A 72,089-nucleotide genomic window follows, 5' to 3' on the forward strand; every position below is an offset into this window, starting at 1 on the left:
CCTGTGAGGCATGTGATTCCTTTTATATAGGGAAAACCGAGAGAAGGCTGAGAAAAAGGGTGTATGAGCACCTATATGATGTAAGGAAGGAAAACACTAAGAATGCTTTGTTTAAACATACTTTAAAATGTAAATCTACAAAATTCCTATTCTTCATCATAGAGGTACTACCCCCCGATCCCAGGGATGGTCCTTGGGAGGCCTCTTTAGAATACAGAGAGTTATTTCGGCAATTAATGCTTGAGGCTAGCAGTCACCCAGGTTTAAATGAAATAATCTCTCTAAAACCTGTATTAAAGTTGAGATCAGCCAAGTTATAACCACTCACCCATATATCAGTTGTACTTATATATATATATTTTTATATATATTTTTTATACACATTTTAATATTTTTCATACATACATTTTACATGTTTTTCTAACATTTTGCACACAGGTACATTTTTTATGTATTAATTAAAATGTTTTTTTTTATGTATTAATTAAAATGGTTTTTAGAGCATACAATATTTATATACAGTTTTACTATGTATTCCTGCCTGTAAAATTTTTGTTTCACCACTAGATGGTGATATTATTTCTTTGATTTTGTTAAGAAATCTGCCATTTCAATAACAAGGATGTTAACTGAATGTTTTAACATTTTAATTAGTTAGGAGACACCATTGGTAGATTCAAATAACATCTGACTTATAAATTTAGCACACTGAGCACTGTTTAGCTTTTCTGAAGTGCATGTAGACGAAAATGCGCTGAGAACTGTAGCAGCATTATTGTTTTTGTTTCTGTACTGTGAGGTTTGTTCGTAGAGTGAAAATAAACATCTCTTGCTGATCTGCTGTGCCTGTCTTTTGAGTTTACCAGTGTGAGTTTGGGCACTTTGACCACTTATTTTTATATACTTATTCCTAATCCTGTCCATCCTCATCACACCCAGTGCAAATCTTAACATCCTCAACTCTGCCACGTTAAGCTCTGACTCCTGCCTTTTTGTCAATGCTACTGCCTCCAACCCATATAACATAGCTGGTCTCACTATCCTCTTGTATACCTTCCCTTTCACTCTTACTGGTATTCGTCTGTCACAAATCACTCCTGACACTCTTCTCCACCCACTCCATTCTGCCTGTACTCTCTTCTTCACCTCTCTTCCACACTCACCATTACTCTGAACTGTTGATCACAAGTATTTAAACTCATCCACCTTCGCCACCTCTACTCCCTGCATCCTCACCATTCCTCTATCCTCCCTCTCATTCACACACATATATTCTGTCTTAGTCCTGCTGACCTTCATTCCTCTTCTCTCTAGAGCATATCTCCACCTCTCCAGGGTCTCCTCCACCTGTTCCCTACTCTCACTACAGATCACAATGTCATCTGCAAACATAGTCCACGGGGACTCCTGTCTGATCTTGTCTGTCAACCTGTCTATCACCATTGCAAATAAGAAAGGGCTCAGAGCTGATCCTTGATGTAATCCCACCTCCATCTTAAATGCATCCATCACTCCCACCGCAGACCTCACCACTGTTACACTACCCTCGTACATCTCCTGAAACACTCTTACATACCTCTCAGACACTCCCGACTTCCTCATACAATACCACAACTCCTCTCTAGGCACCCTGTCATATGCTTTCTCTAAATCCACAAAGACACATTGCAACTCCTTCTGACCTTCTCTGTACTTCTCCATCAACGCTCTCAGAGCAAACATTGCATCTGTAGTGCTCTTTCCTGGCATGAAACCATACTGCTGATCATTAATCATCACCTCCCTTCTTAACCTAGCTTCCACTACTCTTTCCCATAAGTTCATGCTGTGACTAATCAGTTTAATCCCTCTGTAGTTACTACAGCTCTGCACATCACCCTTATTCTTAAAAATTGGTACCAAAACACCTTTTCTCCATTCCTCAGGCATCCTCTCACTTTCCAAGATTTCATTAAACAATCTAGTTAAAAACCACTGCCATTTCAACTAAACACCTCCATGCTTCCACAGGTATGTCATCTGGACCAACAGCCTTTCTGTTCTTCATCCTCTTCATAGCTATCCTTACTTCCTCCTTGCTAATCCACTGCACTTCATGATTCACTATCCACACATCATCCAACCTTCTCTCCCTCTCATTCTCTTCATTCATCAATCCCTCAAAGTACTCTTTCCATCTGCTCAACACACTCTCCTCGCTTGTGAGTACGTTTCCCTCATTATCGTTTATCACCTTTACCTGCTCCACATCTTTACTAGCTCGGTCCCTCTGTCTAGCCAATCGGTACAGGCCCTTTTCTCCCTCCTTTGTGTCCAACCTTTTATACAACTCTTCATAAGCCTTATCCTTTGCCTTCGCCACCTCTCTTTTTGCCATGCACCTCATCTCTTTATACTCTTGTCTACTTTCTTCATCTCTTTGACAATCCCACTTCTTCTTTGCCAACCTCTTTCTCTGTATACTCTCCTATACTTCTTCATTCCACCACCAGGTCTCTTTGTCCTCCTTCCTCTTTCCAGATGTCACACCAAGCACCTTTCTAGCCATTTCTCTTACTAGCTCTGCTGTAGTTACCCAGCTATTTGGTAACTCTTGACTGCCACCCACTGCCTGTCTTAACTCTTCCCTGAACATCACCTCACAATTACCCTTTTCAATTTCCACTGTTTGATCCTTGGTGCTGCCCTCACATTCATCCTCCTCTTCTTGATCACCAACATCATCCTACAAACCACCATCCTATGCTGCCTAACTACACTTTCCCCTGCCACCACTTTACCGTCTCCAATCTCCTTCAGACTGGCCCTTCTACATAAGATATAATCCACCTGTGTGCATCTTCCTCCACTCTTGTATGTCACCCAATGCTCCTCCCCTCTCATTAAAATACGTATTCATCACAGCCATGTCCATCCTTTTCACAAAATCCACTACCATCTCACCTTCTGCATTCCTTTGCTTAACACCATACCTACCCATCACTTCCTCATCTTCTCTGTTCCCTTCACCAACATGCCCATTGAAATCTGCTCCAATCACCAGTCCCTCACCCTTGGGTACAGTCATACCCACTTCATCCAATTCACTCCAAAATATTTCTTTCTCATCCATCGCACACCCAACTTGTGGAGCATATGCACTAACAACATTCATCATTACACCATCAATTTCCAGCTTCATAAACATCACTCTATCAGACACTCTTTTCACCTCCAAAACACTCTTAGCATACTGTTCCTTCAGGATAATGCCTACGCCATTTCTCCTCCCATCCACACCATGATAAAACTATTTGAAACAGCCTCCAATACACCTAGCCTTGCTCCCCTTCCATCTTTTCTCTTGCACACACAATATACCAACCTTCCTTCGGTCCATCATATCAACTAGCTCTCTCCCTATACCAGTCATACTGCCAACATTCAAAGTTTCGACCTTCACTATCACAGTCCTAGCCTTTACCTGCCTTTGGGCATGCCTTCCCCCTCTTCTCCTCCTTCGGCCAACAGTATCCCAATTTCCACCAGCACCCTGTTGGCCAACAGTACCGGTGGCGGTTGTTGTTAACCCAGGCCACGACCGATCTGGTATGTATTTCTGTACTGTTGTCTGCATGTATGATTTGGCAAAATTTTATGCCGGATGCCCTTCCTGATGCAACCCTCCCCATTTATCTGGGCTTGGGACCGGCACAAGGAAATACACTGGCTTGTGCATCCCCAGTGGCTGGGTTATTCTGTGAGAGTTTAATATGGGTCATGTATGCAAGTATTAGTGTGTTTTCAAACTTTATAGACAAATTACATAATAAACAATGTATGTATTTAATAGTTCTTGTTATCAGTTCAGTGTGTACATTAAAGGGTGATCTTTTTTCTAATTTTTTATCAATTTAACATATGTACATTATATACGCAGAAAGGAAGAAATTCAATATCAGTTATTGCTATACAATGATAGGAATACATTGACTCATCAAGATAATATTATAAAATTAACACACTAAGAGTCTTGGTATTTCAAAAGCAACATTGCAAGATTATTCCAACCACTAAAAGCCTTAGATCTTATTCTGATCACTTCTTTTTCAGTTTACATAGTATTGCTGTTAAATTTAAAATTTTATGACTGTAGAAACTGAGTTTGATTTCCAGTTTTTTGTATTAACTTTTCTAGAAACTGCCAAGAGAGCACAAAACATTGATACAGGAAGTGGAGCATTCAGTAGTGTTATTGACCTAGTTAAATAACAATTATCAGATCATAACCCCTTAAAACATATTTATATCTTCCCAATATGCATTTGATTTTTCCCATTCCATAAGCATAAGTGTCCAATCTGCATTTATATCTTTATTACATCTCCAACAACCTGAAAAAATTATTTCATTAATTTCATTAAACGTTGAGATTTTTATAGGGAGTAGCAAATGGGTCTATATTGAAACATCGAACGCTTAAAACAGCGAACGATGATTCATCAACACTTTTTCAGTGAAAGCTGAAAATGTCGACACCACAGAACAGCGAGTTCTTTCCTAGGGAAAGAAATCGCTGTTCGAACCAAAAAGAAAAAAAAAAAACATTAAACACTTCCATGCACACGTACCCTAACCCTAATTGTACCCCCCCAAAAAAACAGTAAACAACTGAACACACATATGCACGTAACCCAACCATACATCTAATGGGAAAAAAAGTAAACATTTTAAAATATATGCACTTACCTTAACCCGCAACCTAACCCTAAGGTCAGTAACTCTTGTACATTTACGTAAACAGTTCTAAACACATACGCACTTACCTTAACCCTAATTCTACCCTCCAAAACAAAAGTAAACAGCTGAAAACACATACACACGTAACTCAACCATACATCTAATGCAAAAAAATAAATAAATAAACACTTTCATACATATGCACTTATCTTAACCCGCACCTTAACCCTAAGGTCAGTAACTGTTGCACATTCACACTCGGGAGCTATACCAGACAAGGGACCACACTACTGTGCAGAACACGGCAGAGCAATGAAGTGCTCAAGCGACTTCAGGGAAATAATTTGCTGAACAGCCACTTCGCTGTTTTGCCTGTTCGCTCTTTATGTGTCGACGAAAATGCATTTGACAAAATGCGTTTTTGTCATTCTAATAGAAACTCGTAGCAAACATCTTATGTATATATTTTCACATAAAACATTTTTATTATAATCTTTAAGAAGTTTAACTAACTGATTTAAGTAACAAAGCTTTATTCATACCATTAATGAGTCACTCAGTCCACTAGTATTTAAAAAGTTCCAGTATTTTGCATCAAAATTATTATTTACAATTAACATATAATTTGGACAAAGAGGTTGTGGTTGGGGTTTTTGTTTTACAGATTACAGATGCAGGGTGCAGGATCCATTCCTCAGGGGGGTAATTGGCTAGGCTTAAAAGTCCACACAAGGCAGTAGTACCTGAGTACTAATCCTTTGTAGATCAATCTACATTCATTGCTAGTATTCATTTATTCATATAATGGGAGAATAGAGTTCTGTTCCTCTTCACTCACATTGTCTATAAATTCATTTATTTTCTTACTGATGGATAATATTGCCTGGTTAGCAGATTCATTCATCTTATAATCTTTATTAAATATTCTAAATATTCTGGTGTCTTTTAAAAATTTCTTTTTCAAAGAAATCAGACCATAATACTTGTCATTCCTTTTTAGTATCTTCATTTTAACATTGTTCTGAGTTTCCTTAAATCTAGAGGTGTGTGCAATGGGAAAGCACAACCATTTTCATTTTGATGTTAATGGTGATTTAAAAACATTTCTTAACTGATTTAAGAACTGATTTCATATATGCAGAGTCTAAAGATAGGAAATGGATTTTCTTCCAAGGTAAGTTTATTAACTAGACGAAGGGATTGTTGCATATTTCTAATTTATCATATCTCATAAACTTAAAAGAATTTAATAAAAATCTGCTCCTGAATGGTTTTCCAGTGACTAGTGTAAGTTAAGTATAACAGAGTTATAATTTGCAGCAATAGAATAAGATTCTACATCTGGGAAGTTAATACCGCCATACTCCCATTATCTTATATGATTTTTATAAGCTATTCTTTGCTTTTTAGGATACCATAAGAATGAACTTAAATTTTTTTCCATTTTCTTTAAAAGTTTTTTGTCAGGTATTAAAACTATTGAATACAATATCTATCTATCTATATATCTATATCTATATCTATATATATATATATATATATATATATATATATATATATATATATATATATATATACATATATGGGTTCCCTATGTTACACCGACAGCTCGGAAGATCGACACTCACAACGCCGACGTCAGAAGAACGAAACCTCAAAAAACACGAAAGTTCAGATTCCCGACATACCTCAATCCCGACACTGAACAAAACAAAAAGGTCACTGTTACACACAACACACACACAACACAAGCTCACCAACAACCTAAAAACCTACACTACACCTTAAACAAGACTATCTATGCACTAACCTTAACCCAAACCCTAACCTTAAGGTACGTAAGTATCATGCACTCACCTTACCCGCTCCCTAACCCTAAGGTCCGTAACTATCATACACTCACCTTACCCGCTTCCTAACCCTAAGGTCCCTAACTATCGCACACTCACCTTACCCGCACCCTAACCCTAAGTTCCTCACTATCGCACACTTACCTTACCCGCTCCCTAACCCTAAGTCCCTCACTATCGCACACTAACCTTAGCTGCACCCTAACCCTAAGTCCCTCATTATTGCACACTTACCGGTTCACGCTAACAAATTACCCCTGTCGGTGTTTTCACTGTCGGGATTACGACTTGTCAGTCATCTGCTTCGTCATTCTTCTGGCGTCGGTGTTTTAAGTGTCGATCTTCCGAGCTGTAGGTATAACGTAGGGAACCTATATATATATATATATATATATATATATATATATATATATATATATATATATATTGCTTTTTCTGTAAGCAAAAAGGTGGTGGTATGCATATGTTGCATCATTTGGTTCAACCCCTGCCCCGCCCCATCCCGACCCTCCCAAATACTTCTTTTTTTCGTCAAATCTTCTTTCATGAAAAAATAAATAAATAAAACCGTCTCTCTTAATAATGCAACAACTGAAGTCACTTCTCACAGCAAATTTTCAAGCATGATAGTGAATGTCAATAACTGGGGTGTTGCCCTCATTTTGCTTAAGTAGACATAACTGCAAAAGTATTTTACAGAAAGTTAAAGGAAAACGTTTTAGTTTATTTTCCTGCAATCATCTAGTTGGACTTCTGTCCTTTTGGGATTTTGTGCAACTTCATGTGTCTGAAATGGATGCATGTCATAACTAGAGAACTTCAGGATAGAAATAACAAGGTCACTGCATAAACAGCAAAGCCCCATGAAGTGTCTGAGGAAGACAGAGGTGGTTTAGCAACTCCATATCCTTTTCCATAGCTTTTAGGAATGAACACATCAGCTTTTACACAATTTAATCTATGGACAATGGTACATTTATTGAAATGGATTTCTTTAGCTCAGAAGTGAAAAAAAAATGATATGCCATATTCATCTCAGGATGGTACTATATGAGCTTCTGATGTGATGAGAAATCCAGGAATAATTCTGGACTCCAAGCCAATAAAATAATATCACTATTTAGTTGCTAATGGAAAATGCTTTCTCAGCTCAACAGTAATACTCTAATCAAACCATACTTTGCACCCAGGAATATGATTACATTAGTACTTTCATCACTGAAATGGAATGCTGTAATGTTGTTTGAATAGTATCATTTAGAAGTTATCAGGTCATTTATATAAATATTCCACAGTGTTTTATATACTCCATTCACTAGTTTGTATCTGTTGGAAGGTAACATTTCAACATGAGTCAGTCATAACATTTTTTGATACATCATCAGATAATCTAAAGCTCACACAGAATTAATTGTAGCTAGATAGATCTTGGCTTAGATTTTGCATTGAGTGATTGAGTATAGTGTTATGGTTTATATCACTGTACGGCTTTTAAGAAAAAATATGTATGTATTACATCTTGACTTATTTTAGGTAATAAATATCCACATTATGGTTTAAATTCATTGTCATCTTAGACTTTAAAAACATCAGTAGACAGTGACAGACTTAAAAATTATGTTGTAGATGTTGATGAATCTAGCCTAGTAACTGATTTGCATGTTCATTATACTACAACCTACAATTTTTCCCTAATGAATCTATTTTATAATCTTCTAACAATATCCTTTACTTAATATGGCATTTCAAAATGCATTCAATTTACATTACCTATTTACCATTTTATTAATATCTTGCCACCTCAGTTGCCTTTACCAAATACAAAATTTGTTAGGTTACTCTACATATGTTGTGAACTGTAAAGGATTCAGAGCTTGTTCTTGTCACTTGTATCACAATGACTCACAGAAATGAAACTGTTTGTTGGCTAAACTAGAAATCCAAATTAAGTGCAAACTTAACCTAATTACCAGTATCCTGCTATTTCAAGAAAGCTGTCAGCATGTACAAGAAATGGATCAGATGAAAATCTACAATTCATTACTTTGATGTCTAGTACCCTGTAAAATCTGTCAGCTTGCAAAAGCCACACACCATTTTAAACTCAGTTATCATCTGCAGACTGGACTGTATGTATGAGCTGAGATCTTGTAACATGTAACAGAGAGGCTTATGTAGGCTATTGGCACAGCACAGGAATCTGTCTCTCTCATTGCTCATCCTGATGACACGTCTGACCAGATATCTACTAGTACAAATCACTGATGTTCTTTTTAGGTCTATTACATGCACACACACACACACACACACACACACACACACACACACACACACACACACACACACACACACACACACACCTACTTATTACTTACTCTTATACACACATCCTAAGCCATGGAAACAACACTCTGATTGCAGATGAACAAGAGAGAAGGGAATAAAAACAAAGAGAGAAGGGAATAAAAACAAATACATTCCATTTTAATAGCTCCTTTCATCCTGGCATTACCCATTGCTTCATACATGTGTAACATACTAAATCTATTGTCTACTTAGAATGGAAACCAACAGTTAGCTTTCTAAATCCTTGGTTGCATACAAATCACAAATATGTCAGATAAAAGTTTAATTGATTGAAGCTAAATAAACAAACCTCATGTGTTGTGTCTTTGAGGACCTTCATCTGCTTTCTTTGGAGGACACCAAAGCAATACAGAGATGTTAGTACTGGTCCATATCTGAAATTAACAGTTTATATAATGGTACCAAAGAATTTGCATTCTCAGTAATTTGATCTGAAAGGAATCTCAACAGTAATTGTGAAAATGGGAGAAGAAATACATCATATCACTGGCACAGGTTAACCCAGAAATGTGTCAACTTATAGAGTTCTGGATCAAGATCTTGTAAACCAGCATTACAATGGTCTGCAGGTAAAATATTCCATGGAATTTTCAGAGGACCTTCACACCATATTTTTCCATATCTTTGAACTTTTGCATACCAATAATATTTAGATGCAAAATGTGCATGTTTTTTTAAAAAGTCCAGCGAGATATCATTTTCAGTTTTAACAGATTTATATGGACCAGTAATGATAAGTTGCAATGATATGAAGGCAATCTTTTCTTCATATTGTGATGCCACTTGCAAGTCAGTTAACTGAAAAAATCTTTAAACACAATGATCCTAAAATGTGATTTTGGTAAAAGAACACAGATGTCCATACTATTTTTAAATATATATATATATATATATATATATATATATATAAGTTTTACTTATTTCCTGTGATTGTATACTCTGACATTGTTCAAATCTATTGAGCCAGTCATAAAAAAGGCTAAATCAAATCCTGGACAATAGAAATGGTGAGTAGTAAGTCACAGACAAAAATAAAATATTTGTAATGAATCTCAGGCCTAGCTATTGGTATTATAGGCATTATTTCATTAAGCTGTATGGAAAGCAAATAAGCCAAGAGCAGATAATATGGGGCATCCTTGCATAACTCCAGTATTTTACACACACTTGTCTTAACATGGACATGCACCTACCTTCCACTCACCTGTTCATTCGTAGTTCCCACTCTGCAGTCCAAAAACGCCTTCAGGAGTTCAAATTCTGTGCACACGAAAGTGGAAGACATAAAGAATCAGTTGCACAGACACAGAATGTACTGCATCTATGTGATTGGACGCAAAGGGTGTTCTAGCCCTTAAAAAAATAAGCTTTTTTTTTGTTAAAAATAAGAAAATTAATTAAAATTAACAGCAGTACAAGTGCTGATATGCCATACCAGTGTGTACCGTATATATGGTTCCCCTTCAGTTGATCGAACATTTACAAGTTCGAGCCACATATGGCTGAGACCATAAGTTTGAACTTGTAAAAGTTCGATCAGACTAAATGGAAATCTCCATACAGAGCAGAAAGGGAAGATTTCCCATTTCTACAATGTTGTGTGATTTCAGACTTAGTATATTTAAGTAAGGGGGTATGGGGGGTGCAGGAGCACATAGTGCCCCTGCTATAGACCTTTAGTTTTGTGTTTTTTTTGTTTTATGTGTTTTTATTTCAGTGTTTAAACTTTTACGAGTTCAAACAATTGGTCTCAGTCATATGTGGTTCAAACTTGTAAAAGTTCGATCTACTGAAGTAGATCCATATGTATATATATATATATATATATATATATATATATATTCTCTTTTCCGTTAGATTGCCATGCGGATCGGATCATCTCTTTCCATTTCTTCCTATCCATCTTGCTCTCTCACACCACCACCTGCATGTCCTCTCTCCCCACATCCATACTCTATATCTCTTACCTACTCTATCCCTCTTACCTTCCTTCCATCCTTACCATCTTTTTCATCCCTTTTTTCCCCATCCCCATCATCCCTCCTCAGCCTTAGCCAAATATCATCTCATCTCGTCTCTCTCTTGCTGTCTCTCCAAACTGACCGACTCCTAACCTCTAATATCCTAGTCACATCCTCCTTGCACCCGATTGCAAATCTGCAAATCTAACATCATTTAACTCTGCCCAGCCGACTCCTGCTTTTTGCCTTTTTCCACTGTCCACTGTCCATATAACATAGCTGGTCTCTCACTACCTACACTCTTACCTTCCTTCCCTTTCTTACTTACGATACCTGTCTGTCACAACTCCACCCTCTTCTCTCACCATTCCACACCACCCTGTACTCTCTCTTTCTCCTCTCTTCCATCACACCCATTACTCTGAACTGTTGATCCCAAGTACTTAAACTCATCCACCTTTACCAACTCTACTCCCTGCATCCTCACCATTCAATTTTGTGTAATAGAATAAATTTAATAAGTACTATCTTCAAAAGTAAAAAAGAAACATTCCATTTTTAATAAGTAACACTTCTTCAATTATTTTATTCCAAAATTATTATTACTAATCTTACTCACATCTTAATAGATTTTTATTCTTAAATATTTTAGTTCTTTTCATCCCAATTATATTTATATTTATCATTAAACTTACTATCTAGTCACTGATTTAACACTAAAGTTTCAGTTTTATTATTATTAAATTTCAGCAGCAATACTTTTTGAAGTTTTTCAATTTCCTCATCTAATTCTTCAATTAAATAATTTATATCTCCTAAAGTTAGTAAAATATCATCTACAAAAAGGTGTATTTTAGATTGACAATCCCTGTTAATTGAGAATCCATCAATTTTTTTCATTGTTTCTTATACTGTTAGCTGTTGGTTCAATAACTAATATAAATAGAAGTGGAGACAAGGGACACTATTGCTTAGTGCCTTTGTTTAAAGTAACTACTTTATATATGTAAGATCCAGTTTTAAAACATGCATTGGCATCTATATACAGTTTTTTGCTATTCCAATAAATTGTTTTGGAAATGCAAATGCTTCTAAAGTTTTAAACAAGTAGTTCCAATCTGCAGAATCAAAAGCTTTTTCAATATCTAAACTAATTATGACCAATTTCTTCTTCATTCCATTTGATAAAATAGTTAATACCTTTTTATATTATAACATGTTAATCTACTGACAATAAATCTTGTTTGATCTTTATTAATTAATTTATCTACTATATCTCTTAATTTTGTATTGAAAATGGAAGTATTTTATAGTCTGCATTTAATAATGAAATTGATATACATGAGGAAACTAACTTATTATCCTTTCCTTGTTTAAGTATAGGTCAGATTACAGAAAATTTCCACAAGAGAGGAATTATTTTGTCACGCTGAATTATCTTGAAAATGTTACTCAGTAATTATAAAATATTTAACAGAAGCAGACTACATAATTTTATACTTAAACCATCTAACCCTGGAAGTTTATAGTTTTTCTCTTTTCATAATGCTTCTTTAACTTCTATCAGGGTAATATGATTATTCAGCAGGGATATTTGTAGGTCATTAATTTTATTAGTAAAATTTTTCATTAAATACTTGTCAGTTTTGTAATTATCAGGATTTTTTTATTTTTATCTTTATTAAGATCTTCATGAATTTAAAAAAATATATGAAGCATTTCCTCTATGTCTGAAATATGCTTATTATTGTGAGGTTTTTGGATATTATTGATTTGTGTCTTTTTACTTAACGTCTTACTTCTATTAACTAATCTATGTAGACTTTTTGAAGTCATTATATAACTGTGCATTTTTATTTTTTCTAAAGCTATCTCCACTTTATGCATTACAAGCCGTTTGATAGTTTTCATTAATGTTTAATGACTTCTGTATTATCTAATTCCTTTGTTGTTCAAACATTGCTTTGTATATTTCATCTTGTATTTCTAACAACTCTTTATCCTACTCTTTGGTTTTAATTACTAGTCCATCTTCTCATTCTATCTTTAATATGCATATTTAATATGCATTTTAAGGAGTCCCATAGTATGACTTTATGAACCTGACCATTTGTCATTCAAAGATAAAAAATCCACAATTTGTTCCTAAAGATAACTCTTAAATTATTTCATTGTATATACTGGGATTCCATAAATAATCTGAATGTCCTTATATCCATTAATATATTAATACTTAGTGAATTATGATCAGATAAAGGACAAGGAACAGTTTTAAAATAATTCACTTTATTAAATAAATGTGTAGAGGCATAGATCATATATATTCTAGTTTGTGTCCCATGCACACAAGAATAATGACTGAAGATAAATGATTTACCTTCTGCTTTTACTATTATATCAACTAAATTATTATTACTAAGCCATCTGTTTAGTGCTTTAGCTAATGAAATAATTTTAGCTTTTTTTCTGTTCACTTCTATCTTTTATACAAGATATGCAGTTAAAATTCCCTCCTAATATTATACTACTCTTCCAATGACTCTTGTACCTACTTTAGGGATCCAGTAAGAATTAGCTAGTGTATAGAGTTTGTCATTATATTTAATTATTACAAATATATACATTCCTTTAGGATCATTAATGGATTCCATGACCTTAGACATTACTGTAGATTTTCTCCAAAGTACTGCAGAGTTCCTCTCCTCTCCTATCCTCTCCTCTTCTCCTTTTGTTAAATGAAGCAGTTGATAACATTTTCTAATCTAAGTTATTTAAATATTATATATCTTTATCTACCAAGTGAGACTGTTGCAAGAATATATATTTTAGATATTTCATTAATGACTTCCTCTTGTTGCCCTTATTTAATCTATTTGCATTAATAGATAACATATTAAAACTATTCATACTATGTATTTAAAAAGATTTCTTTTAAAAAATAATATACCACATTCATCCACCATATTAATTCAATTGTATATAAGAATGTAATGCATTCCGCCAGCACTATCTTAACATTCCACATTTTTGATTTGTTCAGTTCTACAAATAAACTATTAAAATTCATAAATAACAAAAACAAAAACAAGTCTACAACTGTAACTGTATATATTACTAATAAAATGCAACCTACCATGGATACCAAAGTTCCTAGTTTGCCTATCAAATAGACAAACTCCTATACTATCTCTCTAAATCCCATTACATAAAAATTCATCAAAAAACTAGCCAAAAGCTACTGTGACTTACCAATAATTAATATAATATTTATATATAACTAAAAAAATAATAAGAGACTATTAATTTGGTTATATATTTTGCCATTTAAAATTATTCACCATTACTATATGAAAGTTTAATAATCCTCTTCTATTAATCACAAATATTAAATAATCCAGTAGTGTACTACATATCTACTTATGTAATGATACTATAAATTAACCATTAAATAGTACTATATTACGTGCTCATTCAATATTAATATAACTAAATTTCTAAACACATAAGTAGAACAAAGTGGGACTTGAAGAAATAAAGTTATCAGTAAATATATAGGTGACAGGTAATGTTATCATGCTAAGCTATTATACAAAAGGAAAATCAATGCACTCTCTAGCTCTGTCTATATATATATATATATATATATATATATATATATATATATATATATATATATATATATATATATATATATGGGGTCTACTTTACATAATCAAAATATCCGTAGACTGACTTTCATAAGACCAAGACCACAAACCTGAAAACCCACAAACCCAAAACCTGAAATACCTGGCATATACAAAACTGAAACAATGAAATCCTGACTAACCCCCCCCCCCCCACTTAGTGAAATTATGACAGTAAGAACTAACACCATTGCAAAATCACACTGCAACAATCCAACCCAAACTATGTACTTGACCTCACTTACAGTCCACCCACCAACCAATACATGCAAATCCAAAGAAAATCCCACTGATTATTCATGATGATGTCTATAGCACTGACATGAATATTCATTACAAATGTTTAAATTAAATAAAAACTATTTCATTTCAACTGAACATTCTTGCAAGGGGGCACTGCCCCCTTCACCCCCCAAACCCCCTGCAAATTAAATATACCAATTCTGAGATCACACTACAGTGGGTAAATGAGTGGATTTCCTGTTCTGCTCAGTTTAGATTGTTGTCATTTCAAACATTCAGTCTTCTGAACATCAGCATTGTAAAGTTTCCCTCATGTGAAACTTTGATTTTCTGGTCTCAGTCTTATGAAAGTCAGTCTATTGACATTTTGATCATGATATATATATATATATATATATATATATATATATATATATATATATATATAGGCATACATATATATATATATACATATATATATATATATATATATATATATATGTGTGTGTGTGTCTGTGTGTATGCCTATATATATATATATATATATATATATATGTGTGTGTGTGTGTGTGTGTGTGTGTATGCCTATATATATATATATATATATATATATATATATATATATATATACATGCATACATATCATGCTGAAAGATATACACATATTGCACATATTTTATAGCTGTAACAAAAGCTCTGAATTAATTTTAAAAGTGCAAGTGACTATATCTCAAAATTGTGTAACACTCTTAATATGATAAATATCAAAATATTTAAAAACCCTTTTGCTTATTAAACTAATTCATAAAAATATGTACATTACTGAGATGAAACAGAATGTCTTGTTATTTCTATGGAGACAAAACATGCAGTTTATATTGTATTCAAAAGTTACAATGTGTTTAATTCAAATTCCATTCTCCCTTCCCATGTTCAAAAATATTGAAAACTCTACTTTACTTTCTATCAAAATAGATGTACTGACTCAGTAATATAACACTCAAATTTCAGCTCTGACTTATGAAATTAATTTATGTAGATATATATGTAGAAATCTATAACTATATATGCATACATATCTATCCTGATATACCTATTACTGTCAATATATATGTAGATATCCATAAGTATATGTGCATATGTATCTCTATCTGTATATGTGTAGACATATATTGCTGTGTATATGTATATATTTGAGTGGTTATATGTATATATATATATATATGTACATATACATATCCATCTATGCATGTTGATATGTATATGTGTATATATCTATAAAGATATATGGATTATTATATATACATATATGTTCACCATATGTCCAGAACATGGAGTGGAGTCCTACCCCAGCCCCAATAGTCCCAACCTCCTAGTGCAAGGGGGTGTCAGGTATGTATTGCAGGTATATATGTAGACTGTTACTACTGTAATAGGGGTTGACGTAACAGACATGTTGTGTGTGTGGGAGGTCACATCTGCTTTTAACATGTGCATCATTGGTTACTGACAGACATCCAAAGGACATCATAATACAGTACCACTGCTAGCACAATAATGATCCTGTGGACTACAGCAGAGATATGGCCAATAAATGTGGACAGTCTGACCCACTCTGGTCAGTCCAGAGGTATACACAGAACCCCTTAGTTCAAGACATGTGGACCAAGCCTGACAATGTGGATGTTAACAGCCATGTGGATGGGTATATCATGTAAATACTGGAATACATTTGGCCCCATAGGTAATGCATTCACACACTTCTGTCTGTCCTGACACATAATAACTGCTGGTGCAGAGGTTACATGGTCACATACTACCCACTAGTTAGTGACATACATCTGTACAGCATCTGGCTTTGTCAGAAAAACATGACAGTTATGGTGGCCCAGCAGCAGTACATCTGGCAAATATCTGGACATAACATCACACTGGGTAAGTGCACTAAGCTGCTAGGCATGTAACAAAGCACTGTGCAGGTTACAGGCAGACTGCCACAGCACTGGCCTACATTTCTTATGGGGAATACACATGTACCTGCAAATATAGCAGGCTCAACAGGCATGTCACAGCACAGAGTAACAGACACCTGTGTGAAAGTGCATAACTACAACCAATGTGAACACAGCCATAGCCACATATGGTAAGCTAGCTTAATATTACAGTATATAGACTGTCTGATCAACACCATCCTCATATGTGCCACTCACACACTAACCCTACATATACTGGGCCACTACACAGTGTGGCCCAATGCCTGTCTGTGGTATGGGACGTGTGCGTGTGTTTGGACCTACAAACATGTAAGCTGATAGGGTACCATACACTGGAGCAGCATGTAACATCAGATAGAACAGGACCAAGAACAATGACATCTACCACAGTCTGTACACTGGCCAATGTACATATTCGCAATACACTCACTGCTGACAATCACCATAAGTACACAGACCTCAGTACTGTACACACAACCACAGAATGCCCAGGTTATGTCCTCAAATATAACCCCCTACTATACATGATGTGTAGCAGTCTGATATCTCACTGGCTTGCTTTTAGATATGATGTCAATAAATAATGGTGTACAGAACATATGCACCTCTTACTGCATGACATATATACAAGGATTGACAGAGTTTTGGCTGGAGGTACAACCACAGGGCCAATATTGACATGTTGCTGTGATAACCTCATACATTTACTGTTGTAACAGGGTTTGTTGTGATATATGTCCTATGAGGGCTATGAAGTCAGTAACACTCATGGCTGTCACCATGTACTGACTGCAATCCTCACACTGTGCTTCTGCAGTTCTCAGATAGGTGCTCTGTGAGTAACACAAGAAACAAAAGGAACCACACACTGCCCAGTCTGCAGATGACCCTACAGATGGGGGTTTCCGTAAAAACATAGCACTGTCGTGATAGGTATTAAAACATGTAGACCAGTCATATCCACACACACTCTGTTAAACCGACATTACTCCAAATGCAGAATAGCAACACTTACATTCTGTAATCGTGTCAGGCACATTCCCCTCCTGTGTGTTGAGCTGTTTCCACAGTGTATGTTGTTAGAGGTAAATCCCAAATCCATCTGTGATGCTGTTTGCTAAACACCAGATCTAGATCCTATTCACAGTGAATGAAAAGGCCCCAAACCAACATGATATTCCTAGATACTGGAGTGTGTTTCCTTGCAATTGGCTATGGGAATGCTACCACAGCTGTTCATGTGCAGTCAGCTAGAAGGGGACTGCAATTTGTGCAGAGGCTATCAGCTGATCATGAGCATCCCTTACAAAATGCAAGCTGCTGCCTAAGCAAAGCAGGTTTACTTTTCCACATCCACCAGAGAGGGAGACAGACAGAGACAAAGTAAGTCAGGGAGGGGGTGAGAGAGTAAAACCTAAGCATGTTTGTGTCACACACCTACCAGTACAGGGTTTCAAACCCCTGACTGACAATGTATTGTTATTACATGTCAATGCAGTTATTGCATGGGCCACATAGCTCACATGTTGAAGAGCTGTCCAAACGTATATGTGATGGTGAGTGACATCTTCAACAGTGATATGGTAGAGATACAGTAGGTGTAGTACACGTGCCTGTCCACATGAACAGGTGTCAGTGTCAACACAGCCACACTCTCTCAGTGACTCACACACATTGACACACTTGGCAGGGTCAGGAATACACTTCCTAACTAGTTAGTTTGCCAAACTACAGTACTGTGCAGGTATCACATGCACCACAGGGGTTATCCGGAGGATATATGGGCAAAGGGTATATGAAGGTATCTGACATCAGACAGCATGCTTCAGTATGCCAATGAGGGTTGTCATGAGTGTGAATGTGGTCGAAAGCATCATACACCACACACACAGACACAGGCTGCCAGTACTGACATGCATGCGTGCATTGCTTCACGGGTGTGTAGCGGTTGACTGGGCCAGAAGGCTAATCAAGGCTAGGTGAAGGGTATACCTTGGCATCAGGCCACAGGGCAATGGTCTGCAGTGTGGCTCAGGGGCGTAGTGTCTGGATTGGCCCACTCAGGTGGGTATTGTATTCAACATCCAGTCACATAAGTAACTAATGTGTGTGGCCATTGCTATGCAATGCTTGCCATGTATGTGTTCTTTAGTCTATGACATGGACACTGGCTGGGATGTGCACACATCCCACATGCATATACAGTGATATGTGGAACTGTACCTGGGGTGTCTGGCCCATGTTGTGTACAAAGATTGTTATCATCAGATGTGCCTGTCCTGGCCTCATGTGCCGGGAACTGGTAATGGACAGCAGGTTGACCCTGCACCTACATTGATAGCATGATACAGGTATTCCCTGGTGTCAGTGGCATCTGTCCATACAGGGCATGTGTTTAAGGCATGGTATGTCCTTTGTGGGTCACATTTGATGGCACCACAGGTGTTGCAGGCATCCAGTGGGGAACATAGTGAAGGCACACTGTCTGCATGTAAGTGCCTATTGTAGTGATGGACAGGGTGCCATTCCCTCTGTAGTCCACTGGAATCACACCATGGTTACTATCTGTGGGCAATATGCAGGGTACTACCAACATAGCAGTTGTTGCCTAGGCAAGTGTGTTTGTGTATGAGACATGGGTTGAGACTGTTATCTATGTAATACAAGGGTTGCTAACTTTGTTCACCAGGCCTTTATGTCACATGTAGGGGTATGGATTGCCATCCCAGCCTCTCAGCTATTTCACATCTGTTATCCTTGTAAGGTGGATATTGTGACATACAATAGGGCCACCATATAAGAAAGTTGCAAAACCCACTCCCCAATGAGTCCAGTTGTTACACACAGGATACGACTGACAAACACAGACACACAAACACTTGCCACATCTGGGATTAGAACTCCTACCTAACTAGTTTATTACACTACAGCATTACACAGTTATAGGATGTGCCATGGAGATTACTGGAGTATTCTTTCCCAAAAGGTGTATTTCACTGGTTATGACATCAGCAGGCTTGCCAAAGAAGGTCATTGGAGGTTGCAGTGACTGTGAATGGCCTCAAGAGCATTGCACCCTACACAGGCAAAGAAACACACACAAACAGCCACACTTACCATGTGTGGGAACAGAACCCCTACCAAAGTATTATATCACACTACAGCATTACGCTGTTATAGGATGCACCATGGAGATTACTTGGCCACTCCTTTCCCAAAGTGGTATTTCACAGTGAAAGACATCAGCAGGCTTTCCAAAGTAGGGCATTTGAATTGCAATGAGTGTGACTAGCCTAAAAAGCATTGCTCCATACACAGACAAAGAAAGACATGCACAAACCTCCACACTTGCCATGTGTGGGAATAGAACCCTTACCAAAGTACTATATCACGCTATAGGATTATTCTGTTATAGGATGCACCACAGAGATCACTGGGCTACTTCTTTCCCAAAGGTGTATTTCACAGTGAATGACATCAGCAGTCTTGCCAAAGTAGGGCATTTGAATTGTAGTGAGTGTGACTAGGCTAAAAAATATTTCTCCCTACACAGACAAAGAAACATACACACTTGCCATGTATGGGAATAGAACCCCTACCAAAGTACTATATCACACAACAGCATTACGCTGTTATAGGACACACAACAGAGACTACTGGATTGCATTTTTTCCCAAAGGTGTATTTCACAGTGAATAACATCAGCAGGCTTGCCAAAGTAGGGCATTTAGTTCATAGGTTCATAGGTTCGTAGGTTGGTACTAGGCTATCAGCCCTAAGGCCTATACAAGCCTGGCCATAACAATTCCCTGGCTATTTCTTCTCTCAGTATTTACTTCTTAATACTGTCTAGCAGGGCAACTGACATGATCCCTGGGGTGAATTTCCTATCTCCCATCCAAACATCAAGGTTTCTTTTGAAGAGGACCAAAGAGGCACTCTTCTTGACATGTATGGGCAGTCTATTCCAGAGTCTGGGGAGTCTCTGGATCAGGAACCTATCCCTCCAGCATGTTTTGTTCATTATGACAAAGTTTAAGATCCTTGGAGTGTGTGTCTCTGAGGGATTGGGATTTCTTTAAGTGTAGCATGTCCAACAGCTCTGGGTTTGACATGGCCTTGTATGTTAAGCAGAGATCGCCTCTGAGTAGATGATATGCGACAGAGTATAGGTGGAGTTTTTTTAGATGGTCAGCATAGGGCATTTGCTTTAGGCCTGTGATTCCTTTAGTGAGGTATTTATGTGGCCTTTCCAGTTGTTGCAGATATGTTGAGAGGTACTCACCAAATGGGCATTGTATTCTATAATGGGTATAATGAGGGATGAGTACTGTGGGACAATGACCTCCTTTTTTCTGGATGAAAAACCCTTAGTGATGAGGTGTGCCACATAGAAGGATTTACTGACTGTTGTGGTGATGTGGTTATTGAAGGTGAGACCACTGTCCACCTGTGTCCCTAAGTCTCTTATAACACTTTCAGTGTTTAGTGTACTGCCATCTATGTGGTAATTCACGGATACATGTTTTTTTCCAAAGGGGATAACTATACATTTCTTGGCATTGAGATTGAGCCCATGGCTATGGCACAAAGCATCTGTTTTTGTAAGGCCATTTTGTAGAATATCCACATCATTTGGGGATTCAGTAATGGCTCCCAGTTTGCAGTCATCTGCGAATTTTGTTAGCCAGAGTCCCTTAGTGTTGGCCTGTACTTCAGAGAAGTAGATGCCAAACAAGAGTGGTCCCAGGACTGAACCCTGAGGTACTCCACTTGTCACTTGTTTGGAGCTGGATTTGGTGTTGGCTAATTTTACAGTCTGGGTTCGGTCAGTAAGCCAGTTGGCAACCCATCGAGTGATGTAGGGATCAATGCCCAGCTTAGTAAGTTTATCTATGATTCCAGAGTGGGGGATGGTGTCGAAGGCCTTGGCGAGGTCCAGATAGGCTGTGTGGACCACCTTACCCTTGTCCTCAGCTCTGGAGACTGATTTGAAGACGTCAATCAGGTTCACGTGACAAATTGACCCTTCATGAACCCAAACTGCATGTGGTCTAGTGTTTGAAGGTTGCCAATGTTTTTGTTTATAAGTTCCATGATAATACGTTCCATGGCCTTGCAAATCAGGCTTGTCAGACTGATAGGGAGGTAGTTCCCGGAATCCAAGGTGGATCCTCCCTTGTGGAGTGGGATAACTGTAGCTGTGCGCCACTCAGTGGGCATGAAGCCTGAAGTGAGACTATGATTAAACATGACACTTAGGTGAGGTGCCAGTTCATTTTGTAGTTTGTGTAGTACACAGCCTGGGATGTCATCTGGTTCCGTGGATGCTGCATTCTAGGCTTTGGAGAGTGCATTTTTTACCTGTGTGGCCATTATTACCAGAATTTTGCAATCTTTCCCTATTGAGATGGGCCCTTTAGGGGGGTGAGAGGGGGTGAAGTTTGCACTGAATTGATCTGCCAGGATAATGGCAATATCCTTGGGATCAGTATAATTATTGTCATTGTGTTGTAGCTCAGAGCAGATCTGAGCATTGCCATTTAGATTATTGACATAGCTATAAAATGCCTTGTGGTTGGCTTTGGAATCTTGGCAATTTTATTTTCGTGACTAGCTTTGGAGGATTTTATGAGGGATCTCAGCTTCTTACTGAGGCTGGTAAGGATGTTTTTTGCATCCTGGGATTTTCCTCTTTTCTGCAAGAGTTTCTTAATTTTGTTGTAAAGTTTGTTTATGGCAAGGGACCACCAGATTGACTTCCTTTTTTGGAGGAGAGCATCTTGGTTCTATTGGGGATGGCATGATTCATGCATGAGTGGATGTGCTCGTACAGTGCCTTAGTGTAGGATTCAGCAGTCGAACTTTCAGTTCCCATCTGCATGGGTGTCATGAAGTTTGTCACTTCTGACTTGAGTAGCATGAAGTTGGCTTTGGAGAAGTTATTTACGGAAGTTTCCTTACTGGGGGGGGGGGTAGTATGTGAATGTCAAGGGTGATTAGCTTATAGTCAGACATGACCAACGGGGGGGGGTGACCATAGGTGTGGAACATCGATTTCCCATGTTGGTAATGACCAGGTCTAGGATACTGGAGTGAGTGCAGTCTCTTTAAATATATAATTGTTTAATAGATTTTTTATCAATTAGATTATTAACACTTTGTATAAAAGGGAATGTATTTCTACCATGAATTGTGTGCTCATCGAAGGCTGTGGTGGCCGAGGCGCTAAGACATGTTTTAATAATAAAATTCTCAACCTGGAATCTTCATTGTTTTTCATCTTGTAAGTCTTTTTCAAGACTTTGGTTTGTTTTTCATTGATTTATCTAGGATATTGGAGCCCCTGGTGGGACTAAGGAGTAGTTGATCCAGGACATTGGAATTTATGAATTCCAAGAACCGTTGGGCAAAGGTTTTGGTACACGAGTAGTTTTCCCAGTTAATGGCAGGGTAGTTGAAATCACCCAGTATTAGGGTGTTTGGTTGTATCTTAATATTTTCCAGTATGTTTAGAGAAGTGTAGTGAGAATCTTGCGGCATGGTGGGGGATCTGTAGCAAGTTACAATTTGAATTGCAGTCTTACCTAGTGTTAGTTACACCTGGAGAATTTCAGATGCATTGTATTGGGCAACTATCCTGGGGTTGTGTATATCCTTGACAAATATGGACACCCCTCCACCTTTAGTGTTTCGGTCCTAGTTTGGTGGCCAAAAAGTGTGGTAAGAGTTGTAGCCTGGTATTGCACGGGTGTTCCCTGGGGCCTTGAACCAGGTCTCAGTTACTGCACAGATATCGATGTTCTCCATTTTTAGGAGTGCCTCAAGAGAGTGCATTTTGAGGTTTAGACTTCTAGCATTGAGTAGCATTACCATCAGATTTTGCATGCTTGTACCTGTCACGGTGGTGGTTTTGTACTTTGAACTTTGGCTAAAAAAGGCACTATAGGGGTGGCAAGAGCCTTAGCCAGTAACCTGAATCCCAGGGGCAACAGGTGCAGACCATCCTTGGCAAAGCATCGTGGTCTGCTGATCATGTTGTCCCAGGCAGACAGATACTGGATCCCCATTGAAGGACACCAGAAGCTTAGCCAATTGTTGAAGTCAATCATTTTGTCCTTATACTGTAGTATCATTCTGGGTGATGTGGCCCAGGTAGGATGCTACTCAGGTCTAGGGTCATACCTGCCTGGGCCACATGATCCAAGAGCTCTTCCATGTCTCTTTTCATGTAGTCCAGGGAGGTACGTCTCAAGTCATTCACTCCAACATGGACAATGACAGAGTCATATTTGTACTTGTTGTGGAGTGACTTGAGTGCATGCGTTATGTGGCAGATCCTGGCACCCGACAGGCAACTGACTGTAATTTTCTCCTTGTTCAGCCTGGTGAGTGGGACATCAGTGTGCCTGACTATAGAGTCACTTATGACTAAAGTGTTGGATATTTTGTCTTGTCTTAGGGGCTGTTGTTGGGTGGCATACTGGTGTTGTGAGCTATGTGACACTTTGGTTGTGATTGGTGTTTGTTTGCATTTCAGCTTCAGAGGTCCTTGTTGCTTGAGCAGGTTACTGTTAAGGGCCTCCACATATGTGGGCTTAGTGTTGCTATGTGTGGGTGTTGGTGGTGTGGGTTTAGAAGGGCTATGTGTTGCTTGGGGTGTAGTGCAGGTGTTAACCTTATCCTCTTGACTGTCTAGCACAATCTTGGGTGGAGAGAGCTTTGCTTCCAGTTTTGCTATGTAAGTGCATCTCTCGCAGGTTGTAGTGTTGGGTGGTAGGAGAAGAGGGTTGCCTGTGTACATGAGGCAATTGCTGCATTGCCCCATTATGCCCACATTCACCAGGTGGACAGGAGAAATCACCAGAAGCTGTCCCTTGGACATGCCAGGTTTGGTGCTTTTTTTGTAAAGTACAACAGCTGTTTTCCCTTACCTTAGCAAGGTACTTTGCAGTTATAGGCTATTTAGTGCCTATGATTAATTTCTCCTTATTGACAAGGAGAATTGAGTGCTTGTGTCAGTTTAAGACTTCCTAGTGCTTTCCAGCAGGTTTTAAAACAAGTGCTAGTCACAGGGATACTTAAAGGTAAGATGAAAAAAAAGGTTTATCCTAAACACTGCAGTGCGAACTAGAGGAGTTAGATGTGAAAGTAGGTAACTTAAGTTTTACCTGTCTAAAAAGTTAGTTTTAGTGGAGAGTCACTATTTTTAAACAGCAAGATAGATTGAAAAGGGGTGGTCACTTTTGTATTCTGGTACTCTGGAATACAGTAGGATGGCCAATAAATTTAAATAGTTGAAGGGGAGTGATTTCACAAAATGATAATTTTGTGCTTACTCACATAAGCCAGTAAAAACAGAGAGGAAATAAGATATATGGTCAAATTAACATAAGGGGAAGGCAACTAGAAAGACAGTGGTATTTAAGAACACTACAGAAACTGGGTGGGAGGGTAGGGAAAAAAATTCTGCCTGACTGACAAGAGACAGAGCTGTGGTCTCTTTTCAAGTTTTAATATGCAGTTAAAAGCAGAATACAAGTAAAACACAAGGTAAATAAAACAAATCACAGTATTCAAAACAGAAAAAGGCAATAATGTAATACAACAAATAAAAAGCAAACTAACCTTTCCCTCACAGCAAAGTGTAGCAGAGTCTGGGTGAGCCTTTCTAGTAAAGCTCTGAATTTTTTATTTTACCCCTTAATTAGAAGGTTTAGTTCCTAGCTCCACCCCCTCAGTTCACAGATGATTAACCTTAACTGACCTGTTCTATTGACCTGCACTAATTTATGCCTGACTCACAAGAGACAGAGCTCTGGTCTCTTTTCAAGTTTTAATATACAGTTAAAAGCAGAATACAAGTAAAACACAAGGTAAATAAAACAAATCACAGTATTAAAAATAGAAAAAGGCAATAAAGTAATACAACAAATAAAAAGCAAACTAACCTTTCCCTCACAGCAAAGTGTAGCAGAGCCTGGGTGAGCCTTTCGAGTAAATTGAATTGTAGTGAGTGTGACTAGCCTAAAAAGCATTGCCCCTACACAGACACACACACAAACACACACACACACACACACACACACACACACACACACACACACACACACACATACACAGTTGCCATGTCTGGGATTAGAATTCCAGCTGCACTAGTTTAGCATACTACAGCATTAGACAGTTATAGGACGTGCCATGGAGATTACTGGACTATCTCATTCATTTTTTACACTACAGCATTACACAGCTATACAATGCACCACGAAGATTACTGGGCTATTCTTTTCCCAATGGTGTATTTCACAGTGAATGACATCAGCAGGCTTGCCAAAGTACGGCATTTGAATTGTAGTGAGTGTGACTAGCCTAAAAAGCATTGTTCCTTACACAAACAAAGAAACACACACACAAACATCCACACTTGCCATGTGTGGGAATAGAACCTCTACCAAAATGCTATATCACACTACAGCATTATGCTGTTATAGGACACACCACGGAGATTCCAAAGCTATGCCATTCCCAAAGGTGTATTTCACAGTGAATGACATCAGTAGGCTTGCCAAAGTAGGGCATTTGAATTGTAGTGAGTGTGACTAGCATAAAAAGCATTGCCCCCTACACAGGCAGGGAGACACACACACACAGTTGTCATGTTTGGGATTAAGAACGCCTACCTAACTAGTTTATCACACTGCAGCATTATGCAGTTATAGGATGCACCATGGAGATTACTGGGCTATTCCTTTCCCAAAGGTGCATTTCACAGTGAATGACATCAGCAGTTTTGCCAAAGTAGGGCATTTGAATTGTAGTGAGTGTGACTAGCCTAAAAAACATTACACCCTACACAGATAGAGACACACACACACACACACACACACACACACACACACACACACACACACACACACACACACACACACACACACACACAGTTGCCATGTCTGGGATTAGAGCTCCTACTTCATTAGTTTATCACACTACAGCATTACCCAGTTATAGGATGTGCCACAGAGTTTACTGGGAGACACCTTTCCCAAAGGTGTATTTCTCAGTGAATGACATCAGCAGCCTTGCCAAAGTAGGACATTTGAATTGTAGGAAGTGTGACTAGCCTAAAAACCATTGCTGACACACTAGCACAAGTACACACACCATTGCCATGTCTGGGATTAGAACTCCTATCTAGCTAGTTTATCACACTACAGCATTACACAGTTATAGGCATGCCACAGAGATTACTGGGCTTCTCCTTTCCCAAAGGTGTATTTCACAGTGAATGACATCAGCAGTCTTGTCAAAGTAGGGCATTTGAATTGTAGTGAGTGTGACTAGCCTAAAAAAGCATTGCCCTCTACACAGACACACAGATACACACACACACACACACACACACACACACACACACACACACACACACACACACACACACACACACACACACACACACACACACACACACACACACACTTGCCATGTCTGGGATTAGAACTTCCTAGCTAGTTTATCATACTACAGCATTACACAGTTATAGGATGTGCCACAGAGATTACTAGGCTACTCTTTTCCCAAAGATGTATTTCAAAGTGGATGACATCAGTAGGCTTGTCATAGTAGGGCTATAAGGAGGGCAGTGTGTGTGCATGGGCCATAACCCATTCATCTAGATGTAAACACACCGCACACAGGCACATGCAGGTTTATATTCTGCAGGTACATGTATACAATGGATAGATGACCACTGCCTTGTACAGTCATGTTGCATAACTAGCACTTGCACCACAGAGTCTGTAATGCTGACAGATACCAGTGGCTAATTTCTTCAGTGAGTGACATTTACACATCATGTGGTTGTCGCCACTTGGCTGTGTGCTGGGTGGGATAGGCCAGATGATGGAAGGCTCTTTTTCCCTGTCAGTCTCTTCCACACATCTATGTATGTCTACTTTTGGCTTATTATAGTGTGTTGTCCTTGGATATATGTCTGTATTTCTATCCAATGTTTGTGCAAAGCATGACTGGTGCATACTGAGGAGTGTATGCACTAACATCTGCAACTGTCAGATATGTATGGTCCACTGTTGTTGGCAAACATGGGCATCACTTGGTTAAGTGTGTGAGCATGCCCAGTATGACCTTTCAGTATGTTGTCTGACATTGCCTTCATTTCTCTAAGTGTGCGAGTATAACCAGTATGCCCTTCTGTATTGAATGTGTGGATCCATTCCAGGTAGTTTGTACTCCAGTGCAGACCTTTCTGTTCTACACCTACAGGTAGAAAACTGTTTCTGCAGGATATCTGCAGATCAGTTGGCAATATGGGGTCAACATGTGCAAGGGATAGTGTGTACTGTAGATGATTGTGTCTGTGCTGCTTCTGCTACACGGTACTGGTGTTAACAGAGATATTCAGACATGTGTACTGTTATACACTGTCATGCTTTATGCCCTCAAGTACTGTCAGGTGGACATTCTTGCTCACAGTGATGTCATGGGGAACACAGGATGAATGCAGCTCTGTCCAGTATTGTGGGCAAATGCCTACATATTCATGGAAAGTTATGCCATTCTGGAGGGGGAGCTGTAGACACTTGCTGCTGGTTCTGTATATCCAGATCAGCACCTTGGTACAGTGCTGGCAGAGGATCCCATACTTGTATATCCATCAACATGACAGTATGGCCTTATCTTCCTGTGGCAATACCTCACAGCTGTACAGATTCACACAGGTTACCCAGAGGCAGGGGTCATAGGTCAGGACATTACCCCTATTGTGGTGTATGGGCAGGTTTGTAGCCACTCATTTATGTGTTTGCAGCCAGGGATAGTATGTGCACACGGCTTTGTCAGACCTTGCACATTCCATGCTGCCCATGCTCCCACCCCCCTCTATTATTCTATCCTCTTCCATACATTATGCATACATTCTCTGATACTTTCACTAAGGTTATCACCCCATCACAGCTGTGTTTTGGTGTTTCTTCCACAGCTCATTCAGTGGGACATGGTGGACATGTTACTGTGGTTTGTCCACATGGCCTTGCATATGGCTTATATGGAGTGTGTTATGTTGTTATTTGGGTGTCCATGACATAACATACATTGGCTGTACGGGTGAGACACAGGCCTTTTTCAGAGGCCTGTAGGCCATTTGGTGGTGATGCTGGCCAGCTGTAGCAGGCCATTGCATTCTGTCAGTCCTACAGTCCCAGACTCCCATAGAGTATATTCCCCTGGGGTGACAGGGTAGGTGTGCTAGGTGTTCATGCCAATACTTTCAATTAGTATTGATCAGGTGGTGTGGATGCTGGCAGGGTGCTACTTACAGCTAGGACAACACCTGCATGGGACACCTGCACTGCATGCTGCATTATTTCGCTATTGCCATACACAGGTGGGGTGGTCATATTTTATCCATTCCCAACAGCAGGGATACGACCAGAGAGGTACCTGTGGGTGGTGTTTGGGTGAGCTGGGTGCATGTGTGCTATGGACACTACTTGCATCTGACTCACAGATATGCATGGGGCATTCCAGTTATGCTGGCTTGTGCAGGGACATCAGCTGTTTCCCAATAAATCAGTCCTATCACCTTTGTGATCTGCAAGTGTTCGGCCAGATAACTCGGTATTAACTGCTACAAGCCCAGATAATGTGATGCATACCTGTATGTACAATTCCAAGGGTATGTCCATTTCATGGTTACACATTATATACTGTATGTCTGGGGTACATTTCCCTGTGTACTGCTTGTATATCTAGCCCAACAGTCATGCCATGTCCATCTTTCAGATGTTGACACATATTACCACCATACATTTACAATGGCTTACTGCTAGCATGTGTTATACTGGGGGGAATTGTCTTTGGCACTGCAGTTGTGAGGACTTGGCCCTGTCATCGGCAGTAGTGGGCAATGGCCACCAGGTCAAACCTCAACATGCATACATACTGACCAGTTTCACACAATATTAAACACACACCAACCTAACACACGCATACCTGCATATTGTACAAATTCTACAATCTAGCCTGCTGCCTTTGCCACCTCTGGTCATCTGTACTCCACTGGTATTATACCTACACATACATGTTGCTACATGTCTGCATCGGAATGGGGGGGCACACCTTACTGTTACTACATTTCTACATAGGATTTGGGGGGCACACCTGACTGTTACGTGTGTACATCGGATTGGGGGGGGCACACCAGACCGTTACTACATTTCTACATAGGATGGGGGGGCATACCTGACTGTTACTACATGTCTACATAGGATTTGGGGGGGCATACCTGACTGTTACTACATTGCTACACAGGATTGGGGGGCACACCTGACTGTTACTACATTTCTACATAGAATTGGGAGGTGCACACCTGACTGTTTCTACATTTCTACATAGGATTGAGAGGGTACACCTGACTGTTTCTACATGTCTACACAGGATTGGGGGGCACACCTGACTGTTTCTACATTTCTACATAGGATTGACACTTGTACACATTTGCTATGACTGTACTGGTATGTCAGGTACTCCATTTCATTCTGTTTTCTAACCTATCATGCTGGCTAGAGGCATATCAGTGTCCTACATGTCTTAGGTTTGATTGACCTACATATTAGTTTCTGACTTCCTACCCTTCAGAACTAACATCCCACTGCCTGACCTGATGTAGTCTGTCTGTGTAGGTCTGGGGGGGAGGTTACCTATAGGCATCATTCAGAGGCCTTAGCACAGCCTTTATTTGTGTTTGTCTACACCTGTCCTGCTGGCTGAGACTGTTGCTGGGTATGTGAACCTCCCTGACTAGCATGTGTGTGTCATATGGACACACATGTGGCCCAACACATTTCCTGTAGTGGGTTTTGTCACCATGTGTAGTACTGGCTACTATGGTGACAGCAGTATTTGTTACAGATCTCATGCTGCCACTATAGGTGTTTACTATCTGCTGGCATCCCATTCAGCCACCCGATTCCCTTGCATGCCCACATCCATACCATAGATACAGGTAACAACACATACTACTCCATTTGGCAATTGGTAAGGAGAGTGACTTACCTTGTGGCTGTGCCAGTATTGCAGATGGTGCTGGAGGGCTGCCTATGTTGGATGCATATAGTACACTCCCTATACATGGTTGAGCCCAGGTAGTGTCATGTTTGGCATCCCTTTTACTGTATGTGTGAGTCCCTCCTGTGTCAGTGTATGTGCTATGTGTTGCTTCTTTGCCACGGCCAGGGCATACTGGGCATGCCTCCTTCTGCCTACTGGGGCAGGCTCAGGCTGTTCCTCCTCTGAGTCACTCTGTGCCTGTGCAGGCCTTGGCAATGGTGGGGAGCTGTGTGGCCCTGCCCTGTGTTGTTCCTGCTGCAGCTGTTTCCACAGGATCATATTGTGTAGCATGGCACATATGATACGGATGTGGCCAGGCACTGGAACTGTGACTTGCGCATCCCAAACACATGCTCTATTACAATTCTGGTCTGTGCGTGTGCCTCATTATGGAGTTCTTATTTGGGTGTGTGTGCATTTCTGATGGGTGTCATCAGCCATGGCTCCAGTGCATAACCAGCATCCCCCACTAGGTGACCATAAGGGATGTCCCCACTGGCAAATGTCTGGTACAGCTGTGTCAGATGCCAGATGTGGGAATTGTGATAGCTTCCAGGGCAGCCAGCACACACATTCATTATAGTGCCCTGGGCATCACACACAACCTGGCAGTTGATGGAGGGGAAGCCCTTGCAGTTGATGTAGACCCTACCCCGCTCACCAGCTGGTGCTTTGATGCATATGTGCATGCAGTCTATAGCACCCACTACCTCAGGGTATTCTGCTATTTGGTGGAAGAGATACATATTGCTGGCCAACGCCTCACAGGTGTTGGGGAAATATACGTGCTCACTGGCATGTGCTGACATGGCATCCAGAAACTGGTGGCATACTCTGGATGCTGATGCCTGTAAGATCCCTATGATATCCCCAATTGGCCTTTGGAAGGTATCTGTAGCTAGTATTCTTAGACCTACACATACCTTGGTATCCACTGGGATGGGTTCCCCTCTGTTAGTTCTGTGTGTGAGGGGAGGCTGGCACAGCTCAACAGTTTGCTGTAGGAGGTCCCTGTCCACCCTATAGCACTCCACTATCTCCAGCTCATGTAGCCCCTGGTAGGTCACCCTGGGTCTGTACAATCTTCTCTGTCTCTTTACTGTGGGTTGGTCGACAGCATTCTCATCCTCACCACCCTCAGCCTCTTCCACATGTTGTTGTATGATAGCTATTGTAGCCCCTATCATTTTGTTGCTTTTGTTTGTTAAAAAATCCCCACTTGTATACACCGGTGGTTTAGAGTATGTGGGAAAAACCAGAGGGAAAGGTGTTTGCATAGTTTATAGTAGTGTTCTGGGCTGGGCTGCTGCCTGTGTAATTGGCTGCTTTTGATAAATTTCACCTGTTAGCTATGCTAGTTCTCCTTGATTACCCTCCTACTGCTGTTTTCCCATCTCATTGCCTTCCTGTTTAAGCCTGGGGGTGCACCGTGCAAACACAGTGCTCATATGTGCACAGAGCTGCTATTTCCTGGTTTACTTTTTTTTCCTTTAAAATCTGGTGAGCTGCGCTCACACCCGCTTAGGCAATGTAAAGAGTGCTAGGCAGCCTCAGTCACACCCCCTTGCTTAGCTCTGCTAAGCTAAGGGAAACCCGAGCCACAGGGCTCCAATCAACTTACAGTATGCCTGACACTCCCCGATGATGTCAGCTAACTCCTAGGCTTGTACCAAGCTATTCCTGCTCTTACACTGTTGGGTGCTGACTAGCATACAGGGGAAATCTGGGATTCAGTATCATTCCCCTCATTTGCATAGGATTGCCTGCTGATGTATAGTTACAGGTCCCACACTGAGCCTCCCACCTTAGCAACCACTATTCACTGGCCATGTTGTCTTTTGCCTGCCATTGAGTATAATAGCAAAATAAAGATTTTGGTTGGAATGCTTATTTTAGGCTTTTTTTAAAATTTTTCACCCGATCCCGTTTGCGCACCGCTGCCCTACGCTTAAACAGCTGAGATCAGCTAAAAAAAAAATAAAAGTTGATTTTTTTTATTTTTGCAACTGTTTTCCATGCCAGTGGCCATATATTTGGCCATAGGCATGCGTTCTACTTAATATCCAACCATTATTTGGAGCTGTCATGGCTCCGTTTTGCAGATTGCGGAAATGTACTCGGTTACTGGCCGAGTACATTTCTACAGATCACACTAGTCCTGCATGGCCGGCTTCCAGCTTCCTGGATCGCAAATTCACCTCATTGGCATAGATTTCACCTGCAAATGGGGTAATTTGTATACAGGGCTGAGTCCGTGCAGGACTAGTGCAGGAGCGCTCGTGCACATCCTTCCAGCTTATTCCTGGATCACATGGCAGACATATTGCCTGCTGGAGCTCCTGCACTAGTCATGCACACTGTTTAGGGCTTGCTGAATCTGGGGTGTTGTCTTTTTATTTATATAATAAGCAGTTGTATAATGTGAATAATAAAACAAGTTAGTAAACATATTTTTGATGGATTACTGAACACTGACAATCTGACACCCTATCCAATGAAGTTTTTAAACAATTAATATCATAATTAATTGGAACAGTCTTAATCTTTGTTATGACTTTTGTACTGTTTAAAGCATTTTTATTTTGTACTATTTAAAGAATATTTATGTTTTTGTAAAAATTGTATAGTAGGAATTGCGTTCCTTAATAGTAGAAAACCTCAAAGCAATTTAAAGAAATTCTGAATGTTCTTCCTGTGAAGTAGCTAAAAAAATCATTAAGCTCTACCATACCAGCCTTCAAATGGACTCTCTCCAGAATTCCAAAATGTTCTTATTTACATTCCATAAATTGTTATTTTAGTAAGAAGCAAGACCTTCAAATTCCAGTTCTTATTGCTACAATGAAGGTTGACAAATAACTTAATTGTGATTTTGTTTCAGCATGTGAAAACTGGTGCTACTCACTTTAAATAATTCACATCAACAGTAAAACTCTTTATGCATGCATGAATGTACATGTTCATTATGTGACATGTCAGTTTGAGTAGGTTTGGATAAATTTGTTTAGCATCAGCCAACATCACAATTTTGATAATTGAATACTATATTGTCTAGTTTACAAATGTCACCTGAAATTGTTTTTAGAGCAAATACTTTGAATGCTTAATTTTATAAGAATCTGAAACATAAATAGAAATCCTAGCGTAAAAATAAACAACTCATTTGTCGAATAACAGTGCCAAAGGTAATAAACAGAATATGGATAACTTTTCAAAGTAAGCTATAATGCTCTTATATGTAGACAAGTCAAACAGTATATTTAAAGGAGGAACAGCACATTCTGACAGAATGTATGACTGCTCCATTATATTACTGTAGAAAGTGCCTTGATGAGACAGTTAAAGAGCAACCGTCTTGATAATGAGTGACAGTGAAGAATGTGTATAGTGACATCCACAGAAAGAGTATCCAAGCTATAACCATACATGTGGCATTAAATGAAATACATCTATGATTTGTCAGAAGACTTCCAATATGGGTGAAAGCATTTACTGGATTTTAGATTTTCTCTGGATTAAAATGTTTCCCTTGCATCCTCCTTTCATGCTTTATGCTTCGCTTGATAACTAGTTTGGTATGTAACTTCACAGAAGGTTTTAGCCTGTTTTATACATATGTACATTTCTGTGTGGAGGGTGTGTGTGTTCATGAGTACACGTGTGTATACATAGACAGTTCTGAGTGTATGTAGGCTATAACTGTAACATAGACTAATGCATTAACCCTTTTTTCACCAAGTAAACTCACTAGGCTGAAGTCATTCTTTTTAGGGCAGTCTGAAAATATTGTCTGATTTAGAAACATCTATGTAACCCAATATGCAACTTCTCTTTAGACAGTGGCATTAAAGCAGCAAACAAGGGACCCTGGGCTAATCAGAGGTGGATGAGTGAGTGCAATAGCAGTTTCTAACACCAGAGATTCTGCACAGAGTCACTTTAATTTACTGTTTATGGCAATATAAAAATATGCTCATACTGTATACATTTTGTGACATTATAGCTTACACATAATTAATGGAAGTAGTGGATTTCACCTATCTGTCAGTATGACCATCTCAGTCTGGCTATGGATGATACAGGATTTATTCATACCTGCCAGTGTTTACCCTATGGAGAAAGTCTAAGCAGATAAATATCTATGTGTTGCATAGATCATGTAGCATCCATTGTCTAATGATGACTATTAGTATTGGCATAATAATAATAAAAAGTCTTTAACTAACTCTCTTGCACAGTCACACTCTACAATCTCACTTTGTATTTTTGCTCATGACTCAGTGGGGATTTCTTTTTTCAGTTTAAGAGTACTCTGGTTTGCTGGTTAGGTTATTTCTTTTTATGGTGGCAGGGCATACCCCATCAGCTCAAACAAAAACTCCCTTAATAAATAACTGGTGCAGTTGCATCCCAGGTGGACAAGTTCATTATTCAAGTTTGAACTGGCAAATTGAAAGGCATAACAGGGCAAAGATGAGAGATGTGTCATAGTCGCTGACAGAGGGAATGACACTAGTGATGACGTTCATATACCTTACCTGTCTATCCTTCTTCTTATAGGCCAACATCTATATTTAGGTATGGTTTAAGAGCTATACCACCCTCTACCACTAAAATAGCAATGCTAGACAAACCCAGCTACATGTTTAGCCTAAACACCATTCTGAACCCTGATCTCCACCAGGACATCCATGAACTGTATGCTGTAATGTTCAAAAGTTATCCATAAGTGTCCATATGGGCAGGGGCAAGCAGGCTGAGTCTCTTCTCTGTCATCTCCTCTCCAACTCCCACCCACACCATCATGCCAACTTCGTCAGGTGCCTGACTTGGTAAAACTGAACTGTGATCACCTGGGTCACAGCCACAACTTCATCTATCTACCCCAGTGCAGCTAGTGGAGATGCCCTCTGTTGGGTATGTGTACATGCGCACATTTACATCTGTACACTCAGGCATATATAGTATCTTGGTGCTGCTTAGTTACTGCACCACAGGTACTATATCATTAAAACATGTTGTCATACTTTTTGTATGAATTTTAAAACATTTTAATGGGCAGACATCTTTATGTAGATTCTAATAACCATTGTAATTTTGAAGTGGAGATATCATACATTTTTTGAAATACATAATAAATACAACCTGTCAACTATTATAATTGCAATAAGATCAGCTTCATTCACTTCTTTAGTTGAATGGATGGCACTTTGAACACTTTAAATACAGATTTGCTCTTAATCCCATGTCCTGATTATTGGCCGTAAAGGATATAATTATTTTGGAAGTTTAATTGTCTAAGGGTTTAAAGCTGCTTTCAGGCACTAAATTACCATGCAATCAATATACTTCACTATCAAAGCGACCTGTATTGGAAAGAAACTATGTTATTTCAGAGCAGCAGTTTGTGGATTGTACCTTAAATCATCTGTTGTGTAGACAGTGTCAATATGTATAACTGAGGGGAAAATTGAGGCAAAGCCTCTTACATGGTGATGCAAGGGGAAGCATCTTCCTTGCAAAAAAAAAAAAAAAAAAAAACATTTCTTTGGTGATACAGGGGTATTTTATATTGGTTAGTTTTATATCATGTGCTGACATTTCATTTACATCTATTTTTTGGTTAAAATCTCTTGTATTCTTGAAGTAGGTGCTTTTTATTTCACATAGATTTTGCTAGTCTGAATTTGATGTCCTGACTTTCATCTGCATGGCTGTTGATTTAAAAACATGAATAATTATGGCCCACCAGTCTTGATTTGCCAATCTTTTAATTTATAGCTTATTTGTTTTATGGTTTACAAAGCCCTCAGGAAACTGAGTACATGCTTCTCACTGTCAAATATATCAGTAATATTTTTTCTGACCCCCCCTTACAACAAAACAAAAGGAGGGCACCTTATACCATGCTCTGCTTTGCATTTACAGTCCTCTCCACTGATTTTATCCCTCTCATCCTCACAAAGACTCCTCTACCTCTATGCTGATTTTCATTATTACTGTAGTCCCATTAGCTTTCCTCTCCACTACACCAAAGCAACACCTTTTGCCATTGTTTTTCACAAGTTCTGAATCCTCGTCTGAATTTATTCTCTTTTAACTTGTCTATTGCTTCCAAATTAATCCTTTTTACATTTACACTATGCACGTTTCCCTTTTGTTTCTCTCATTTTCTATTCATTTTGTAATAAGCGCTTACTTTACCACAAAAATCACATTAAACACTTTTTAATTCAACAAAATTCTACTTCTCATTGGTCTACACCTGATTCCCGTATATTTCCATGATTTTTCCAACCTTCATTCAGATTTTCATAGCACATCTTTATTTCCATATTTACAAAACGTGTAGATGAAACACCTGTTTTCCTACTGCATGTTTCCATCAACAACAACCATCTGCTTTTTTATGCTCCCTTTATAAGAGTGTTTTTTCCCCAACACCTTTATAGAATTATCACTTGTGACATAGGCAAATTTACATTCATATAAAAGTAATCAAACTATATTAACAAAACAAACATTATATTTCACATATGTTGTAATATATCATATAAACTAAGCAATATTACATAACGTATTCAATTCTTGCCTTTTTTAAAACAAGAAACATCTTTATTAAACCATCGCTTACTACATAGGCAATCATACATTTATATAAATGAAAAACCACACTGACACAATCCTAGTTGCAAGCATTTTACATCACAATCCATACTGACTCACTCTCAGTTGCAAACATTATACATCTCTTATAATCTATCCAATCTTTTTCACTCAAACATTACATACCTTATTTAAGTCCTGCCACCTTTTAAACTTCATTCCTCCCTTGTATGTATTGTTCTCACAATTCACATTTTCAAAGTAGTTTACTCCTGCCCTTTTCTAAAGATCTCAATTCCAGTTGTTTCATCTCTGTTACTAAATTCACTACTTCCAGTATAGTTGTTTTAAAGTTTTATTTCCATTTTCTACTAATTGTTTTTTTGACAGCCACCAGCTCTTCCAATGTTAATTCCTTTCTAGTTTTGTTGAGGTCATTCACACCACCCACTCCCCTTTCTTTAGATCTTGTCACAAACCCTTATATTAGACTGGCCATTCTTCTGTAGTCTGACCACTCATTACCATGCATTCCTGTTCTTTCTTCCTTTCTTCTTTTCTTCTGTCTCCTTGAATGTATAAATTATTATTCCCTTCCTTTCTTCAGTAAAAGCCATTTGTCCAGCCTTTTTAAATCCTTGCCTTTTAAGACTTTTGCTTTATTGTACAACTTATTGTCTTTTAATTTTGCCAGTCTATTAATATTGTTGCCAATCTTTACTCCCATATACTTTTCTCTAAATTTCAACATTCCTCCTTCATATTTAAAGTGAGTAGCACAAGCCTTCTCATGCTGAAAAAAGGGCAACAATATGGTTAATTGTTAACCTCTGTTACAGCAATAAGAGATTGTATCTGTTTTCCGTATTTTCTATAAATTATCACTCTTTTCTGCAAGTCTGTTTCCTCTTTTCAAGTTTCCCCAAACCCAGGCCTTCCTTCTCTTCTATACCTCACTGTTGATCAACTTTAAATGTTACTCCACATTCTAAGAAACACAGAAGTCCACAGCACCCTTTTTCTCTCATTCACTTGAACCTTGTCTTCCAAATTGTGCACTATAAATATCTCAAATAACTTCTGGATTGCTGTTATTTCTGCTCTTCTAACATTCAGTGGAATATGCTTCACTATATCTGTTACTAAGAACATAATAATTATCCTAACTGTGTTAATCTTCCATATTAAGGGAGTTGGCATAATGGTTAAGGTGTTCACCTTACAGTCATAAGCTGCAGGATTTGATTCTTACCCTTGGAAAACATGGCTAGGCTTAATAAGGCCCCCTCTATTCAATAGCCTAGTAGTTACCTATTAACATATTTATTTCCCATTTGTTGTCCCAAGTTATAACCAATGTTCAGTTTCAGTCTTCCCTTCCCTTCCCTTCTCTTCTCTTCTCTTCTCTTCTCTTCCCTTCTCTTCTCTTCCCTTCTCTTCTCTTCTCTTCTCTTCTCTTCTCTTCCCTTCTCTTCTCTGCCCTTCTCTTCCCTTCTCTTCCCTTCCCTTCTCTTCTCTTGCTTCTCTTCTTTCCTTCCTTTCTCTTGCCTTGCCTTCTCTTCTCTTCTGTTCTGCTCTCCTCCCTTCTCTTCCCTTCCCTTCTCTTCTCTTATCTGCCCTTCCCTTCTCTTCCCTTCCCTTCTCTTCTCTTCTCTTCCCTTGTCTTCTCTTCTCTTCACTTCACTTCTCTTGTCTTCTCTTGTCTTCTCTTCTCTTCTCTTCTCTTCCCTTCTCTTGTCTTCTCTTCTCTTCTCTTCTCTTCCATTCCCTTCCCTTCCCTTCTCTTCTCTTCTCTTCTCTTCTCTTCCCTTCCCTTCCTTCCCTTCCTTCTCTTCCTTCCTTCCTTCTCTTCTCTTCTCTTCTCTTCTCTTCTCTTCTCTTCCCTTCCCTTCTCTTCCCTTCCTTCCCTTCTTCCTTCCTTCCCTTCTCTTCTCTTCTCTTCTCTTCTCTTCTCTTCTCTTCTCTTCTCTTCTTCTTCTCTTCTCTTCCCTTCCCTTCCCTTCTCTTCCCTTCCCTTCTCTTCCCTTCCCTTCCCTTCTCTTCTCTTCTCTTCTCTTCTCTTCCATTCTCTTCTCTTCTCTTCTCTTCTCTTCTCTTCTCTTCCCTTCCCTTCCCTTCTCTTCCCTTCCCCTCCCTTCTCTTCCCTTCCCTTCCCTTCCCTTCTCTTCTCTTATCTTCCATTCCCTTCCCTTCCCTTATCTTCCATTCCCTTCCCTTCCCTTCTCTTCTCTTCTCTTCTAAAACCTCTGTTATTAAGAAAGGACTAGGGATACCAAAAGGGATAGAAGGCATTCCTGCACTGCACCATAGTTCTTTGTACCTTCACTTCTGTTATTATCCATTTAGTGACACCCTTATTGGAAGCTTGTACTACACTACCTTTACTCAATACTGAAACACTTTTCCTGTAACAACTTCCTCTGGGACATTAAAAAAAGAAATTCACCCTGAATAATCAAATGCTTTCTTTGTACTAGAGAGAAATATACCTTGATTCTCTTTCTCTTCCCTGTCCATTTCATTTGTCAAAGCGAGCATGAGTTATTCATAAGCTGCTACCCCCTTATAAATACTACCTGTCGTTCTTGCTTTTTTAAATTATCTTCTTAAGTCATTTGTCAGTCATTACCTTAATATCCGTAATCAAGTACTAAGTAGGGCTGTAACTATGATAATCTTTTGCCTCCTCAATTCCCCTCTAATAAAGTGATAACCTTAGCTAGCCTCATTGATTCTGGTGTTCTTGTCTCCTGAGTACATCTGCGAAATATCCTTAACACTTCCTCTTTCATTTTTGTATTCTTGACTGATACTACTCACCCATGAAATTATTCATTCTACAATGTCTGAACTACCACTAAAATATCATCTTGCTCAGCTGATTTACCTCAATGTTTCTTACCTACCCGCATTTTCTTACCCTCATTACTTAGAAGAGTTCCCTTACAAGATCCTTCTGTCTCTAGTCTTTGGTTTCATTTTACCTAGTTTGATTTACTTTTCTGTACAGATCTCATGAAAAAAACATTTACTTCTCTTCTTATGTCTTCATTCCTTATATGTTTATCATACTATTCATTGCAACAGTCATTCTGTCTTGAGATATCTTGTGTGTAGATAGCATGAATGGCTGCCCTGACTTCTAGAGCTGTTCCTTTCCCCAAGGCTTACAATACCTTCCTACCACCATCATGCAAGGACATCGGCAGCATAAGTATAGAAAGAACATCATCTGATGTTATCTCCAGATCTTTCATGAGGTGCAGTTTGCTACCATGGATGGCCTCAGCATCATTGGTCCATTAGTTCTCCTGCTTCCAGATGACAGATAAGTACCTTGTAGGAGATTTTCTTGTCTGTTGTTGTATATTGTTATGGATATCTCATGTCTGATAGTGACACAAAATCAGGATCTTGTTTTTTTTTTAATCCATAACTGCATTGTTTGTAGGAAACAGATTCCATATAACAATTTCCACTTCCTTTGTTTGACCTACCTCACCTCATAGCATGATGTAGACATGTGTCTGCATTATGCTAGTTTCATACTGAGGACAATCAAAAACAGAGCTTGATCTCTCTGGTAGCCCACAGTGAAAAAAGAAATGCTTGCCTAGTTTCAAGCTGTTAGAGTATTGGCCAAGGACTCTGCAAAACTTCCACTGAAGAAAACACACTCCAATAAAAACATGGCTAGAAACATCAGAAGACTGAGGACAGCCCGCTGGATGATTCACATTTCTCTAAGACTAATGATTCTGGATGTGGTGATGTAATTTTGCAGTCTCCATCTTTGGAGTTGGTGTCTGCTATGCCATCTGGCACGACTATTCTGTACTGGCTTTTTGTATATCCTCCTGGACTGAAGACTCTATCTTGCTTTTCAGTACTGAGGGGTCATGGTATCAGAGGCTCATGTCCTTGTTTCTGGGGGCATGGTTAGGATATGTTTGACAAGGTCCACAGGGAGTGGATTGAGGTTTGGTCACCTGCCCATGACCTCAGACCTTGAGGCTGGTTATTTGCAAAGCCACAAATTACAAATAAACAAAGATTGGTCTAGTGGTAACCTTTTTTCTTCAGTGTAGGTTGGAGAGAACCTCAGTCCGTAACACTTCCAAATCTTTTTCCCAGCAACTTTTTCAGCTGGTGGAAGATATTATGCCTTTTCCTCAGCCCAAATAACCAACAATAGAAATGTCCAAAGTGTTTGGTGCCCCTTCAAGGAAAAAGAAGGATGAAAGCTTCTGTAGAGTATTCTCTTCTCAATTTTTTTTTATGTTTCAAATGTATTTGAATGAATTCCATAATATTCATACATACAATCTTAAATAACTATGTACACTATTTACATTAGCCTGACAGTATAACAGATCTTAATGTATACAGTTGCTTTATATGTATGTCCAATCCATTATCAGAGTGTCTGATCAATTATTATATAGTGTCACTCAACGATAAGACTTATCCCCAAGGGTTGTTGATAAATGGCTTTGGATAAATTCTTAGTTCTTTAATTTTAATGTCCAATAATGCTGTAGTCTTCAGTAGGCTGTAGAAGTCTTCCAAAGTTGGTATTGTGTTTGTATTCCATCTTCTTGTTATACACTTCCTTGAAATTGCAAGTATAGTCCATACTAGATATATGTTTGACCTATTCAAATGAGGACCTTCATTCACATTTAATAATACAAGAGCTTTAGTTAAATAAAATGATTCATTAAATAAAGCTTGTAGAAAGTTATTAATACCATTCCAAAATGCCTTAATTTTAACAGAGTCAAAGAAAATGTGGCTCCAATCTGCATTGTGTATTTGCTGACATCTCCAACATATTCCTTTTATGGAAGAACTAATTTTACTGATTCTATCTGGGGTTAAGAATGCTCTGTGCACACGTTTCCAATTAAAAACTTTCCAGTATTGTGTAAAGGATGTATATTTTATCGATAGTAAGATATTTGTTTTAATATCTTCAGTTAACTGTATTGAGTGTCCTTTTGTTATATATTTACAATATGAGGTTTTGGGTGTTGTTTTATAGTGCATCAAAATTTTCTAAAATTTTGAAATACTGTTTCCCATGTCAAAGTCATTATATATGATTTCATATATGTAGTTTATAAATTTAGGCATTTCTTTAAATGAAGACTTGTTAATTATTCTTCTTAAATCTTGCGAATATGACGGAATACTCTGTAAGGTTAGCCAGTCCTATTGTGGAATTTTGTATGTTGTTTTTATTACTTGCATATCTAAAACTTTTAGTTCTTTGATACATTGGAGCCAACAAACAAATCCTTTCTGTTCCCAGGAATTAATAATTTCTCTATATATTTTATGTGGAAAGCTCTGTGTGACTATAAATGGTGTTAAAAGATCAAACCAGATTTTTAAATTTATATTTGCATTAATAATTGTCCTAAATGAGTCAATGTAATAATTAATCATACGAGTTTTAGTGGGTTTAGTTATGTTATATTGCATACTAATACATAATATGTGCCATGGCAAATTGTTTTTATCTGTTATTTGAAATGTTTTTTGTAAATCAAATTCATTTATTGATATTACAGTTAGTAATTATTTTCAATTTGCAGAGTAATTTGGACTTATCCAATCTGAGATTGTTTTAGATATTCATAGGTTCATAGGTTGGTACTAGGCTATCGGCCCTAGGGCCTATACAAGCCTAGCCATAACAATTCTCTGGATATTTCTTCCCACAATATTTACTTCCCTGGACCCCTGTCTAGCAGGGTGACTGACATGATCCCCAGGGTGAATTTCCGATCTCCCATCCAATCGTCAAGGTTTCTTTTGAAGAGGGCCAAGGAGGCGCTCTGCTTGACCTGTATGGGCAGTCTATTCCAGAGTTTGGGGAGTCTCTGGGTCAGGAGCCTATCCCTCCAGCATGTTTTGTTCATTGTGATGACAAGGTTTAGATCCCTGGAGCATGTGGTTCTGAGGGATTGGGATTTCTTTAAGTGGAGCATGTCCAACAGCTCAGGGTTTGACATGGCCTTGTATGTTAAGCAGAGATCACCTCTGAGTAGACAATATGTGACAGAGTATAGCTGGAGTTTTTTTAGACAGTTAGCATATGGCATCTGCTTTAGGCCTGTGATTCTTTTAGTGAGGTATTTCTGCAGTCTTTCCAGCTGTTGCAGATGTCTTGTGAGGTACATACCAAACGGGGCGTTATACTCTGTAATGGGTCTAATGAGAGATGAGTACAGTGGAACAATGACCTCCTTTTTTTCTGGATGAAAATCCCTTAGTGATGAGGTGTGCCACAAAGAAGGATTTCTTGACTGTTGTGGCAATGTGGTTATCAAAGGTGAGACCACTGTCCACCTGTGTCCCTAAGTCTCTCATCACACTTTCAATGTTTAGTGCATTGCCACCTATGTGGTAAGTCATGGGTACATGTTTTTTTCCAAAGGGGATAACTATACATTTCGTGGCATTAAGCTTGAGCCCATGGCTCTGGCACCAAGCATCTGTTTCTGTAAGGCCCTTTTGTAGAATATCCACATCATTTGGGGATTCAATAATGGCTCCCAGTTTGCAATCATCTTTGAACTTTGTTAGCCAGAGTCCCTTAGTGTTGGCATGCACTTCAGAGAAGTAGATGCCAAACAAGAGTGGTCCCAGGACTGAACCCTGAGGTACTCCACTTGTCACTTGTCTGGAGCTGGATTTGGAGTTGGCTACTTTTACAGTCTGGGTTCTGTCAGTAAGCCAGTTGTCAACCCATCAAGTGATGTAGGGATTTATGCCCAGCTTAGTAAGTTTATCTATGATTCCAGAGTGGGGGAATGTATCGAAGGCCTTGGTAAGATCCAGATAGGCTGTGTGGACTGCCTTACCCTCATCCACAGCTCTGGAGACTGATTCAAAGAAGTCAATCAGGTTCAGAAGACAAGATCGGCCCTTCACAAACCCAAACTGGGTGGGGTCCAGTGTTTGAAGGTTGCCAATGTCTTTGTTTATAAGTTCCATGATAATGCGTCCCATGCCCTTGCAGATCAGGCTCGTCAGACTGATGGACGGTAGTTCTGGGGATCCAAGGTGGATCCCCCCTTGTAGAGTGGGATAACTGTAGCTGTGCACCACTCAGTGGGCACAAAGCCTGAGGTAAGGCTATGATTAAACATGACACTTAGGTGAGGTGCCAGTTCATTTTGTAGTTCATGTAGTACACAGTGCAGGATGTCATCTGGTCCCACGGATGCTGTATTCTTAGCATTGGACAGTGCGGTTTCTACCTGTGTGGCTGTGATTACCAGAGTTTGGCAATCTTTTGGTATTGAGATGGGCCCTTTAGGGGATGAGAGGGGGGTGAAGTTGGCACTAAATTGATCTGCCAGCATATTGGCAATAATCTTGGGATCAGTATATTTAATGCCATTCTGTTGCAGCTCAGAGCAGATTTGAGCATTGCCATTTAAATTATTGACATAACTATAGAATGCCTTGTGGTTGTCTCTGGAATCTTTGGCAATTTTATTTTCATAGCTAGCTTTTGAGGATTTTATGCAAGATCACAAAAAGAGATGTGCATCTAGATATTATGGAATTAAAATGGCAAATGTTTGTAAATGCTTCCCATTACCCTGGAATAAATTAAATGATTACTATTTTGAGTATTTTAAAGTTGAGTAACATAGGGTAAATGAGGGACAAATACATTATTGTTGGCAACCCAACATTATTATTTATTATTTATATATATTTTTCATGAAAATAATGACGTTTCTATGTTAAAGTTTTTAATCATAACTTGTGAATGTTTTTGTCTGTTTTAAATGCATTTTTGATGGTTTTAACAATCAGTGATTTAATGTAATTGTTTAATTAGGGTGGAGTATAAATAGAGCTGGATGTCTGTGTTTAATATTGTTCTGAGGAAGTCCCTTTAGTGGGGAAGAAAGCACTCAACATTATCTGTAATAAATCGTGGTTTCCAAGGTGGTTGTCTTGTTCTTTCTGGTTTTTGGATTTTATGAGGGATCTCACCTTCTTACTGAGGCTGGTAAGGGAGTTTTTTGCATCCTGGGATTTTCCTCTTTTCTGGAACAGTTTCTTCCTTTTGTTGTATAGTTTGTTTATAGCAGGGGACTTGCAGATTGGCTTTATTTTTTTGGAGGAGAGCATCTTGGTTCTATTTGGGATGGCACGACTCATGCATGAGTGGATGTGCTCGTACAGTGCCTTAGTGTAGGATTCAGCAGTCGAACTTTCAGATCCCATCTGCATGGGTGTCATGAAGCTTGTCACTTCTGACTTGAGTAGCATGAAGTTGGCTTTGGAGAAGTTTTTTACGGAGGTTTCCTTACTGCGGGGTGGGGGCGGGGATGAAATGTAAATGTCAAAGGTTATTTGCTTATGATCAGACCTGACCAATGAGGGGGTGACCACTGGTGTGGAGCATCTATCTCCCATGTTGGTAATGACCAGATCTAGGATATTGGAGCCCCTGGTGGGACAATGGATTAGTTGATCCAGGGCATTGGAATTTATGAATTCCAAGAACCGTTGGGAAAAGGTGTTGGTACCCAAGTAGTTTTCCCAGTTAATGGCAGGGTAATTGAAATCACCCAGTATTAGGGTGTTTGGTTGTATCTTAATATTTTCCATTATGCTTAGAAAGGTGTAGTGAGAATCTTGGGGCATGGTGGGGGATCTGTAGCAAGCTAAAGTTTGGATTGCAGTTAGTGTTAGTTGCACCTGGAGAATTTCAGATGCATTATGTTGGGCAACTAGCCTGGAGGTGTGAATGTCCTTGGTGGATATGGACAGTCCTCCACCTTTAGTGTTTTGGTCTTGGCTTTTGGCTGAAAAATGTGGTAAGAGTTGTAGCCTGGTATTGAAGGTGTGCTCTCTGGAGCCTTGAACCAGGTCTCAGTTACTGCACAGATATCGATGTTCTCTATTTTTAGGAGTGCCTCGAGAGAGTGCTTTTTGAGGTTTAGACTTCTAGCATTGAGTAGCATTACCTTCAGATTGTGCATGCTTGTATCTGTTACAGTGGTTGTTTTGTCCTTTGAACCTTGCCTAAAAATGGCACTATAGGAGTGGCAATAGCTTTAGCCAGTAACCTGAATTCCAGGGGTGACATGTGCAGACCATCTCTGGCAAAGCATCATGGTTTGTCAATCATGTCTTCCCAGGCAGACAGATACTGGATCCCCTTTGAATGACACCAGAAGCTTAGACAATTGTTGAAGTCAATCATTTTGTCCTTATACTGCTGTATCATTCTGGGTGAACGCAGGATGCTACTCAGGGCTAGGGTCATACCTCCCTGGGCCACATGAAACGAGACGTCTTCCATGTCTCTTTTCATGTAGTCCAGGGAGGTATGTCTCAAGTCATTCACTCCAGCATGGACAATGACAGAGTCATATTTGTACTTGTTGTGGAGTGACTTGAGTGCATGCATTATGTGGTGGATCCTGGCACCCGACAGACAGCTGACTGTAATTTTCTCCTTGTTCAGCCTGGTGAGTGGGATATCAGTGTGCCTGACTATAGAGTCACCTATGACTATAGTGTTGGGTACATTGTCTTGCCTTAGGGGCTGTTGTTGGGTGGCACACTGGTGTTGTAAGCTATGTGTCACTTTGGTTGTGATTGGTGTTTGTTTGCATTTCAGCTTCGGAGGTCATTGTTGCTTGGGCAGTTAATGTCAAGGGCCTCCGCATATGTGGGTTTAGTGTTGCTATGTGTGGGTGTTGATGGTGTGGGTTTTGAAGGGCTATGTATTGCTTTAGGTGTAGTGCAGGTGTTAACCTTATCCTCTTGACTGTCTAGCACAATCTTGGTCGGAGAGAGCTTTGCTTCCAGTTTGGCTATGTAAGTGCATCTCTCGCAGGTTGTAGTGTTGGGTCGTAGGAGGAGAGGGTTGTCTGTGTACATGAGGCAGTTGCCGCATTGCCCCAGTATGCCCAGATTCAACAAGTGGACAGGAGAAATCACCAGAAACTGACCTTGGGCATGCCTATTTAGGTGCTCTTTTTTTAAAGTACAAGAGCTGTTTTCCCTTACCTTTGCAAGGTACTTTGCAATTATAGGCTGTTTAGTGCCTACGATTAATTTCTCCTTATTGACAAGGAAAGTTGAGTGCTTGTATCAGTTTCAGGCTTCCTAGCGCTTTCCAGCAGGTTCTAGAGCAAGTGCTAGTCACAGGGGTTCATATTTTAGTGCTACTACTAAGAAACCAGCTAGTTCTAAGGGAAAATTTGAAGAGCAGACTTTCTGGCACCTGGAATAGTTTAACTATAGCCCCACGGTGCTGCACGATGTGAAAAATGCACAAACACATGTGTTTTTAAGCCAGAAAGTTGAACGGGTTAGAAATCAGCCCCAAAAGACTAATAAAAGTGCAATTTCAGACCTGGAAACCACTCCTCTAGTGTTAGGCAGTACAATGTTCACCAGTCCCACTGGTAAGCAGTAGGACTTCCCTCTACCACAGCAAGGTCTGGGTAGCTTTGAACACAGAAAATAAAGTCCTGAGACAAGCAAAGCCTAGGATCTGGACTATACTGGCTAGGAAAGGTGGGAAATGAGCAAACAAGATAGTATTTTTTTTTGTTAAAACAGGCTAAACAATGCAATAATACAGTAAATAAACACAGAAAAGGCTATCTCACTTGAGTGTATCTAGTCTATATATACAGAGAAGCCTATATATACAGAAAAGCAGCTAAAACACACTTAATTCAGATGCAGTGCAACCTAGACCACTTGAGTTGTAGCAATATTAAGGCAAATACAGTTTTAATAAATGCACTAAAATATACTCTATATTTCCAAATTGTTTGAGAAGCACAGTCAGAACACAAGGAAATTTAGGCAATTTTTTTTAAGAAAGGGAGAAAGGAGGAACAGAAGGCCTTCTCAGATGTTCTCTCTGTTTTAGGTAGAATGAGCTAATGACACTAGACTGGGTGAAGTGTCCCAGATCAAATTTACAGTAGGGGTGGGCAACTGCAAAGCCAAGACGTATAACAACAAGACACCAACAGGGAGGGAGGGTGGGGTCCAATACTAAAGCTATTAGCCTACACTCTTAACACTACAGAATTTTTTAAATTTTATTTATTTATTTATTTATTTTATTTTACATTTGTTGAACGGGATAGTCCGACTGGATGCATGTCCATTTTCAGCGGAGGCCCGGAGAGAAAAGCTCCAAGGGTAAGCAGATACAGCTTTACATAATACCAGCATTACATATTACAAACAGACTATTTACAGAGATTATATAAGTAAGCAAGTTAAACAAGTTCCACAGGTTACAGTTAATCCTGAGCACAAGTCAGGATTAAATTAAATTACACAGTAAACTGGTTAACAGATTATTACACATTCTAGAGAGAGTTAGCCAGGCTTGATACATTGACATAGTTAGTTAAGTGACAAATGTTGTTTGAGTCTAGTTTTAAATTGACCTAAGGTGGAAAGTAAGGTAATGTCAGCTGGAAGAGAGTTCCAGGATCTACTTACAGAGTTTGCAAAGAGAGAATCACCGGCTGTGTTATTAATTTTGCTAGTCTGAATTAGTAGTTTGTTAGAGGATCGATGCGGTCTAGGATTGGGGGTGATAATATTTTTAAGTGCAGGAGTATTGTCCGGATTATAGAGGATTTTATAGGCCATAATCAGTTGGTTATACTGGATTAGGCTGGGTAGTTCAAGTCACCCAAGCTGATTTAGATTGATGCAATGATGTGTCCTAAAAGCCAGCCCAGTGGCAAACCTGGCAATGCGGTTGTAGAAAATTGAGAGTTTGTTAAGGACAGTCTTGTTTACATTCAAGAGTAGAGGGGATGCATACAGAAGGGTTGAAAGAAGGTGAGAGTGAGCTATGGCAATTTTATCTGGAGGGGTTAGGAAGGCTTTTATTCTGTAAAGTGACCCTAGTTTTTTATTGATGGTTTTGATAGTTTGGTTAACATGTAGGTCAAATTTTAGATTATTGTCTATGATGACACCTAATAGTTTTGTAGATGGGTCAGGAGAGATTATTGTGCCATCATTTGATTTTATGGTAAAGGTGAAAGCGGTAGACCTATGTGTTGGTGAAAATAACAGCATTTTAGTTTTTTTGGGATTTAGGATCAGATGATGTTCACAAAGCCAGTTTTCTATTGTATTAAAGGTGGTCTGGGTAGCTGACCATAACTCTACTGGAGATGTGGCTGAGCAAATCAGAGTAGAGTCATCAGCATATTGGATACAGCTGACTTTTGGGATGACAGTATAAAGGTTGTTAATGAAGATGAAGAACAGCAAGGGCCCTAGTATAGACCCTTGTGGTACTCCAAGGGTGTTAGGTAGAAGGTTAGAGAGTTTGTTCTGCCAGAGGACAGCCTGCTGTCGACCATTCAGGTAGGATTGAAACCATTGGAGGGTTCCAGTATCTAGACAGAATGTTTGCAGGGTTTGGATTAAAAGTTGGTGATCAACCATATCGAATGCCTTGGAAAGATCCAAAAAGAGGGCTGAGGATATATAGTTATTGTTGCGATTATGGTTTATGGTGTTAGTAAAGGCTAGGAGGGCTGAAGTAGTGCTGTGATGAGGAGGGAAGCCATGCTGAGGTTCTGCCATAAGGCGATTTTGGATTAGGTGGTGCATGAGTTGTCTATGAATACATTTTTCCATTACCTTTGCAAGTGGAGAGAGTATAGCTATTGCCCTATAATTGGAGAATTCAGTAGAGCTGCCTCCTTTGTGAAGTGGGATTACATAGGATATTTTCCAGATGGTGGGAATTTTAGCTTCTACTATGGTTCAATTGATTAGTATTGAGACGGGGTAAGCAATAGCATCAGCTGATTTTTGTAGGTACTCAGCAGGAAGTTGATCAGCAGAAAGTGTAGTGGGTTTTAATTTTTTGATCAAGGTACGGATAAGTGAAGTGGCGACTGGTTGGAAGCTGAACGTGAGTAGGTTTCTAGGGGTGCTACTTTCAGGACCAGGGGAGCTAGGAGGTAATTGGCTAGCTAGGGCTTGAATTGTCTCAGTAAAGAATCAGTTAAAATTATCAGAAACATCTTCAGGGTTTTTATCAATAGTAGCAGCAGGGATTGGGGTTGAGGTTTGTCCAGGATGTAGTAGATTATTTAACCTGCCCAAAACTTCTGAGGGTTATTTTGATTTACTGTCTGTAAATTACAGTAGAATTGTTTTTTTGTCTTGTAAAATTGATTTTTTGATTTCATTCCTGGATTGCCTGTATTTAATGTGATCTTGAGAGTCTTTAGAAGAATGCCATAAAGCCCATGCTTTGTTTCTAAGGGTAATTTTGAGTTTAGACTCTATAGAAAGCCATGGTGCAGTTTTTGCCTTGGTTCTCCTTGAATGAACAGGTGCATGCAAATCAAGGATCTCAAGGAATTTGTTGTTAAAGTATGCTACTGCTTCCTCTAAGGGGAGGTGTTTTAGAATAGACCAATTACATGAGTTTAGTTCTTGTTGGAATTTGGCAGGGTCAATGTTTTTATTGTTTCTAACATTTCTGAGTAAGGGTTGTTGGGAATTAATGGTTTTGTGCTTAATTACATATGTGAGAAGGTGATCGCTTAGGCCATTAAGGAGGGTACCAGAGGTGTACTGTTGGGGGTGACTGTTTATGAGTACCCAGTCAAGTATACTTTCTTTTTGGTTGGGTTTAACTGTCCTGGTAGGGGTGGATATGATTTGTGTAAATGCATGTAGGTTTATATGGGTGGTTGGGGATTCTGATGAACAGGTGTCCCGGTCTGTGTTAAAGTCTCCCAGTAGTAGGGTTTCTTGGGGGCTAGTGATATGATAGCCAGTGCAGGATAAATGTAGATATATTGTTACCTGGGGGAATGTACATACAGATGATATTAATGCATTTATTTTTACTAAGTTGCAATTTGGTGGCAAGAATCTCTGAGTTATTAATCTGAGGAGGTTGTATTACATCTATGGTGACATTCAACTCAAATTTATAGAGTACAGCTACCCCAACCCCCTTCCTCAAAGCACGATCCAGCCTGTGTATGTTGTACCCAGGTGGTAACACTTCATTGCCTTTAGTGTTAGGTTTTAACCAGGTTTCAGATAAACAGAGAATCTCAGGGGAGTGGACATCCAGAAGTGCATGCAATTCATGTACCTTGTTATTAATGCTTCTAATATTGAGATGACAGACTAGGAGAGAGTTAGTTGGCCTATTAATTGTAGGTTTGTAGCTTAGATTGCAAGTAGAGGGGGTATGTGTATCTGAAGTGAGTGGTTCAGGGTTGGGGGTGAATATCACCACCAAGTATTAGGTTGAGTCTATACTTGGTGATGAACTTCAGGAATTTGTTTATTAGTTTGTGGTAGTGTTTGGATCTAGAGCTAATGTGCCTGGGATTGAGATGTTGATAGACTGAACAAGATGTTGGATAGGATCTGGTACTGAGTATGGTTGACGGTGGAAGGATTTACAGCTGGGGTGATAGTATGGCCTTTTGGGACCTGAAATCCCGTGAGAAACTGGTTTTCATACAAGGTAAGGAGGTATGGTGTGAACAAGAGGGGTAGTAAAGAGGAGTATATCATTATCTGTGATTCAGCTAGTGAGTTAAGGAACTGTTTTACCTGGTGATGCAACACCAGAAGATAGAGTGGTGAGGTAAGGGTACTGGAAGGGGGATGGGAGAATGCCAGATGAAAGCTAATAGGTGCTATGAAAATGTAGGTAGTAGAATGGGGGTGGGTGGAATTATCCTAGATGAAAGCAGATAGGATCTAGAAAGTGGGGGAGTGGCTATAGTACTATAAATTTAGAGGTACTGGGGGCGGGAGGAAATTGGGGGCAGGGTGGGGAGCGATAGCAGTGAGCCACAAAATGAAAGTTTTTAAACAGATAAAGGAGCAAAGAGACTCTACAGAATGCTTTTAACTGCAAACAAATCAGTTACCTGTGCAGATTAGTTAATAGCAATACAATACAGTAAAAAGTATGCAGCAGGCAATAAAAAGTGCTATACAGAAATTGCTCGAAGCAATAACCAGTATACATAAGCCAAAATAACAGGATACATATATCTCATATCAGAGTTGTAGTCAATGCCCCTCCTCCACTCTGCTCAGTGTGTATAGACAGAAATCCTCTCAAAGTTAGGGCTTAAATACCAGAAGATACAACCTTAGACAACTTTATTTAAAAAAAAAACACAAAAGAACCAGCCCCTACTAGCCAGCAGCCAATCAACACAATCCAGCCACGAAGGTAAAGAAAGACTTCTGCTAATTCAATATGGCCTGTTCATGTGCTCAGAACAATCACTGCAAAAACAAACAAGCCCAGAGCCAGCAAATCTGAACTGGGACAATACTAAAGCTATTAGCCTACACTCTTAACACTACAGAAATCTTTATGACAGCAGTGAGCCACACAATGAAAGTTTTTAAACAGATAAAGGAGCAAAGAGACTCTACAGAATGCTTTTAACTGCAAACAAATCAGTTACCCATGCAGATTACTTAATAGCAATAAAATACAGTAAAAAGTATGCAGCAGGCAATAAAAAGTGCTATAAATTGCTAGAAGCAATAACCAGTATAAATACGCCAAAAAAAGGATACTTATATATCTCAGATCAGAGTTGTAGTCGATGCCCCTCCTCCACTCTGCTCAGTGTGTATTATATATGTTTCTATATCAGGAAAGTTTAATCATCCCTGTTTTCATGGTCTGATATGATGTATTAAAGCTATTCTGTTTCTTTTGGGAAACCATAAAAAATGTATTAGGCATGAATTTATTTCATTAAGTATATTCCTTTCTGGTAATAGTTGTATTGCCAAGGCTATATATAGGATCATGGGCAGTAAACCCGTTTTTATTAACTGCAGTCTATCTTCAAATGTTAATATTATTTTGTTCCATTTTTCCACAGAGATTTTAATTGTATTGATGATATTATTGTAGTTTTTTGAGACTAATTCATTATTATCCTTGCATAACTCAATTCCTAGATATTTTAAGGTAAATTCTTGTTTCCCTATGATGTGATCCCCCTTAGTCTGCAGTTCTTTTTTTTATTTAAAAATAAAAAATGTGATTTTGATTTATTGAAATGGAGTCCTGAAATCATGAAAAATTTGTCAATTAATATATTTAATTCTTCTAATGTCTCTTTTGTATTAGATAATGTTAGTAATATGTCATTAGAAAATAGCATTACTTTAGAATTGTATTGTTCATAAACATCTATTCCTTTGATTTTTATATAGTTACAAATTGAATCTGCCAATATTTCAATCATCATCATCTTCTTTCAGCTGTTCCCATTAGGGGTCACCACAATGGATTATCTGTTTCCATTTCTTCCTGTCCTCTGCATCTTGCTCTTTCACACCAACCGCCTGCATGTCCTCTCTCACCACATCCATAAACCTTATCTTAGTTCTTCCTATTTTCCTCTTACCTGGCAGCTCCATCCTTAGCATCATTTTCCCAATATACCCAGCATCCCTCCTCAGCACATGTCCAAACCAATGCAATCTCACCTCTCTTGCTTTGTCTCCAAACTGTCCAACCTGAGCTGACCCGCTAATATACTGATTCCTAATCCTGTCCATCCTAGTCACACCCATTGCAAATCTTAACATCTTTAACTCTGCCACATCCAGCTCTGACTCCTGCCTTTTCGTCAATGCCACCGTCTCCAACCCATATAAAATAGCTGGTCTCACTACCCTCTTGTAGACCTTCCCTTTCACGCTTACTGGTACCCGTCTGTTCCAAATCACTCCTGACACTCTTCTCCACCCATTCCACCCTGCCTGTACTCTCTTCTTCACCTAGGTTTGTCAATTTGGCATTACCTAAAAAAGGGGTGGATAAAGTTTTATACAATATGCAGAAGCCTAAGGGAGACAGATGCAAGACCATCCATTGCAAAGCAGTGTTGTATGTTAACCATGTCCTCTCATGCTGACAAATATTGAATTGTCCTGGAAAGACACCAGAAACTAAGCCTATTATTGAAGTCAATCATCTTTTGTTCATACTGTGTCATCATCATTGGTTGAAGTAGAATGCTTCTCAATGCAAGACACATACCTGGCTAAGACACAAATTCATAGGATCATAGGAGGTTACTAGGCTACTGACTCAGAGGTCATTTTAAGCCTAAACGTTTCATCCCAATGTAATACTATAGATACTCCAGTCAATATCCAGGATTGTGTTTATTAATGACTGCCCATGTCCAAGAGGATTGTGGATGGTATCCCCATTAAGAATTTACGGTGCCCCATCCACTCATCCAGGTTCCTTTTGAACAGTGTCTTAGAGGTGCTCTACTTCACCTGAATAGCAAAAGATGCGCCAGTCACTGAGAGACAAATCTGTCCCTCCAGCACATCCTATTTAAGTCAAAGGCCATATTTAGGTCCCTGGAACAGGGAGCTGCAGTCCCGTTTGATTTGTGGATGTGCAGCAAATTCATTAGGTTTAGGTCAGAAATTGCTCTGAAAGCCAGGCATAAGTCTTCCCTAAGAAGTCTATACAATAATGAGAATTGTGACAGAGACTTTAGTCGGTCTGTGTAAAGCATGTGCGTGTGTCCCTTTCTTCTTAGTTAGAAATCTCTGAGGTCTCTCCAATTGCTGCAGGTGCTTTGTATGGTACATGCCGAAAGGGGCATTATACTCAATTATGGGCCTATTAGTGACGAGTATAGAGGGGTTATAACCTCCCTTGCTCTAGAGGTGATGCCTTTGCTAATCAAGTGTGCTACATAGAAAGCCTTCTTTACTACAGTAGACACATGGTAGTCAAAGTTAAGGTCACAGTCTATTTGTGGTCCCAGATCTCTTACCCCTTTGTAGGTGCATAGGGTATTGTTGTTAATTTGATAGTGTGAAGGGACATTGCTTTTACTGAAGGTAATGATGATGCATTTATTTGCATTCAGTTTGAGGCCGTGACTAAGACACTAGTGGCCGTGACTAAGACACTAGTTGTTGGTTTCCGTAAGACCCTCCTGACGTATACTGACATAATTTGGGGATTCAATAAATGGAGTTGTCCACAGATTTGGTCAGCTACAGCCCCTTAGTTTTGGCCTGAACTTCTGAGAAGTGTATACCAAATAGTAGGGGGCCCAGCAGTGACACTTGTGGCACCCTGCTGGTGGCAGGTCTGCTGGTTGATGTGGAATCACCCACTTTGATAGTGTGTGTCTGGTTTGTGAGCCAGTTAGCAACCTATCTTACAACAAAAGGATTTACATTCAGTTTGCTAAGTTTATTGGTAATGCCTGAGTATGGGTTTGTGTCAAAGGCCTTTGCCAAGTCGAGGTATGTTGTATGCACAGATTTGCCCTCATCAATGGTCCTGGTCACATTTTTGAACAAATCCACCAGGTTTAACAGGCAGGGTTTGCCCTTCATAAAGTTGAATTGGGTCAGATCCAGGGTTTGGAGGTTGCTTATGTATTTATTTATGAGATCCATTATGATGCATTCCATAGCATTACAGATTATGCTGGTGAGACTTATGGATCTATAATTCCCTACAGCTGCTGCTAAGACAGAGAGATCAACAGGATCCATCTTCATATAGCACAGGGGACTATGTCACAGGTCATTAACTCCCAGATGGACTATGATAGAATCATGCTGGTACCTGTGGTGTAGTGACTTGAGTGCATGTGTAACTTGGTAGATCCTGGTTCCAGATAAGCAATGAGCCATTATCTTCTCCTTGATCAGTGTGGTGAGTGGGGTATCTGTGTGTCGTACAATGGAAACAACTAACCATTATCTTCTCCTTGTTCAGTCTGGTGAGTGAGGTATCTGTGTGTCGTACAATGGAAACAACTAACCATTATCTTCTCCTTGTTCAGTCTGCTGAGTGAGGTATCTGTGTGTCATTCAATGGAAACAACTAACCATTATCTTCTCCTTGTTCAGTGTCGTGAGTGGGATATGTGTGTGTCGTACAATGGAAACAACTAACCGTTATCTTCTCCTTGTTCAGTGTGGTGAGTGGGGTATCTCTGTGTCGTACAATGGAGACAACTAACCATTATCTTCTTCTTGTTCAGTCTGGTGAGTGAGGTATCTGTGTGTCATACAATGGAAACAACTAACCATTATCATCTCCTTGTTCAGTGTGGTGGGTGGGGTATCTGTGTGTCGTACAATGGAGACAACTAACCATTATCTTCTTCTTGTTCAGTCTAGTGAGTGAGGTATCCGTGTGTCATACAATGGAAACAACTAACCATTATCATCTCCTTGTTCAGTGTGGTGGGTGGGGTATCTGTGTGTCGTACAATGGAGACAACTAACCATTATCTTCTCCTTGTTCAGTGTGGTGGGTGGGGTATCTGTGTGTCGTACAATGGAGACAACTAACCATTATCTTCTTCTTGTTCAGTGTGGTGAGTGAGGTATCTGTGTGTCGTGCAATGGAAACAACTAACCATTATCTTCTCCTTGTTCAGTCTGGTGAGTGAGGTATCTGTGTGTCGTACAATGGAAACAACTAACAATTATCTTCTCCTTGTTCAGTGTGGTGAGTGAGGTATCTGTGTGTCGTACAATGGAAACAAATAACCATTATCTTCTTGTTCATTGTGGTGAGTGGGGTATCTGTGTGTCATACAATGGAAACAACTAACCATTATCTTCTCCTTGTTCAGTCTGGTGAGTGTGGTATCTGTGTGTCGTACAATGGAAACAACTAACCATTATCTTCTCCTTGTTCATTGTGGTGAGTGGGGTATCTGTGTGTCATACAATGGAAACAACTAACCATTATCTTCTCTTTGTTCAGTCTGGTGAGTGGGGTATCTGTGTGTCGTACAATGGAAGCAACTAACCATTATCTTCTCCTTGTTCAGTGTGGTGAGTGAGGTATCTGTGTATCGTACAATGGAAACAACTAACAATTATCTTCTCCTTGTTCAGTCTGGTGAGTGAGGTATCTGTGTGTCATTCAGTGGAAACAGCTAACCATTATCTTCTCCTTGTTCAGTGTGGTGAGTGGGGTATCTGTGTGTTATACACTGGAAACAAATAGCCATTATCTTCTCCTTGTTCAGTGTGGTATCTGTGTGTCGTACAATGGAAACAACTAACCGTTATCTTCTCCTTGTTCAGTCTGGTGAGTGGGGTATCTGTGTGTCGTACAATGGGAACAACTAACCATTATCTTCTCCTTGTTCAGTGTGGTGAGTGAGGTATCTGTGTGTCGTAAAATGGAGACAACTAATCATTATCTTCTCCTTGTTCAGTGTGGTGAGAGAGGTATGTGTGTCGTACAATGGAAACAACTAACCATTATCTTGTCCTTATTCAGTGTGGTGAGTGGGGCATCTGTGTGTCGTACAATGGAAACAACTAACCATTATCTTCTCCTTGTTCAGTCTGGTAGGTGAGGTATCTGTGTGTCATACAATGGAGTCCCCTATGACGGGAGTCCGGGGTAATATGTTGGCTTTCCTTATGGAGTTTGCTCTTGGGACTCCTCTGGGTGCAGGAGTATGTGTGGTGACTGCTTCAGAGAAGACTATGGATAGGAGGTCTTTGAGGTTTGGGAAGATTGCTTTTTATGCCTCAGCATAGGTTGGTCTATGTGTGTGGTGGACATTATATGCTGAGGTATAGTCTGTGTGTTCTTTCCAACCTTGTTTGCATGCTAGCTTTTTGCCTCCAGTGTAATTGAGTATGTGCATGTCTTGCATGCAGTGTTTTCATTTTTTAAGGATTAAATGGTTGTCTGTGAACATGAGTATTCCAAGACTTGGAGAAGGCATATGGCATAATCCATAGAAAGCTGGTTTGGACTGTCTGGCAATGATTCAAAGTCCCAGAAACATTGGTAGAGTAGCAACCAAATAAAAATCTGGACGCCGACACTGAAGAATCACTGCTTGTCCTGGTGATGAAATATGTTAGTTTATTGTAACTGAGTAGAGCAGCCTATGTAGAAAGACCCAATGACACAAGTAAGAACAGTGTTCAGACTTATAAAAGGATTCCCAGTGAAGGTAGAGGTGCATCAGGGTTCAACTCTGAGCACATTGCTATTCATACTAGTGATGGACTACATTAACAAACAGGTCAGAGGGGACAGATCAATAAAGCTGCTTTATGCAGATGGTGTGGTACTACAAGCAGACTGAAGAATTTCAGCAAATGATAGGGAGATACAATGTAAAACTGAAGGCACACAGGATGAAACTGAGTACAGACAAGGCAGTTGTCATGGTAGCAAATGGGAAAAATCAGAAGAAAGTGAAATCTGAGATAAAAGGGAAAACAGTCGAGCAGGTTAACCGCTTCAAGTATCTGAAAGAGGTCGCTGAAGTCAAAACTAGAATCAGAAGGGCTGCAGCTAACTGTTATAAAGTGTCAGGAGTAATGTGTGACAGAGGAATGCCAAAGAAGCTAAAAAGTAAGATGTATAAAACAGTGATGCTGCTAATATTACTGTATAGTACAGAAATCTGGGCTTTGAAGGCAAAGCAGTTGAGGAAGCTAGAGGGCATGGAGATGAAATGTCTGAGACAGGTGGTAGGGTGCACACTGTGGGAGAAATTAAGAAATGAGGACATCAGAGCAGAAGCTGAAGTAGCCCCAATGTCAGAGAAAATAAAAGTAAATGGATTATAGTGGTTTGGGTACATGTGTAGGAAAGTAGAAAATAATGTGGTGAAGAAAATTTGTCCAGAAGAAGGTAAGAACAAACAAGAGTCCAACATAGAGATTGATGGATTACACAATAGGAGATCTGTGACAGTCTGGCATGACTGTCAATGAAGGTAGGAGAGTGGCATTGAATGAAGAGATATGGCAACAATTGACAAAACACCTTAACCCCATGTAGAAAATGGAAAAAAGGCATTTGCTGTTGTTGTTGTTGATGTTGATGATGATGATAAAGAGTTTAGAAAAAGAAACTAGCTCCTTGTTTCCTTGCCAAAAGGAATGGAAGGAAAACCAGTAAACTTAAAAACAAATTCTTTCCAACTGTCTTGCACACTGTATTTCTTACTGCTACTCTGCTCATGGTAACATTGTTGCTAGGCATGTCAAAGCCCATTCTAATGCAGCCACAACAGTCACCACAGCATTCCACAGAGAGGGCCACAACAGTTACCACAACATTCCATAGAGAGGGTCACAACAGTCACCACAATATTCCACAGAGAGGGTCACAACAGTCACCACAACATTCCACAGAGAGGGTCACAACAGTCACCACAGCATTCCACAGAGAGGGTCACAACAGTCACCACAACATTCCACAGAGAGGGTCACAACAGTCACCACAGCATTCCACAGAGAGGGTCACAACAGTCACCACAGCACTCCACAGAGAGGTCCACAACAGTTACCACAGCATTCCACAGAGAGGGTCAGCATTCAGTCTATACTAGAGGCTGGTAGCACGTATCCAGTGGTTACATTCTTCGGGTTAGCACTGGATTTGGCTTTGGCATTCTGCAATGTTTACCATCCTATCAAGTTGTCATCTGCCAACTACCCTCTCATTTTTTCTTTTCTTAACTTCCCAAAAAGTAATGACTGCAACTGAGAACAGTACAATGAGCATACAAGTGTTAGGAACTTAGCATAAATGGGGAAGGTACAGTACTGTATGTCAGTCTGTATGGTCCTGCTACCTTAAGGTAAGATAACCCAAGTATACCTCTCAACCTCTTAATGCAAGAAATCTGGACAAAGCCTGAGAAAATGGGAGGACAAATGCCCAAAAATAGGGTCATATTTTAAATATTGTTCCTATAAATGTAGAAAGTTGCTAGAGTAACAGGGCTTGTTTTATCATACATTTTCTGAAGTATTTGAAGTCTGAAACTCAAATGTATGTCATTGTTTAGTAACTTCAGTCCTCAGATCATCCCAGTGATTTGCCAGAAAACCATACATTTTATAAGAAACAGAACAAACATATTAGCTTAAAATCTGGACATTCTGTGAAAATCTGGACATTTGAGAGGTATGAACCCAAGACATAATGACTGAAACAGTGAATTTATTTGAACATCTACATTTATGGTAAATTCCTGACATGACTGAACTTTCTTACCCTCCTTATGTTCTTAGACTCCCTTTATTAATTTTTGTTTCTTTTTTCTAGTAGTATACATCCCTTGATCATCTACCTGGCCCATTCAAAATGCTCTTTCCTACTGTTCTCTAACTATTTCTTTCATATGCATCACTTCTCTCATTCAACCAAGTCTATTATCTGTCCATACAGTTCCTATTTTCTTTGTGTAACTTCTCCATCTCCCTGCTATTATCCCTTTCTAACATGTTTTGAATACTCTGCAAAGCCATCTCCATATTCATTATTCAATTTTTTCTTGCCTTTCTGTCCTGCCCTGCTTTGCCCATTACTTTCCCTCTTAACATAGTCTTAATATAATTTAAGTAAATAATGAGGAATGTTGTGACTATGATTCTTAAATCACCATTTCCGGAGATTTAGAAAGAATCCCAGAACATGTGGTAGGGGCTGTTGTGAAAAAGTCCAGTTCCCACAATGGACAAACTTGTGATTCAGAGACATATCAGCCACAATGAGGAAAGACCTCATTATCAACTACTTTGCATATCTCTGAAAAGCTGTTAACTACCATGAGTGCAGTTCAGCTCTTTTCAGTGGTAGTTAGCAGTGGCGGCCATGCCATCATGCTGGCACAGGCTCTTCCCTTCATCCACTCTTACACACACACACACACACACACACACACACACACACACACACACACACACACACACACACACACACACACACACACACACACACACACACACACACTCATACACTGCATAACTAATTCCTCTACCTGTGTTGTCAGAATATCCATGATGTCTCCTTTTTCCTGCCCTGATAAATCATGGATGACAGTCATTCGATTTCCTGTTTGTCAACAAAGCATGCTAATGCAACAGCTGTTATTCAAATGACTCTAAGGTTGCAGATAGAATACTTAAAATATGTCTCTGATTCTTTGTCTCATCATGAATTATGGCTGTGTCTATTTTTTCTTCTGCTATGTGGTTGAGAGATAAGCCTTATGTGACCTGTCCCTCTTCCCTGTAAGTCACGAACTGTAGCAGGAACTGAATATTACCTATAAACTACAGTATATTAAAAAAAATATACTGTATTAAATTTTCATTTAGTTCATTGGGCTAATGCTAATCTTTCCTGTGGCAAGAATAAAGTGTTTGAATCCCCCTGTTTTTAATTTTACACAGTTTTTATTTTTAAGTCTTATTTATTTTCATAGGTTCATAGGTAGATATTAGGCTATTGGCCGTAGGGCCTATATAGGCCTAGCCAAAAAGGTACCCTGGCTTTTGCCACCCAAGAATTTTTTTTTCCTGCACCCCTGTCAAGCAGAGCCACAGATGTGATCCCTGGGGTGAATTTCCTATAGGTTCATAGGTAGGTACTAGACTATTGGCCCTAGGGCTTATATAAGCCTAGCCAAAAAGGTACCCTGGGTTTATACATCAAATCCCTGGAGTCTAGTGGAGACACAGAGGACTACTATCCTTGGTGTGAGGGTACAGGCTTGGAATTCCTTTTACTCCCTTTAAGACATGCCACTTAAAGTATTCCTTGTGTCAAGTAGTTCCCCACTTCATGTTGTTATTTTTTTAAGTTACTTTAAGACACACTATATAGACCATCCTTGGTGTCTAGTGTTCCCACTGATCGACATAATACTAAAGCAGCATCCCTGTTGTCAAGTGTCCCCCAGCTTCCATCTTGCTAAAGTAGTATCCCAGGTATGTAGTATTTCCTCCTGAGCCATATCTTCAGAGTTATTCCCTGGTGGCTAGTGTCCCCCGTCACTGTTATGTTCAAGTGCCAATAAGGCATGAGATAAGGTATTCCTGGGTGTCTAGTGGTTGCCCCTCCAATGCCTTAAGACATGATAATCTAAGGTTATCCCTGGTGGTTAGTGGGTAGTGACCTCCCAGAACCAATGTTGCAGGCTTTGTTTGTTAGTCTTAAGAGTGTGTAGAAGTACACCAAGACAAACATTTAGATACTAATTACAAACATACACACACACACACACACACACACACACACACACACACACACACACACACACACACACACACACACACACACAAATGCAGCTGGCTCCCCACTTGATTGTACTTATGGACACTCTCCCCCTTTCACCCACACATGCATGTGCAGACAGACAGACACTCAATGATACACAATTAATGTAACCCCTCAGTAACCTCCTTACTTTGACCAGGCAAACATACACTCACACATGCACTCACTCATGCAGCCCCTTACATAGAATCTCACACACACACACACACACACACACACACACACACACACACACACACACACACACACACACACACACACACACACACACACACACACTATTTTTTGCTGTGATGGATGAATTCGTGTTCATTACCACATGTGGCAGGAGTGGCCATGCTAATTTACAGAAATGAGCAATGCTCTGAAATCTGTGGATTTGTAGATTTGTGTATTTGTGTATGTGTGTAATTTTACAAACTCCACCATTTCCAGAGTGGACTGCTAAGTTTTCCTTTTACCATGTTGTGTATTTTTCTTTCAACCTTTATAGTTGTGTTTACTTATGGCCGCTTCTGCTGTAATGTTCAGTGTTTCATGAATACAGCTTGCCTATATGATAATTCAACATTGCATCTCATTTACATATTACATAGGTTGGTTGGTTTATTGCTTTTTACTTGGTACATTTCATATGATTAGACTGATCTTTTGGAATCTGACCCTATGTGTTAAAGATGGATTTTTGAGTACAGCATGAAGTGGCACTTGAAAATGCATACATAGTTACAGCTGGCCTAGCAATGGAAAGTGTAGGCATGTTAAAGGAAGGAGACCTTTATGCTGGTGTTTGGTTTTATAGGTAATGTTAAACTCCAAGTAAATCTGAATCAGACTGATTCTCTGAATCACTTGGCTGCGTAAGCTGCTTCCCCTAGGCAGTTCCAGGATAGAGTGGGTGGCTAATTAGCATATGACTGCACATACAGGTCACTGCAGTGCTGCATGTCCTTGTGCAAAAACACTGCAGTAGGACTGTCTCTGAGTATGGAAAGGAAGTCTTTCTGACTTTGTGCCAAGTCAGGTAGGTAATTTGATAATCTAACTCTTTCACCTAAGCTACAGTTTGGTTTGAACTCTGTAATACTGTCACTTTCTATTTGTATCGTGTTCTGCAATAAACATGGCATTACACAATTTGCTTGATGTTTTCCAACATTTTTAATTGAAACATAGACTTTGGTAAAACCAATGACATTTTTAATATGAAGTAGTTTGATTCATTATAACAAGCCAAGAATCTAATAATAAAACTACAAAACCTGCTAAAGGTGCATTGTAAAAACTAAAACTGTTTATGTTATAACACCAATGTATCATGAAGTGATAAGTAAGTCAAACTATAAAGTATGTTTGATTGTGTACAGCAGCAAGCAAAAAAGTATTAAAATTACTGAATTTTAATGACATTAAAATTTTTAAAAATTAACATATTTCTTATTTTTCCCAGTGGGAACTTTATTATAAACCATGTAATTGAAGCAACAATAACAGTAAAAAAAAACTTTGAACATCATACCCACTAACACAAATCACAAAAACATTGGAAAACAGTATATAAATTGCATTTGCCAAAAATAAAGAAATGCTGACTATAAAAAAATCAACATTTAATATAGTGGAATTATGGACACTCAATATTCTATGTAAATAGATAATCATTTCTTTGCAAAAGTCAATCCGTGTAACCTTCCAATACTTAAAAGTAATAGCTAAAAGGGTTGCAACAGCAATATGAGAAGCAATCCAAACTTTGTTTAAAAGCCTCAGTTTTACCATTGAACTGCCTAAAGACCAAAACATACAGGGAATAAGATCCATCAAATATACTTGTGCTGTCCAGCATATAGAATGATACATCTCCCACACCAGCTGAATACTCAGGCAGTTCCAAATCATATGGAAATAATCTGCTTCCAAAAAAACATAATTTCAGTTCTCATGTCATAGATGCTGCTTTCTTTGCCAAAAACATGCATGGAAGAGTTGCCAAGCATGAATCATGAGATAGAAGGGAAATAATGGAACAGGTTAACAGCTTCAAGTGTCTGGGAGGGATGGTGGTGGAGAAAGGAAGTCTAAATGAGGAGATCAATGCTAGAATCAGCGGGGTTGCATCTAACTGACACAGAGTGACAGGGGTAGTGATATATAAATCAAACTATAAAACATATTTGATTGTGTGCAGCAACAACTAAGAAAGTATTAGAATTGCTGAATTTCTGTTTTATGAAAAATCATTAAAAATAACTTCCCTGTACCTCCTTAGTATAGGGTGCTAACCCTGACCCTAATGCTGTCTCTTCCCCCAACCCTAACCCTATGCCTTACTTTCACAAAGAAATTATAATAACACTGCCACTATACAAGACATGCACGCACAAATATGCATAAAAACACAAGACAACAATACTATCCCCAAGATTCAATAAAATCTGTGTAGGCTCTGTGAAGAGCCTACACGGAATGTATCTGTGTACACAGTCATGGCTCCTCCTCAGCAGCACACCGTACATATTAATTATGGCATGCTGTCAAGAGAGAGCACATTTACATTAATTTTAAAATCATGTAAGCAACACTGTAGAGGCTATGCTGTACTTGTGGACTGTCCAGAAAACTTCTAGACAGTTGGTAAGCACAGCACAATACCTTTCACCCCATTAATCTGGACTGAAATGTGATCAATAGATATTACTTCATGAAACTGCAGTTTGAATTTTTTTACATGCACGTGCCTGTTTGCGCAGTGCAATGCATTGCACAACTATGCTTAGCATTGCTCACATATACAGTAGACATCTGCTAGACATCTAAAAATAGAAACCGTATGTGTTCAATTTTAATTAATTATTTTTTTAATTTAATTTTTTCCTATGTACTTGTTTGCATGATGTGGCGCGTTGCTTAGCTATGCTTAGCTGCACTGATATATACAGCAGACATCAGCTAGACATCTAAAAATAGAAACTGGATGTATTCAATTGTTGTATTTATGTGGTGCTTAGCAGTGCGCAAACCCATGCAGTGAAGTTGCACTACTATTGCAGGTACCCGTGTAGTATATGTGAAGATATATGAGTTTCCTTCACTATCCCAGTGGCTAGATAGGTTGAGTCATGACCTACAGTGTAATAGGTTCCTTGGTTCAAGTCTAGAGCAATCATACTATTTACATTTATTACTTTGAAAATCTGTCAGGTGACTAAAATATCATTTTTTTTAATTAAAAAAAATGTTACATTTAGAAAAGCTCTGCAATGCTAAGCAGTGCTTAAACATAGTCAGTGGTGTATTCCAAACTGCACACTGCAAAGCTGCTCTTACACATGGTTTCTGCAAATTTATGCTCAGCAAAATGGCACTTGTGCAAGAGTGGGAATGCTACCTATTTAAAGGCCAATGGGTGGGAATTTCACATCATTCATTGGAGTTCTAACTTGGCTGGGGATATGCCTGATGATGCTGGAGAAAAAGTGTGCTTTCATGTGCAGAAGTGGAGTGTGCAGGAGTCCAGAGTGTTTGTTGGTTTCCTGGTTAAGAATGATGAACCCAGCTGCTGCAGAGCAATTACCAGGGTTTACAGTGTAAGTCTGAGGCCTGGGATCAGTTGGCCAGGGAACTTACTAATCATTGGTATCCCCTGTACTGGTGAGCAGTGTTGACATCACTATGACAATCTGAAGAGTAGAGAGTGGGGAACCTTGGACACCTGGGTTCAAGAGGCTATTGCTGGAAAACCCCACAGATATGTAAGTATGTTTGTCAGTAATTTAGAAATATACAAGCTGAATATTTGGAAAACTGGTATGCATAATGGTTTGTTTCTCTTCCCCCAGTTGCAGAAGAGAGGGCTCACAATGTCCAGTCCCATGCAGGGTGCCTGGCCAGGATGAGGCAATTGTGTGGAAAGTAGGAACACATCAAAGTAATAACTTATTGCATAATGTAATTATACAATAAATTATTTACAGAGCTTGCAATCTTAACAGTTAGGTATGATATACCTTGGACATCCTACATCTTTATTAATGTGTCACTGCCTACCTGAAATGGTAGAGCAAGTTAAAGCAAATAAGCCTGTAGTAATGTATAGTATAGCTTCCAAAGATCAGTTAATGGTGGGGTCTACCCAGATTAAGTGTCACTGTTCTGGTCTGGTCATTGTCTGAAATATGCTGTAGGTTGCACTCAATAAATGAATACAGTATATGGGTTAGTTAACATAAGTCCTACACAGCTATCCATGGTCTATATGCCAAAGTTGAAGCAACATTAACTGATACATTTTAAAGGCTTATGGTGCTTTGATAACTAATGTTTTCAAATAAGTGTTCACCATTCCTGTATTCACTGCATGTGTGTTATAATCTGACACCAGTCAAGTGTTACATTTAACTCAATAAAGAATGCTGCAAAAAATGTCAGAAATAAATGTAGTGCATTACCCAGAGTAAGGTTCAAGCCTGTGTTCTGCTCCTTTTGACTGAAATAAGGCTGTATATTCCATTCAGTCAACTGAAGTTCTGGACAGTTATCCGTGTGTCTAAATGCCAGATGTCAAGAAACATTATTAATAAAGTTTAAAATGAGATTGTGCTTTGATAAATAATCTTTTCAAATAAGTGTTCATTATTCCTGAATTCACTGCATGTGTGTTCTAATCTGACACCAGTGAACTGTTTCATAGTAATTATTAGAAAATGGGCAGCCTGTACATCAATACACTGATTGGAGCATGAATGTTCTCCAGCAGGGTATGAATGTACAAGTAATGTCCAGTGAAAAATGAATCTGCTTCTTCACATCAGCATATCAAGCTGCCGTGGAGCTTGCTCTGGAAAAAAAAAATGTCCGCCATTATTTTACATTCATTAATCAGCGGTTCTGCTGTTTAGTGAGCGTAAAATGTAAAAAAAAGAGAGAGAGAGAGAGAGTGACAGTGTGTGTGTGTGTGTGTGTGTGTGTGTGTGTGTGTGTGTGTGTGTGTGTGTGTGTGAGCAAGAGTTGGAGAGAAAGTGAGAGCAATCGTGTGTCACTGAATGCATATATGAATGCAGAGGAAACTGTGTATATGTGTGAGAGATTGAGAGATTGTAAAAGCGATCTTGTGTGTGTGAAGGTGTGTATGAAGGCAGAGAAGACTGTGTGTGTAAGAGATTGAGAGCAAGAGTGAGAACAATGTCATGTGACTGAATGGCTGTATGAAAGCAGCAGAGACTGTGTGTGAGAGAGACTGAGAAAGAGTGAGACCAATCTTGTGTCAGTGAACATGTGCATGAACACAGAGGAGACTGTGTGTGTATATGTATGTGTGTGTGAAAGCAGAAGATACTGTGTATGTGTGTATGAGAAAGAAAGAGAGAGAATGGGCTCTATGTAAATTTGTTGTCTTTTACTTATTTATTTTTAAGCACTATATTATTTATTTTATGTATTTTTGATGTAAAATGCTTCCTCCAACACCATTAGCATATACTACAGCAAGTTTAAAACATTAAGTGGAGGAACTATTTTACATTAAAAATATGTAAAAAAAAATAATATAGTACTTTAAAAAAAACTAAGCAAGTAAAACACAACAATTTTACAGTGAGCCCATTCTCTAAGTGTAATAATGCCTGACAGGGTATGTGTTAATGTATAATTAACACCCTTCCAGAGGTGTAGAGCCCCCCCCCCTGCCTGCAGCATCTGGCCACATAACACCCCTGGGCAGTTGTTAATTACATATTAACACACACCCTGTCAGCCATTATTGCTTTCATAAATAATGCAGCAACAAATTTCACAAATAAATGAAGTGCAATTCCCAGATTGTCAGGCTTCAGTACTGATAATTTTCCCTGACATATGCTGTAGATAGCACTCAGTAAATGAACATGATATATGGTTAGCTTAACAGATGTCCTACACAGACATACATGTGTGCAACTGCCAGATTTTATGTGACATTAAGCATTTGGTGCTTTGATAACTAATGTTATCAAATAAAGTGCACATTATTCATGTGATCACTGCATTTGGTCTCCAGTCTGATAACATACACAGCTATGCATATGTGTAAATGTATGATTTCACACAAAATGTTGCAATGAATGTCTTAAAGGGCACCTTCTCAACGTACCTCCCTCACATGTACCTATTTCCCTTCCCCAACATTCCACTGTCACCTTAAAAAAATGGCACCTGTCCCAAAAAAATATTGTTCCATACATAGCTCTCCATTTTGCACACGTGTCCACTGGACACACATAATTTCATCCAATTGCTTTGACAAACCACTTATGTTCTCCTCGTCCCTCTCTCTGGGGTTGACAGTCCAAATTCATCTAAACAAATCTGTTAAATTGCACAGTTGTTGCTGTACAAAAAATGGATAGCTATGGTTCTTTCCTACACCCTTCCTGCCTTTCACTGTGTCGTTCCCCTGCTTGAACCCCATTTCACCACTATCCTATATCCCCATTTTTTATTTCTTTAAAGATTTTTTGTACAACACTTCAGCTAAATGGAAATTTATTGATATATGTGTGTGAAGTAATAAAAATGACATTCAAAATGTACATCAGGGTCCCATTTCAAACACAGGACCATTGCACTTACAGACCAGTGAATCAACCCACTAAGCCACAGAGCTGTTAATTAACACAGGTGGTTTAAGCAAAAATACCAATTGCCAAGTTACTGTCATTAAGCGTGCATAAGCAGGAGTGCACATTGCGCTGCATAGTGCAAATTTGCTTAAAGAGTAATGGAAAAAAATGTGAGAGTAATTTGGAGTCTGGTACAGGAATACATCATTAGAAAGCTAGACAGAATAATGGATGTAAGTGAGGTCTCTGACAGTAGGTAACTGTGCACATCTATCTGCAATATTTAAAAATGCACCTGCTAAAACATTAATGGTAAAGTAGGTATTTAACTGGGATTCTGGTGGAGAAATGCTTACCTATAAAGCCGTACACATTATTATGGATGTAAATGAGGTATGTAACAGACTGTAGGTTTGCAATTATATGTTGAAAAATACACCTCCTGTAACAATGACTAAGTAGCTCAGTCTGTTAAATGCTTTAAAACATACATTTTTGGTACACATGCTTCTGGGTTCAAATCCAGTGGTGTATAGCATTTAAAATACACATGTATACATCACCATTGTGAATTCTGGAATGAATGACTGTGTCATCAGCTATTTATCCACCGAATGCATTTCAGATGGAATGTCTGCTGTTGAATGATAGAAGTCAAAGTCCTGCAGATAGGAACACAGTTGACATATTCCTGTTGCAACAGTAGAAAGTGCATAGCGACAGGTCATACATTACTATGCATTCACATAGGATTTTTAAGTGATGAACAGTGTATGTGGCCCACAGAGTGACATTGCTTCTTACTGTCATCAGCATCTAATAGCTTAGCAGTCAGACAACTGCTTTTTATCCTAGCTATGTGGCTACAGTAGCCATTTTGGCCATTTGTGTCTGTTTGCATTTCTCTCTCTCTCTCTTTATATATATATATATATATATATATATATATATATATATATATATATATATATATATATATTATATTAAATAACTGGTTGTTGCTTCCATTCCTCCAGCCTTGGGTGCCTGGTTTGTTTTTATTTGGTTCCTGGTTTTAGTGGCATCTATCTTCTTGGTGATTTTGGTTATTTATATATATATATATATATATATATATATATATATATACATACACACACACACACACACACACACACACACACACACACACACACACACATATATATATATATATATATATATATATATATATATATATATATATATATATATATATATGGATTCCATACATTTGGTCGAATTACACTTAGTCAAAAATGATTCCAGGCAGTTCACTTCACTGAAAGCTCACTTGACTGAAAACTCACTTGGTCGAAGTTCATTTGGTCGAAAATGGAATATAGACCCTGCCTTACTACAGTGCAACCCTGGAGTGAGAATATTAAATAAGGGAGAGGTGTGGGGGGGCATAGCTCCCCACATTATGCCAATATTTTTTACTAAAGATATATATATCAATGTATTTCTAATGGATGTACCATCTTATAACAGGGAATACATTAAAATTATGTGGGGGGGGCTACACCCCCCACATCCCCCATTGTTGAGGGCAGTGCCCCCAACCATCAGCCCTTATTTAATATTCTCACTCCAGGGTTGCACTGCAGTGGGGCAGCGGCTGTATTCCATTTTCGACCAAATGAACTTCGACCAAGTGAGCTTTCAGTCAAGTGAGTTTTCAGTGAAGTGCAATGCCTGGTATCATTTTCAACTAAGTGTAATTCGACCAAATGTATGGAATCCATATATATATATATATATATATATATATATATATATGTATAACTGAATGAAATGCCCATATACTACTGATGAGTTACCGTTACAGCAGTTACAAGAGAACACTGCTGTGTTGGGGGTAGGGGAACAGCATAACATGTTCTGCTGCGATAGATGATAGTCTGAATACTATTTAACCTGACTGTCTAACATCTCCCTTCCATAATGTACCAGTAATCTGTTGCAGTAAGACTGCATGAATATTCCATGCATGACACCTATTGAATAGAACTGGAAACATGTTAGTGGAATGGGTATCTGTAGTCCCATGTGAATGTCATTTCTGTCCAACCACTTTACTCATCCCTTATTAGACCCATTATAGAATACAACGCCCTGTTTGGTATGTACCTCTCGAGACATCTGCAACAACTGGAAAGACCGCAGAAATAACTCACAAAAAGAATTACAGGTCTAAAGCAGATGCCCTATGCTGACCGTCTAAAAATACTGCAGCTATACTCTGTCGCATATTGTCTACTCAGAGACGATTTCTACTTAACATACAAGTCCATGTCAAACCCATAGCTGTTGGACATGCTACACTTAAAGAAACCCCAATCCCTCAAAGCAACACACTCCAGGGATCTAAACCTTGTTATTACAATAAACAAAACATGCTGCAGAGACAGGTTCCTGACCCAGAGACTCCCCAGACTCTGGACAAGACTGCCCATACATATCAAGCAGAGTGCTTCTTTGTCCCTCTTCAAAAGGAACCTTGACGATTGGACAGGAGATAGGAAATTCACCCTGGGGATCACGTCAGTCACCCTGCTAGACATGGGTCCAGGGAAGTAAATAGTGTGGGAAGAAATAGCCAGGGAATTGTTATGGTTAGGCTTGTTTAGGTCCTAGGGCTGATAGCCTAGTACCAGCCTATAAACCTATGAACCTATGAACTAGCCCACTATAGTTATTTGCATAATGTACCCGGTCCATATATACACACTGACATATCATAATAATCCAGTTGAATTGTATAGGTTA

This window comes from Protopterus annectens, chromosome 3.part0, assembly GCF_019279795.1.
Source record: "Protopterus annectens isolate FY-2018-M chromosome 3.part0, PAN1.0, whole genome shotgun sequence".
In the NCBI taxonomy this organism is placed as follows: domain Eukaryota; kingdom Metazoa; phylum Chordata; order Ceratodontiformes; family Protopteridae; genus Protopterus; species Protopterus annectens.